This window comes from Centruroides sculpturatus, unplaced genomic scaffold (genome assembly GCF_000671375.1).
Source record: "Centruroides sculpturatus isolate CEXI.00-Female unplaced genomic scaffold, Cexi_2.0 scaffold464, whole genome shotgun sequence".
NCBI lineage: Eukaryota > Metazoa > Arthropoda > Arachnida > Scorpiones > Buthidae > Centruroides > Centruroides sculpturatus.
Window position 1 is genome coordinate 1 of NW_019384627.1, and position 51,895 is coordinate 51,895.

Here is a 51,895-nt window from a genome sequence, read left to right on the forward strand (position 1 = left end):
ATATACATGCACCATAGTTTGTAATTTGAAAACAATCATCGTTACTTTTATATAGTGTTTACATAGGATCAAAACTAATAAATTTGCACGTTATTCTAAATTCATTCATCACTGAAAATAATATTTGGATGTTATATTATTCAAATGTAATTGCTTTTAACTTCATATACCCTGTATAATAATTTTACATTCACTACTATCTTGGTTGAACTACATATGAGCTAATTTATATTAAAGATTACATTATATATCTATTATAAGCATGCACTGATATTTCGACTATTAATATCTCTAAGCAAACTGATCTAAAAATTTGTTAGTGCTGTGTGTGTGTGTGTATATTTATGATTAAAGAAAATTATAATTAAATATAGCTTTGTAATGAAACGTACATAAAAATAACATAAAATAGGGACATAAGTTTCTGACAGTTTTATATCTACTTCTTGACATTTCGAAATTTATTAAATTAAATATGAGCTCTAGAAAACATAAGTTTCTCCACATTTATATGTTAAAAATTCATTAAATATTTATGAATTACCTAAATTAATATTTAAATATTATTCTAGATGTAAAAACGAATGAAGTTTTAAGCAATTTCTGTTCAAGTAGTTCGTAATTGGATACTTTATATGAACATATTTTAGTAATGTCAAAGTATTGATAGGTCGGGATCGCCTGTATATCATCTGTCATCATAATATAGGCATATATTAATATCTAAGTGATATATTTTGTTCAATTTATAGAATTTAGAACAGAAACTTATACAGTAGAACTACCACTTCCCACTAACAGTGGACCCCAATCTTAAATTTTTGAACATTTAACATGAATTTTTAAGATAATAAACTAGAGGAAATTTCAATTTGTAATTCTTNTTTCAACAGTAAACGAAATAAATATTGAAGAAATTAATGTATCAAGTATTTTTATTCGAAAGAAATTAATGTATCATGCTGGATGATACTGTTAAGTATTATATGATTCTCCTTGCATTCATATAAAAATTCTCTGAAAGAAAATATAGTAATATCATAAAATTAGAAGAATTAACAATGTGTAAAAGTTTAGATATATTTACATTCTGTAAAATAGCTGTAATTGATTGGCTGGTAGTATTTTTTTTTTATATATATAAATATATAAAAATTATATTCATATAAACATGTCATATGTTTTTACAGAATGAAATGATGATGAACAGTCAGTAAATTTTTCTATGCAAATGATGTTATCCATAGAAATAAATCAACTACTGGCAGGTTTGGATAACATTAATGAAAGAAATCATTTTAACAAATATATCCAATTTAGTAGATAAAAACAAATCTATACAATGTTTGTACTGATATGGAATGTTACCAAATACTAAAATATATATATATATATGAATAATAAGATGAAAATGACTCGGCACCCTAACTATCACAATGGCAAATGTTGAGATATGAGAAATATTTGAAAAACACATTAAAAATGATAAATGCTAGATATGTTCTTGGATCCTTTCTGATCTGATATATTATGTTAATAGGTTAAAATCTAAACAATTATTATTAAATATAAACAATTAAAATATCAAAATTATATCTTCTACTGAATTTGCTTCTATTTAAAATAAAGCAAATGTGACCTCAGTTATTATGCTACTAAATTCTATATTGCCAGATAAATCTATTAATAAACCCATGATATTGGCACCCATTGAGGCTCTGTACTCAAGGCATCGATGGTATCCTTTAATTGTTCAAATGTCTTGTCGAAACTGTCATTGACAAGATAACTGTCAAAATATTTTTCATAAGCACGCTGAAGTCGAGCACTTTCCTCTATGGTTTTTTTCAAGTCTTCATCCTGAAATAAATCAAAATTTTATTTATTGAATTTTACAAACATACTTTTTTAAATTAAACTGTATTTAAACTTTGAAAAAATTTATAATTATAGACTATTTCATCTCAAATATAGAACTAATTTCAAAAGTCTCAAATTTTTCTTAGAACTAAAACATGTTGAAAACAAATTTTTCAGAAGTCACTACATACTTACACAGTAATATTTTATAACTTATTGTTTTTCAAATTTTGTACCTCATCTTTCAGAATGTCATTTTTTTTATTTTTTTATAATTAAAAAACAGATCATCATCTTCATCTTTATAAAATGATTAGGAGTCTCTTATTATATCATGCACATAGAGACAAACCAAATGAGTAATGTATCAGATAGCACAATATAACTAATGTATCCATCCACCTGTTTTGTTTTATTTTTAATCTCCATACTGACTTGCTTTCTCAGAAGGAATTATATTTCATAGAATGGTAGTTTCAAGGTCAATAATTGGAATAAGGTAATATTTCTTTGCCAGTAGAAATTCAATGTCAATCTTTGTATTTTTTTTTTGACATTATTGACTAAAGTGCTTTTATAAATGTGGTATATATGCTGGAAAACAGTGTGATATATCTGTATGAGTGATATAATGAGGGGATAATGTATAATAAAATCATGAAATAAAAACTTCTAAATAGCAAAATATAACAATATGAATGAAAATATGTTTATCACAACATAAACATGAAGATTAGAAAATTAGAAATTTAAAAGAGTAAACACTTGAAAAGTTTTGGACTTTTTCTGATTTGATATGTTATAATGTTTTCTCATTATACATAGCAATAAAATAGCAATCCTTTTTAACTACTTTATGAAGATGTGAAACTTCCGATTTCAAAATCAAGAACACATACAATCAAAGTAATTACATATTTTCATTTATAAAGTATTCAGGTATTTTAATTAAAATGTATATTTACAAAGAAAATTTCATAACTTTGATTATGTAAGAGAAATTACAATTATATTAACACTGGGCTAGTGCAGTGGTGATTTTCAACACCCCAAATGTTTTAAAAGTTGCACTATTCATAGATTTCGCAAGAAATATTTGTTTCCTCTTCAGTAGCTTCATGATTTTATGTATAGAGCATGCTCAGAAATTACTACGATGTTGCAAAAATTCCAGTAAGAGAAAGACAACAGTTCTCTGTAGGGTGTCCAAACACCCCACAGCATTAATTATATATATATATTTTTTAAATTTTATAAATATTTATTTAGTTTTTTTATTTTTAAAATAACTATAATGTGACCACATTTATTATTTATAATATAGATAAATTATTTTTATTCACATTGATTATTATAAGTTTATTTTAATTCAAAATGGCTGACTTTCATAAACACACTGAGAAAATACCAAACATAGCAAGCTGCTTGTCATTTGCATTGAGTGCCAAAGTACAATGTCAGCTATTGAATCAGAGTGACAAAAATGCTGAAAAAAACAATTTAGATTTTTACTATTTGTTTAATAATAAGATCTAATGTAATGAGTTTTGATAAATGTTGTTTTTATTTTCATGGATTTATGTACTGATATAATATGTAATCATACCTTAATATAATCATATGTATAATGACACATGCCTTTACCAAATAAATGAGTAAATTTTTATGAATTTTTACTTACATGGTTTATGGACCCAAAAAAATGTTGGGGTGGACAAACACCCCACTGCATTAATGCCGAAAAAAAATTCAGTGCATTAATGCAGGGTTAATTACAATGATAATCAGTTATAAATAGGTGCTTTCAAAAAATTAAAAAGCAATTTAATTTATTATTATAAACTTTTTATGAATATATATTATTTGACAAATAATATACTAATAGCCTTACTTCATATAAAGAGGCTAAACTTTCCAAAGTTCTTGCCCGTCGTGAACCATGTCGTCCCATTGCACGATCAAACTAAATAGTGCAAAAAAATGAGAAAAATATAAAATGTTAATCCAATATATACTTAATATACATTTTATAGAAATTTTCTTCAGTAAAATATTAAAATTATATTTAAAAATATTTTACTTACTGTCAGATTTCTGCTGCTATAACCATGATGCCTACCATACTCATGCATATGCCTTAATTGCTCTAAATGAGGAGCAGCAATAAATAAAACATAGGGCATAAATTCTGAAGTCTTAAGTGATTTCAATGACTAAAAAAGGAAAAAATTTAATTAAAAACTATAAAACTATTTACTCATTATTTTCAATAATAATTACAAATCCTAACAATTGAATATTAATATTTTCCCGAAGAATTTTTATTTTTTATTAAGTTTTACAATAAGTTTACTTACTACATATACTTTTTTTAATGTTAAACTTAATTTTTTAATTAATGTATATGTAAGAGTAAACAGTCCAAAAATTGAGGACTGATAATATATTTTATGTTTAGATGTTTCATTCTAATCTTTTCTTCATGAAACTAGTATACAGTAGTAATTTAGTATTCTGCTTATTAATTATACTTTTATCAATATAATATCTCTAGGTTCTTTTATATTAATGAGTTTATAGTTCTAATTGATTAACAACCTAGTCTTTATTTATTATTTAGAAAGAGATAAGTAATCTATTAGTATAGTATATTTGAATTCCTAGAAATATTTTAATATTAAATTATAAATACATTTAGACAACCATGCCCAAATTATGTAATAACTAAATAATAATGCAAGATTAATTTTTGGACTAATTAACGTAATAAACACTATGTCATTTGTACTAAAGGCAGGCTGTTAAGCACCTATCTTGTACTGAATTTGATAATTAGAATTAAATAATTTAGACTATTTTGGAAGAAAACATCAATCTTGAGCAAGATTCAAACCATAACTTCTGCTTATCACACAGATGCATTGCCAATTATGATACTCAGTTCAAGCTGTGGACTTGAGTTCCACTCAGGATTGATATTTTTGACACAACAGTCTAAATTATTAAGTTTAGTAGAAAATAATAGCTTAGCATCTACCTTTATTATATTAATTAATCAAATTTTAGCTTGAAAGTTAATCCAGCATTATCATTTCATTAAATTACATTTAAACAAAACTGAATGATTTGTTTTTTGTTCAATTATATGCTCATGCAGACAAAACATTTATTAAATTACATACTGCATACTATAAATATTTTATTAACTAGTTAAGCAGTTAATAAGTTTTATAAATAACTATTAAAAAAATTGCATTCAAGATAAATTTTAAAAAAATTTAAATACTTAAGTACCTGAGGATTGCAGTCAAGAACACACATTTTTCCTGATCGAATAATAGCTCTAATAGAATCTAATTTAGTTCCATACAAATGATGATCATGTTCACCCCATTCCAAATATTTATTTTCTGCTATATCTGCCTCCATAGCTTCTCTTGTAACAAAATAATAGCTTTTTCCGTCTTGTTCACCTTCTCGAATTGGTCTCGAAGTATCTAAAAATGGAGATATTGTTTACTATTCAAGTAGAAAAATAAATTTCAATTTTATTTACTTTTAAGTCAATACCTTTACTGTAAAATTGTTCAAATATATATAAATATATATATATATCTGTATTAAACTGTGCCACACAGTTTAATACATAAATTTTTCTCTCATCATTCCAATCACTTTAAATTATTTTGATCAAAATTATAAAATTTTATTTTCTATTTTACACAACCAGATGATTTTATTACTGTAATTAATAAAATTTATAAAGATAAGATTTCAAATTATTATTACTTGATTAAAGTCACACAAATGTTAAATTAAAGCAAATTAGTAAGTATTAAAAAATAAAAGTCTTTTAGATAAATTTTAAATTGATACTATTTAACAAATAGTTTCTATAAAAGAAATGCTTTAATAAAAGTTAGATAAAAATATTTAATAAATGTATTTGTTTATATTTAATTAATACAAATAAATACAATGTAATAATGTGAAAAAAATTAATATAATTAATAATAAAAAAATGAATATATGAATAATTTTATTAATATTAAAGTTTAAATATTTAAATTTTTACTTAAGTCACTTAAAAAGACGTTTTTAAAAAAATCTGAAATTTATATAATAATTATTTATTGAAAACCATGTTTCATTTTTAGACAATATCTAAATACAGTTAACTTGGTTTAAAACAGATACCTAAAAAGCATATTTTACCATTGCCCCAGCAAAATGTCATTGTCACAACATTAATTTTCATGTGATAAACAAAAATTTTACTAGAATTCATTAAACCAAACAGTAAATTAGGGTTATTTCTTGAAGTCAAGAAAGTAATTATCTTCACAACCCTCAAGAAATAATCCATTCCCAATAATGATTGCTTTTTACACCTTTCAATATGATCAATAAAACATGGTACTGTAATAAATGTTTCATTTTGAGTAGAATAGATTTTCTTCTACTAAGCAAAGACTGATTCAACTTCAGATTGTAGAGCAATTCAAACATCTCATTTTAGTGAACCATTCTACTGTACTCAGAAAATAGAGGTTAAAGTTTAAAGATGCCCACCCCTTAAAATGGATGTGGTTCCATGTAAACATGTGCTAGTTTGCATATCAGGAAGTGCATACAGTAATGCCAGGTTTCATTAGTTTGTGTCAAATCTGACTCGTGTTTTACTCTTTTGGCATCAAAAAATATTTTCTTTTTTTCAAACAATCTTCAACAGAAAAAATAAAATAAAATCACAGATTTCTTTTAGCTTTGGTTTGTTTAGCCACTCTAATATACTGCTCCACACTTAAATGGTAAACACCATCTCCTCTTCATTTCATTTGATTTGAAACCCATTTAAAACATTAATTTGTTTTGTAAATAAATTTAATTTTATAATTTAGAAATTTCATCATTAATTATTTTGTTACTATTATCAATTTAAGTCTATAATGTGTTTTAGAGTTTATCATACATGAGACCGACTTTCAGATTTTAGTTTTTATTTAACATTAAAATACAATACTTAATTAATTTTATAATAAAGTTCTTATTCAAATTCCTATTAATAAATATACATTTTGACATATTTATTCAATATGATACTGAAATGCATATTTATTAGTAGGCTGAAAATTTGAATAAGAACTTTATTATAAAATTAGTTAAGTATTGTATTTTAATTAAAGTTAAATAAAAACTAAAATCTGAAAATCAGACTCCAAGATAAGCTCTAAAAGATGCTATAGCTTTAAATTGATAATAGTAAGGAAATAATTAATAATGGTAAACAGAAGGGCTAGAAACATGCAATTTAATACTAGAAATTTCAATTGCCTATTAATTTAAGACTTAACACCCTAAATTTTATTAAATTAATAAAATTTATGCACAAAATGTGTTGTTGTCACGTATCAACTAAAAATGATGGAAATAGAGCCAAGTGTTTATTTATAACTCAAATGTGAGTTCGAAGTCAACCCTAAATTTTACCACCTTGATGCTGAAAATTGCTAATACAAATTTTTGATAAAGCAAACTAACTTCTGTTTCCCTACTGATTCATATTAATTAATTAATGCGAGTTGACTGTATTAACAATTTCTTTAAAATAAATTAAAGTTGTATACTTACGAGGTAAAGGTGTGGCAAATCTTTCAGGATCAGAACTGATAAGTTTACTCTTCATAGTTCGGCGACCTACACCTTGTGCTCCGATGAGAACAAGTGTCTTTCTTTGAAAGGGTGGCATTCGAGCAACTTCTTCATAAAACAATAACTCAGCTTTATCAAATTCTGTTTAAAATTAAATAAAAACAAATAATTAAAAGTTTAGTTTTTATACATAGTCTGCATAAGAAAATTGTTTTGCTTAACTTTAGTATCTGAAAAAACTTGTAAAAAGCATATTACAATAACCATACTTTAAACATTTATACAGAAAGAGTCATTATGTAGTCTGTAATGCTATTTTTGCACATCATAAATTATTTGTAGTAAATAATTATAGAAAATTATTATATATAAGAGTAATATTTTGTTACACCCAAAAATTAAAAATTATATATAACAATTATATTAGTTGATTGGATTTTATATTGATCAAGCCTAATGTCATAAAAATAGATACAAAAATAAAATTATTGGAATAATAGCATTATTTTTTTTTAATGAAAAATAATTCTGGCTGAAAGTCATGGGTGTGGAGTTTCCAAAAATAGAGACTGACCTTGAACTTCCATAAAAGCACGAAGAAGGGAAGTTATAGGAAATGACAATATTACTCTATTGGATTTTCACAAGTTCCAACAGAGTAATATTGAATGTGAAATTGTAGTTTGGTTTTCCAACAGTGCAAAGGTTTAAGCTTATCAAAAAATAAAATCATTATTAATATTTTGATATCATTCCTTTATGTATTTCTTCATATTTAATTAGACATGCAGATATACATTTGTTATAATTAAATAATTTCTACTTAAATTCTACTGAAGGCATGAAATTTAGAAATCAGATATTCCAAAGTATGCAGAAGGCATTAAAAAAACGTTACAAATTTTATCACTATATAGAACAATGGCATTACAAGCCTATTGAGGAATATAATAATGTTTGGTAGGTTCATTATCATAGGAGAAAATAGTTTTTGATTGCTGTAGAAAATGCAATTTTCTACAACAAATGAAACATGTCAGCAAAATGTTCTACAACAAATGAAACATGTCAGCAAAATGTATTGTTAAACTACTTCTTGCCCTATTATATCTATTATATTATTAAATTGTATTTAAATTTATGGGCTTATCATACATATGACATATGAGACTACTATACTAAGTCACTAAATCATATATTAGAGAATATATTCAGTTTAATGCCCCTTTTCAGATCTGCAAATGTGCAACATCCTAAAGCACATGGCTCTTGAGAAATATGAAGTAAGATCTGGATATCAAAGTGACCTAGATGTCTTAATTAAAGATGAAGCAGATAAGCTGTTGCTTTGCAAAGTGATATAGTAACAAGCACCATTTCATACAGAAAGAAGATCTGAAAAAAGGAATTAAATGGCATGTGTTGGCTAACTCAATTGATGTATTATGTTCTGCTGTAGAATTTATCATTCTTTGAATGGAAATTGAACTATTAAGAATAAGATCATAAAATTGCACTGATATGTTGTGATAAAAATCACTAAACTACACAACTGTAGTAAAATACAGACATACTGTTACAGTGTCTGCTTCTGAAACAAACAAAAGCAGAGATTGTAACAGAGTTGCTCCCTACTTTCCACTTTCTTCTTGTACTTCTTTAAATAAATTTAAATATCACAATGAATATTAAAGAACTCATTCATCGTAATAGAAATTTGAATACTGGGATATAGCTGTAAATATATATACACACAATTTAATTAAAGCAAATGTCATACACATTTGATTTGTGCTGATAACAAATCTAACAAGTAATTTTTTTTAAATAACTAAAAATAATCTTTTTTATATATTTTAAAAGAGATAACAGCAAAATAAATACACAAAAAAAAGTTAAATTTTGTCTTAAAACAGATGAACATTACACATTGTAATATAAAAAAACTTAGTGATGAAGCACTCTTCTATTTAATTATAAATTTAGAAATCTTGAAGGGTGTCTTAATAACAGAGTTTAAAAACAAACTATAATTACCATATTTTCTCAATTGCTACTTAACAGAATCTACAGTGATATGATTAGTTTCAAAACACATTTTTAGTGGGAAAAAAAGATCTGAAAACACTAAATAAAAACTTGATTTCATATCACACCTTGAATTTTTGTCTTTCAAGTAGAAAAGTTTATATAAACTTTTTTATTTAGCTAACATATTCTACATTATTGTTTTCATTGGAATGTAAATCTTATTAAAAAAAAAAGATATATTCTTTTAGTTAATATAGAATATCAAAAAATTCTGTGTAAATTTTTTGAAATTTTTCTGAATTGTTTTAGTTTATAAAATATTCAATTAAACAAATATAATTTACTTACCAGCATTTGCTTTGCTTTGATACATAGTTTTTCGTTTTTTCTTTGTTACTTTTGTTCCACACATACCTATAAAAAAATATGACTGTGATTAAAGCTTTTTATTTGCATTATTTTCAGTTTGTCTTAAAAAAATGGATTCTTCAATCTTTCAATAGGATAACTGAGGTTTATAGTAATGTGATGAATAAAGCTTCAGTTCAAAACAAACAGTGAGAATTGTTGTCCAGAGGCATTGTGTTTATTCAGAATAACACACGTCTGCATGCTGCTGTGTTGACGAAGAACTTGCTTCAGCAGTTTAAGTGGGAAGGTTTTGAACATCCTTCTTATAGCCCAGACTTGGCTCCAAGTGATTCCCATCTTTTCCCAAAATTGAAGATTTTTTGGCCAGGAATCACTATGGAAGTGACAACAAACTGAAAGAGGCTGTTAATGACTGGTTCAAGAACTTACTGGTAACTGAGTGTGCAGAAGGCATAGAAAAGCTTGTGATATACTATGACAAATGTTTAAATTTGTATGGTGACTATGTAGAAAAATAGCTAAGGTATCATATGTGTTGTAAAATAAGTTTTGTTTCATTATCTTAAATAAAAATATCTAGAGAAATAAATGTTCTTTACTTTTAGAATGACCCTTGTATTTATGAATATTGATGTAAACAGCAAATAATGTTTTAGAAAAAATTATTAAATAAAAAAAAAGTTTTCCAATTATTTTCTTAAACTGCACATTTATTTTATTAATTTATTTAAATAAAAACTATTATAGTTTTACTTATTGAGAATTTATCCTATAATTAATATTCAAACTTACTATCAAATCACTGTGTTTGAATCATTTAAATGCCATAAACTCATTAATATATTTTTATTTGTCTGCTGTTATAACTTCCACTTCTATATTATATCATCAAAATTTTTACATATAATAAAAATACATAATTTGATTAATTTAATTGGTATTCTGTAGTTAATTTTAACATTTTTAATAAACAATTTTTTTCATTACAAACAATCCAATTTCTCAACTACAATAAAGAAATTAACCAAAATATTTTTTTTAATAAGTAAAAAAACATAGCTGTGAGTCAGGCATTCAAAAGTCAAACTATATGGTAAAAACTCTTTTCTTTAATGAGTATTTTAAAAAGTAGGCAATTTATAATTACACTTACTTGTTTTGGTAGCATAATCATGTTCTGGAGGCACAAAAGCTCTCCTCCTCTCCTCCAATTCTTGAGATGGAATAAGTCCTGCATATCCATGACTATTAACTTTTCTTGCCTGTATTAAAATATCAGTTAACAATGAATATAGTCTCTTATTTTCAAATCATTATCACACATAATTATTTTCTTTATTATATATATTTTTACATTATTCAAAAAAATTAAGATTCTAATTTATAGATTAATTTAAAAAAGTTTTTATAGATGTATTCAAAACTACACTGATCAGCATCTCTTCCTCAGTTATTCTGATAAGCATAACAATACAACATTAATACAATAATAACTTTTAATAACATATACTGTACATTACATTGATATTAGTCATTTAACAGATTGATTTTATAATTAAAATATTTATTAATTTTAAGATTTTTATTTCAGTAATAATCAGATCAAAAACTAATCACTTCAGATAAACAGAATTTAGAGATTATATCAATAGACTTTTTTTCTTTTATTTAAAAAAAAAAAGATGCATCTAAATCTTTTTAATCTGAATATCAAAAATTATAAGTCTAATAAAACTTCAAAACATTAAAACAAATTTTAGTTATTGCATTATTAATTTATTTATATACAAAATTACTCAAAATATCCTACCTGCCACCAATTGGGATCCTCTTGATTAAGTATTTGTAAAATATCTCCTTGTTTAAATGCTAACCCTATATCTTTACAAGGTAGTAAAGAATCTTTTGATGGATCATAACTAAAGAGAGCTTTCACATAACACTAAAAAAAAAAAAATAAATAAAATTGCAACTATTAACTACCCAATATATAAATAATTTATTTAAATAAGGAAAACTAATAATAAAATTAAACACTAATTCTATTATAGAAATTTGATAATTTATTATATCCTATTTCTCAATTATTTACATGAGAGCTAAGAGAGCTTTTTAAATGATTTTATGAAAGCTGTTTGTTTATCATAAAATTATGTTTTATATGTTATATTTGTTTTATTTCATCATTTCTCTATTATTTGTTGTGTAATATCTTTAAAAAGTTATTTGATATGGTTTGATCTATTTAGAATCCAAAGTGTTTTGATAAGTGAATAAAAATACATATACCATGAGAAATATATAAATCATTGTTAATATAGTAAAGATAACATTTACCTGATCAATAAAACAATTATTCCTAAATTATATAATTCAGAAATAATTATATTATATTGATTTTGAAGAAATAAGGACTGACTTTTTCAAATTAAGTTTAATATTCTGAGTTTTCTACAATTTTTTCTTATTGAAAAACTAATGAATATGAATTAAAATTCTTTCAAAAGATGAACGTTTTTAATATAGCAAAAACATGTAGTTTTTATGATCTCTGAAATGTCAACAAATAAATTAAAAAAGATTAATTTTTGTTGCTTCAGTTTAATTCATCTGATTGCCAATTTCCACAAAATTAGAAAAAATACAGAGAATGAGTCATATAAGAAAACATTTTCATTTTGAATGGACATAACATAAAAATCGAACGAAATGAAATGACATGAAAATGAAATGTGTTTAACTTCAACATTTATTTGTCACATCAACTCAAAGCAAGAAATATCATTGTGATGAATATTTTACAAGCATAACTTTTTTAAGAACAAATTTTATCAAAATTAATTCATCACAGATTATCACAACATATTAAAGTTAGTTTTGAGTTCTGACAAATACAGAAAAATTAATCATAAATCAATTTTATGATCTACTATTTAAAATTTAATATAAGGAATTCAGGATGTAGAAAATACATATTCATTGTAACAAATCATAATGAAATAAAATAACTGCCATTTATTGGCCAACAGATAGCACTGTGCCAGAGATATATATATGTTACTGTGAAAGACCGAAATTAGTGAATGTCGATACTCTCTGGTAAATGTCGACACATACAAAATATTCGGTGAAAGACCGAATATTTGGTTACATTATTATGCATTCGAACAATCGCCAGTGTATGTCGACAAGCACAGATAAGCTTTGGTGGAGGTCGAAACGACACCCAAGAAGCCGATGTCGACAGAGAGGCGACAGTCTGTCGCCAAATCCTTTGTTGGTAGCCAGAGGTAGAACAAGGTCGTACCTCCTTTCCCGGCAACGATTTGGTGGAAATCACTTTGTCACTGGATGGCGTTTTTGTTCTTTTGATCCCGTGAGATGAGGATTGGTTTGTCAGGTCGAGTGGCAGAGGATGAGAGGGATCGTCGATATCCAAATAAAAGACACCATTAACTGATTACGTGATTAAGAACAGATCAGTTCTTAATCACGTAATCAGTTCGTAATTTGTAAAGAAAAGTTACTTTACATAGATGAGATTTCTTCTCAAGAAATATCGCAAAGAGAAGCAGCTGCAGCTAATTTGAAAAGTGGAGGGCAAGGCTATACACGCTGTCATTGCAAAAAGAAATGTTCCACGAATAAATGCAGTTGTAAAAGAAAGAGACTCTTGTGCAATTCAAAGTGCCATAACAATTTAAGTTGTTGCAATAAATAAGAATGTATAACATTAATCACATAATTTATGTGTAAGTTTATTATTGTATTATTTTCTTTAATGATTTAGAATGTACTGTTTGTTTTAGGTTCAACAGTTTATTTACATGTGCTGTTACTAAAGCTTTCTCCTATTTTGACATATTAAAAAGTTCCATGTTTGTCTTAACGTAATAAAGATATTTTTATTTAACATTCACTACCAATGCATGCTGAATGTCGACATTTGCCAGTGTAAGTGAGAAATAATGATATTTAGCAAATATTTCATACATACACGAAACGACTGTGTGAATGCTGATATTCACTGTAGAATGTTGACATTCGCCAGATATCGGTCATTCACAGTAACATATATATATATATTAATTATTAAATTTATAAATTTATTAATTAAATAATATTACTAACTTGAGATGCTTGTATGGTATCTTGATAAGATGGCATTATTTTGAATGTTACACTTCCCATAGCTTTTTTCAATTGTTCCTGTAATTGACCTGGAGTATGTATTTCAACATCATTTACCTCCATGATGATATCACCAACATGCAATAAACCTTTGAAAAAAAAATAATTTATTTAAATTTTTGAAAAATAAATTAATGCAAGATAAATTTTAAATAATGTTATTTTAATGATTTCCATAAATTCTCCCCTTCCCATTTTCTTTTAATCTGCAATATCTGAGAGCTTTTAAAAATTATAAATGCAATTTATGATAGTAAATCTATTTGATTTTTATAAAAAAATTCATACTTAAAAATTTCAAAACCATCAACAGGCAAATAATTAGTAATATTTTATTTATCAAGAATCTAATCCTGATTACATTTCTGATATTGTGTATATGCAAGATTTTTACTTGAGATGCGCGCGCACACACACACAAATTTATTACTAAAAAATATAAAAAATTTTCCATAAATTAAAAAATTATTAGCAGCATAATACTGGTAATTATGCATTTTTACAGAACTATGAAAAATCAAGTAATAATTATAAATTATTTTAATTAACTTCTATTTCATAAATTCTTTTAAAATAATATGTTAGCCAGTAACTTAAAAATAAACAAATAAGTAATAAAATGAGAACATTTTATTGTGAAAACAGAAAACAATTATACAAACCTTGTCTGTCTATAATTCCTCCTGCAAGAATTCTTGCAATAATCAAATTGCCATTTTCTTCTCTGACTGTTATTCCCTATTTTTACAAATAATTGAAGAATTAAAACTAATTTCATTATAAGTTTATATACATTCTTAAATGTATAAAAGTTTACTTCTATGGTAAGCCAATATCCCATAATATATATATTTATTTATTAAAATTAAGATTTAAGTGTAGCTACAAAAAAATTCCTTGCCATACTTATTTGTTTAATTTTATTATTTTTTAAAATATTATTTAATATATTTAATTTCTCCAATTATCAAACTTCACTATTTCCTACTTTATTGTCAATCTCAATCAAATTTCAAATACTTTCAACATTTTGGATCAGCATTAAGAATACTTGTACAGAAAAAACTTCAAAATATCAAATGGTCCACTCATGATAACAACATAGATTGAAAATGATTTAAATTTAAAACTGTGTCTTATTATATATGATATTTCATGAAGGTTTATTTATTGAAGTATCCCTGTAAATGAACTAAATTCAGAATTTATTTGGGAACGAATGTAAATGTAATTAGGATTAACAATAAAACAGAAAATAATGAATTTTATATATTATTCTATAATTTTTTGAACACTTTGTACTTCAATTCTAATAGATAATTTAGACTACTGTGGAAGAAAAATTTGATTTGGAGCTGGACTCAATCCCACAACTTCTGTTTACAATACCAATGCATAAGCAGAAGTTGAGAGTTCAAGTCATGCTCTGAATCAATTTTTTCCCCCCAGAAAATTAAACTAAATATAATTATTAAATTTAATACAAAATGCACCTTAGTCTAAATTATAAGCTATTTACAGTAAAACACGTATAAACCGGACTTGCATGGTAGCAAAAATTTTCTATTTTGCAAGTTTCTGTTTTAAGCAGGTGTCTTTTTAAAACAGAAAATTGCTACATTTTAAAGAATTCTTCCTGTTTAGGCAAGTTTCCATTTTGAACAGGTTTACTGTACAGTACATACTAATCAGTCAAGTTCTAACCTCATAAATTCAGCTTTATCATGTCATTGTTATAATAATTTGAATTTGATTGATTATATGTTTATAAGCTTTTTAAATTGTGTTTTTGAAATATTAGCAATTTATAAGTTTTACAATAAGTAAATTTTTTGCAATGTCATTTATATATATAACATTTTATAATATAATTTTAAAAAGTATTTTATGATTATTTCACAATAGATTTATTTGTAATTTTTACTTATGAATACTAAATCTTGTGATTTTTATGTAGCAAACAAATAAATATCAAAATATATAATGAAGTATTATTATTACAATATGAAAAGCAAAACATTTTAAATATTAGTTTTTGAAGGACCATTAATTAACTCATTTCTTTTAGAACTGAGTAAGGTAAATGACATATCAAATTTGATATAAATCATTATTATGATTCTTTAAATTAAACATTGCCATTCAGTTAAAAATATAACAATTTTCTATGCTTTAAAATGAAAAAACTTCATTTTCAAATAGATATAAGTATGCTGTAAATTAATGGTTATGAAGTTATTAAATTTAAAAATATTTATAGCAAATGAAACATTTTAAATTTCATGTTTCAATTTTGTAATGGCTAATATCTAACACACACACACACACACAACTGGATTAAATGAACATTATATAAAGTGCTCACAAAACATTAAATTTCTACTTACTGAATACAAATAAAAGTTTGAAGATTCATAATTTATAAAATATAATATTTTTAGTTATCAACTTTAGCTTCCATTATTAATTTCTTAAATAGTCTTTCAGAACATACCAATGGATCATCATCAATTTTTCGAATTCCAACAACACGTATATCATCTGAAGGAAGGTTATTATTTGGTGGGGATGGCAGCATTACTGGCAGAGGTGGTTTAGGAGGTTCATAACTCTTTGATGCTATTGTATCATGTGCTTCCAATAAAGTCTGAAATAATTGTGCATAATATTAAAAGATTCATATATATATATAAAACAATTTTAAATTACTGTTAAAAACAACAAGCAATAAAATCTATTTATTGTAATCACTTTGGACTCACCTATACCAATAATGATAACTAACTGATAACAGCAAAATAAATACACAAAAAAAAGTTAAATTTTGTCTTAAAACAGATGAACATTACACATTGTAATATAAAAAAACTTAGTGATGAAGCACTCTTCTATTTAATTATAAATTTAGAAATCTTGAAGGGTGTCTTAATAACAGAGTTTAAAAACAAACTATAATTACCATATTTTCTCAATTGCTACTTAACAGAATCTACAGTGATATGATTAGTTTCAAAACACATTTTTAGTGGGAAAAAAAGATCTGAAAACACTAAATAAAAACTTGATTTCATATCACACCTTGAATTTTTGTCTTTCAAGTAGAAAAGTTTATATAAACTTTTTTATTTAGCTAACATATTCTACATTATTGTTTTCATTGGAATGTAAATCTTATTTAAAAAAAAAGATATATTCTTTTAGTTAATATAGAATATCAAAAAATTCTGTGTAAATTTTTTGAAATTNTAATTTGAAATAATGTTATTATTAGTAATATTATTATTACAACATTACCATCAAGTATTTTCTACAAAATACACTGCCTAAGATGAAACCTGTGAAGTGTGAACAAAACACCATATGTGCTATCACTCCATTATAAAATTTTTATTAGAACATGTCAAAAACAGAAATTTAAAAAAGTATTTGACTAAAAAGCCTGAAACAAAAGCACAACAAAATGAAGCCATTAATTTTAATACTCTAAATGCCATCTTGATTGAGACTACAGACAGACCTTGAATTACAGCAAAGTTCTGTTTCCAAACTTCCATCATATTAGCTATGTGGTATTGGTACACACTAATACAATAGAGCAATGCTTATTGCATTGCTCTATTGTATTAGTGCAATTGCACTTCAATTAATGTTTAATATTTTAGTTAATTAATTATGATATTTTATCCACAAAGATTATTAGAAACACTCAAGACAGTCAGCCACATTCAAAGGAAAAAATCATAGAGGGAATATTACAATCTCGAATAAAATTGATTTTAGTTTTACTTATTTAATTTATTATTTACTTTAACCTTATAAAACTAAAATGATTATCCTGAACTGCTGAAACAGCTCCTAGAAAGTTTTGTTTTCAATTTTGGAGTGTTAATTATGATAACCAAAGTTATAGTTGAACATAACTAAACTTACCAGGTCATTGTAGTGTAAAGTGTTTCTGTTGTCATTACAGTATTACATTTAACATATTAAATGGTACAGTAAAAATTAAGGAGTGCAATTAATTTTTTGAGCTCAAAAATAATTTTTTTAAAACACTAGTTTCAGCAATCGTAAGTACAAATATTAGTTAAATCAGGTATTGAATATACATATATAAATGCACAAGTATTGGGTTGTTCGGAAAGTTCGTTTTTTTCCGTGGGAAAAACGTAATATTTTTATAATAAATAAATATTTTATTAAATTATATATCAACCATTTTGGTCAAATACCTGTTGTCATTGTTTCTGGTAGTAGCATGATTTCACGTTCATAAAAGTTTTTATCGTTGCTTACAAAAAAACCGATCCAAATGATTTTTGACATTGTCATTTCAAGTAAATGTCTTACAGTTAAAAAAAAATTTGTATAGACCAGAACAAGAAATAATCTGAGTGTGCTCCATCTGGCAAATATGGTTGGTGTGATAGCATGCCCCATCTAAGTTATAACAGTTTCTGACCAGTTACCAAACTTGTGTGAAATTTGACATGATCGTAGTAAAACACTACACGTGTTTTGTTGATCAATTCTGACCACCTTTTCTGTTTGATGATATTACTCAATTTTTTTACTCGATGGCAGTACACTTTCAAATCAATTGTTAAATTGTCTGGTAAAAGCCGCCCAAAAAAATTCTTAAATCCCATCAAAGAGAGCATCTCTCTAAGAACATGTGGAACCCATATATCGAGCTTTGAAACGAAACCAATTTGTTTCAAGTAATCATAAACAGTTCAATTTGACAAATTTAATCTCTTAGTGATTTCATGTGTTGTTATTTGGCAGTTTGCTTCAATCAGTACCTTTATTTTGTTTTCATTGGCTTCAACTGGCCATCCAGAACGTGATGCATCTTCGATATTGAAATTGCCAGAACAAAATTTTGTAAACCAGTTTTGGCACTATCTTTCTCTCAACACATCATCTCCATACATTTACCATAATTTTTTTCTTTCTTGAACAGCATTTTGATTTTTTTGTAATAAAAAAGCAAAATATGCTGAAAATGATGCTTTCAATCTTCCATATTTGATGGGACACAAAAAATAAACAATTGCATAGAATGAAACAAAATTTTTTACAAATAAGCCTTAAAATACTAGCTGTCAAAATATATAATGATAATATGGTTTAGAATGAAAATGACGGGAAAAATATGACTAATCTGTCTAGTGGTAAAAAAAAATGAGCTTACTTTCCAAACAACCTAATATTTTATTTTCTGCATCATATTCATTTTATTTTGAGTTCATTTGAACAAATATAGCAAATAATAAGAGTAAATTGAAACTTTATAAAAAAAAAAATACATTTACATTTTGAAGCAGTAATATATTTTTACCAAAATGTAAAATCTGTTTAAGCTGGAAAGTTTGCACAGACCCTTGCATTCCCAGCTTTCACAAATTTTACTATATAATTTACTTACACAGTATATAAATTATTTTTCTTCTTTAAATAATACTAATCAAAAAATTTTTAATTTGAAAATGAAATACTGTACCTGTTTAATATAATTTTAGTAGTATCATATTAAAAATTTAATTTGTATGGAATAGAAAATTTCATGAAAATTATTAAACTCCCCTCTTTTAACTGCCCAAAATCCATCTATTATTAAAAATGCTTGAATACATACTGAAGAAAGGACAGAAATAGTCATATTTTATCTTTGCATTCTCAAACAGAATTTTAAATCCATATTATCAGCTTGTAACCTTTAAATAGCTTAAGAGTCATGATAAAATAAAATACCTGAATGTATGGATCACTTAGAATTTCAACTAATTCTTCAGCTTCTTGCTTATTTGAATTACAACAGGTTTTAATCACATCTTGCACAAGTTTTATATTTCCAGTAGAGACAGGTTTCAGAGAACCATTACTTTCTTCTAATCTATCCTGCATCTGCAATAAAAATAAGACAAAAAAAAATATCTTATTTTTACGTTCTAAATTTACTTATTACTCAAAGAAAAATTTTAAATACTGCTTTTTTAGATAATTTAATTAAATTTTAAAAAATTATTTAAATGTTAATCAGTTTTTCTTTTTGCTTATGTAAAATAAAAAAAACCAATAAAATTATAAAAATATTGTTTAATAATTAAATTTAAATAATATTTTAAAAATTTATTATACCTTAACAATTGAACTCATAACAGGAGACTCCATAAGACTTTTTAGAAAAATTAGATCGGTATCTCGAGCACCAACCCTTCCATTAAGATCTTCTATATTTTCTCGAACATGTTGAAAGGCCGCTAAATACATAAATCAAACAAAATTATTAAGGACAGCTTATGTACAATAATATGTCATTAAACATGATAATATTAAAATTAACAAAATATCATCCTGTGGTTTTGCATTTACTTTTCTAATATTCTCTCTAATCAAATTCTAATTAAAATTGTATATTCTCAAGTATAAAATAAAGAACAAGTTGTCATAAATATCAGAAAACCAAATTGACTATACTTTCCATTAGCTTACTTTGCTTAATATTCTACATCCATCTTAAATCTATAGTATATAAAAATAAATATACTGTAAATTCCTTAATTTAAATCAAAGACTCCATTGTAACAGCAATAATATTTTCATAAAAATTTAGTTAAATAATTATTAGTTTTTTTTGTTCATTAGTAGACATGGTAGAAATAATAGTAATACGAATTTGTTCAAATTAAAAACAAAAACTAGTTATTATTTAATAAAATTTTTAGAAATTTGATTATCCAATAGTGTAGTTATTGTAAATTTTGAAATATTTCATAATGTAAGCATTGTAGTACACAATTCCTGGCTATATCTTCAAAATATTTTACAATGATATTTTTAAAATTTATTATATCTTAACAATGAGTAATAATGCAGTAAACTTTTTAAGTAAGATAAAGAGCCGTGAAACCCTCTAAAGTAACTATTATCTGCGTAAACAATTACTTCTGTTTTTGACTGTTACCTGACATCTGATTAACGAGACATTTTCTATATTTTTCATATAATAAAAAAATTTTTGTAAACTTGTGTATTAAAATTTTAACTAGATTTATTTTTCTAAATAATTCCCTTATCACAATCCAGAAAAAACATTTCAGCAAAATTTTTTTTTTATATTAACTTTAACGTGCTGATTTAAACGATGCTGAGTAAGTATTATCTATTCATTAATTAGCTAATTTGGTAAGAGGATTTGAGCATTAAAAGAATGCAATCTTTTTCATTTTTAACTGATAAAAGAAACAATCCTAATGAGATTACAATTTGTGACAGTAATCAATATAAACCATTCTTGACTTGTGATTATTATTTTTTTACATTGTCAGAAATTTGATCTGTAAAGCCAGTTCATACTGTAAAAGAAAAGTTACTTTGATAATCACTTGTAATGCTGCTGAGTAGGTGTTCAGACTGCATGATTTTACTAGGTAACTAATCAAAGACAAATTACTATTTATATTTAGAAAACATATTTTCAGTTTGAAATAAGTGCTTCATAATTTTAATTAACCAAAGAAATAAATACATTTTTATTTGAATTTTCATTTATCAAATACTGTATATAAGTTAACAATTTTAGACAATTACAGCATCAATTTAATAATAATATAATATATATCATAACTTTCTCTTTCACTTAATTTTTTGTATATATTCCATGCAACAAATATAAAAATGGCAAATGATACTAAATAAATAGAAATAGAGTATCATGTGTTTTACAATCTTAATATTCACTAGACTGCCAAAGAGTTGCTCTCAATCTTTGTATCTTGTTTACTTACATGATTGGTATATAGCCAAAAACACTCGAATTTTCTAAAAAGTTTTTTTCTCTAAGAAAGCAGTTTGATATGGATAAAGTTTCTATGTGATAATGACATATCAATGGTGATCAAATGTGTACCAATATTCTTTCATTAATGTATAGCTCATATTCATTTATTAATTTACATGCTGTTAACTACTGAATTTTTAAAAGTAAAATTAATAAATTTTCTAATTTTGTTCTAAGCAGACTTTTTATTAGAAAAGTAGAACAATAGTTTATAAATTATCTAGGATGAATAGGAAAATCAATCAATTTGATGATCAATCAATTCAAACTTGACAACAGAGAAAAATCGATTTTCCAGATAATGAATTAATCAGAATTTTACCATTTTTTTCATTTACTCCAAAATATTGAAGTTGTCACAGTTAATCCTTCATCAACACAAATATCTATATACACATTAATAATTACATGAATTTCAATGAAACTCAGTATAAATTTTAAGATAAAAAATGAATAAATCCATACTTGCATATTAAAATATTGAAATGTACTGTATAGTACAGTACTTTAGAAGTGTGTTTTAAGAACTTTGAAGTAAACACAACTCAGAAACTTTTAATGTCTAGTTGAAATTTCTATTTAGTATGACATGTAATACAGTTTTCACATTACGAAAACATTCCTCTTCCAATAAACCTCTCTCTTTTAGAGTTATTAAAAAGTTAGTCTTTCTTACAAAGAAATGTTTGTTTAATTTAAAGTTTTTGTTGTATTTTATAGTGTATTAGTGTAGTATAAAAGCATCTGTGTTGAATTATGTAGTACATACAATATTGGAAAATAATTAGATGCTACATTTGATCTAATTATATTTGTTTGCAGACTATGAGATATGATCACCAGGACATCAATTATAGCAATTACATCTAGAATAGAATATTATGTTGTTTCTATCAAATGTTATAAATGAAATGAACAGACAAGATAATAATCCTTTATTAAATTTTTTATTAATATTTTTTCAAAATGATTATCTCTTCAAAAGAAACAAGAAACAATTAATTAATTAGGTTTTTTTATATTTGAAAGAAAGGAAATAATCAGTTCTTCTTACTAGGAACTGTAAATATTGTATTTTATTAAAATTAAGATAATATATATATATGCATTGGCTATATTTATATATATGTTCTTTTCTTATTGTTTCCCAAAAGACAATGACTATAAAATGAAAATATAAATAATGATGAATTTGTACATTGTATTCCTTGGAAGATTTTCAACTTGTCAGGAATGATCATAAAATATTATATATAAATAAATAATTTACAAAACTACAACATTTTTACAAAATATTTTGTGTCAGAATAAATATACGAGGGAGGGAGAAAAAATTTGCCTTTTTTCTGGCTATCATAATACAAATACTGGCATCAAAATTATGTCAAAATGTAGCTACATCCTTCCTGTAATTGTTTTATATGGCTGCTCTTCCAACCATCCTTCTGGAAAAATGGAATTGCTGGTAAGTTATAACCATATCTGTAAAAAGTGGGATTACTTATATCAAAGTGCAATTTTTGCAAAGATGGAGATGCACTGTACATGAGTTGAAAAACTGAATGTACCAAAGACAAACTGTGAATGGGTACAGGTATTGTGAAACTTTGAAAAAGTTAAAAATGATTATTTATAACAAAAGACTTGGATTGCTGATAAAAGGCACGACCCTTCTCAACAACAATGCACAGTCCCATGTCACAAAAGGCATTCTTGAAGAAATTCTTTTGGAAATGAATGGATATCCATACAATCCAGATCTTACTCTTGGTGATTTTCATCATTTTCATCTCTTCCCCAAGCTAAAGGATATACTGCAAAATCAACATCTAGACCAGGACTCCAACACTGACTTCCACATTGTTGTCTGACTGGCAAACAATTCAACATGGATATTGCAGTAAAGGAGTGTTTTAAAAAACTAGGCCCAGATTTCTTCAGATATGGTATTGAAAAATTTGTGTATAACACTGGAAAAAATGTTTAAAAAATTTAGTAATTGTGCAGAAAAATAGAAGATAGGGCAATATGCATTGTAATATTGTTTTTGTTCCAATAAACATGTTATAACAAAAGAATGAGCATCATCAAACTTTTTTTTTTTATATTCTTCTTCATACATTCAACAGACTTGTCTAGAAATATCACATAAAAAATATTAGTGCTATTATAGAAGCCTAACAGTATCTGCATTATCCAAAAGACTTTTATACTTTTGTAGACCAAACAAACCATTTAGTTAATAGTCCTTATCTTAATTAATAATATTTCTCCATTATTAGTTTTAGCATTTTATCATGGGCGTAGCGAGGGGGGCCTGGGTGGGCACGGCCCCCATCTGGTGTCCACACCAGAAAAATCACAGCTGAAAAACTGTTGAACTGATTTACGAAAAAAAATAAAACATTGAAGCTGAAAATTCTGAATCCTAAAATAAAAAAGAAGAAGAAAAAAAAAGTCAACGGCTCCCTCTGCTCAATATCATGATTAAAGGAAGTTTCATACTTTGTGTGTGTTAAGTTAATGTTGATTCTTATGGAATTTTCATTTTAATGAACAATAATTTGAAATAATTCAATTTTGTGTCAGGTTGGCCTCTCTACTAGGCCCCCATAACAAAACTCTGGCTACGCCCATGCATTTTATTCTAACAAATATCTCCCTTCTTACTGTCATGTCCCCTCAACAAAGTTTCATCAATTTGAACAAAAGTTCTTTATTCACTCATCAGCAAATGCTTCACATTGTAGATTAACAGATTAATGTAATATTTATAGAAATAAGTATAAGTCAAAATGTTAATTACTGTTAAAGCAGAATGTGCATTATTCGAACAGATATATTCAAATATTTTATTGATATTCTCCTTAATTAGCTCATGTTTTCTGATTTAATTTTTGTTTTACTATAAGAATCCTTATATAATAAAATATTTATAACAAAATTATTTTCTCTAATGATTCAAATATTTAATCTGATAAATATATAAAAACCAATGTTTACACACTGTTCATAAAATAGATGACATTTAAGGAAATATATCTTCAATATTTTTGTCTTACTATTAAGTTTATCTTTGCATGGTTATTTATTCTTAAAAATTTATGTACTTTCCTGTTCTATTTTAGCTAAAATCAAAGTAAATATTTTAATTATTCATACATTTAACCAAGAAAAAAGAAAAACTATCACAAAATCGGTTATCGAATTTTTGATGATAATATGAACAAACAAATTCCATTCAAAAACGTGAACAATGCAAAAAAAAGTTACAATATAATATATAATAGTTAAATTGTTATTTAAATCAATAACTTAAAAAACTGAAATGAGATAACTGAACTGCAACAATAAACTAGCAAACTTTTTAATTACTGAATACTGAAGATATGCTTCAGTATGTTTATAAGATATTCCCAACATTGTTATATGTTAAAAATGTTCTTTGTGCATTTAATTCTTTCTATTCTTTAAAAAACATACTGAACAAATTCACAGATTTAACTTATTCATTATTTTGCTACTAAATTATTGTGGCTTCCAAAACTTAGTTTTTTTTTTATTGCAGATTTTACCCTCTGCCATTAAGAATTTTTTTCCTTTCCTCATTTAATCAACAGTAAAATATCAATTTTTTTTCTATATATATATATATATAGTTTAATTTTACATTTTTAAATGCAAAAAATGGCTTATACTTCAACCTGATAAAAAATAAACTCAAATAAACTGATAATGAAAACAGTTTGTTATAAGAGTCTCCATAATCATTATTACGTATAACTCTGTGTAAGTATGAAAAAATTAAAATAATTATTATATAAATCATAACTGACTGCCTTTAGTTTAAAACTTTTTACAAATAATTTCATACCATAAGTTATTTATTTTCATTTGAAAATGTAATGAAATGTAAAAACTTATTTAAGGGAACCTCTGAACCTCTACCATAAACAGTTTCTTTATGTTTTTATTTTTAGAACTATCTTTTGAGAGGTGAAAACCAGATCTATGATAAAAATAAAAAGTGAAAATAATAACCAAACTAATATCTACATTAATTAATTTTTTGTTTTAAATTCAAATTTTACATATTCAAATTAAATTTGATTAACACAATAAATTGCATTTTTTCAGTTATTATTTTTAATATTTATAATATTATGACTGAAGTAATTAAGTAAATAATCTAAATCATTGCATTGATAGTTCTACTAATATTAATATATATGTTAATTAAATTCTTTTATTTTCATTACATAACTCATTTGGTTATTGAAGTAATAACTGAAACTTAGATTGAAGATAAATAAACTATTCAAATTTCTTGGAATAGTTTCATTTATGCAATAAAAGAAGCATGAAGGTAATGAAAGGCACTAAAATATGAAAATGAGAATGATTCAAAAGTTAAAATAACTGATATACTTTTAATTATGTATATATCTTATCTATTAATACTGAAATAACTTTGAGATATCAATACTTTCCTTCTTTATATACATACTTAATTTTATTTTTAGAAATTCTCTCTCAAAAAACTTTTAGACTAAAGTTTAGATGTTACAAGAGAATCAGTTTATGAAATTCTGAAATAGAAAAACAGCATAATTTTATTTCAGAATTTGTTATCAAACCAAAAAATTAAAATTTTTGTTTGAAGATGACATCTTTTAACAGCTAAAAGTTTAAAAAAATTTAAATTTTCTTTTGTTTTCTAAGTAGTCAACATTTTCAAATTATTCTAAAAACATATCAAGTACACATTCTTGATTAATTTTCATATTTTTACATTTTTTTTCAAAAATTTACTGTAATATTCTTGAAGAAAGTCCATTTAATGGTATTTAAAGATGTAGAAAGTAATGTTAATGATACTGTAATGTAATTATTACCACCTCAATCTACAGAAGAGTACACAGTACTCATAACTTTCAAAAGTTAAGTCGGTAATTATTTTAGCTTTGGAAAAACTAGTGGATAGACTAAAAAGAAATTTTTAGAAATAAAGCAGAATAATGAAATTATAAGATTACAGAAATGCCATAAATATACTCAAATTTGAATTAAAAAATAATTTAATTTGAAATTAGTAACAAAAACAACTTACAATATTTTTTAATTGATAATTCTTTAACTTAATTCAGTTGTTAACTAAACTAATTATATTCAAATGTTACTTAAACAAAAACAAATAACTATATATATATATATATATATAACAGTTTAAAAAATCTACACATCAATCATATATTCAATTTTAAAATTCTTAAGACAATTTATGTCAACCTCAATACATTTAAAGGGAAGCCAAAGGGTACACAAAGTCCACTTTTAGAATAAATGTTATATATTAAGCGAAATAAACAGTCTTATATGATCGCTTTACTTACTCCCTTGTCTCTGTTGATCCAGTATCTCCATACTTTTCAACAAGCGTCTATTTTCTTCGTCTCTCTGCTGCCGATTACTACCACAGATCACCATGACGACCCACGCCGTTTTAACAACCCCACCCTAACCGGAATACGAATTGCTAACACACAGATATCTCTCGTCGACTGTCACCGAACAATAAACTTTAAAATCCACAAACAAACTATAGAACAATAAGTCGAATTCACACTTTGCACCAGCAGACCATGCAATCTAGTCAATCACTTGAACGGACAATACCTTCTCTTCACACTTGAAACCGAACGATAAACAAAAAAAAAAAACAAGAGCGTCTCATTACACTGGAGACGATCCAGACTGGCCAGATCCTTATGAGCTCGAGAACTGACGTATTTATTTTCAAGAGACATACACAACCTATACGTCAGTCTTTGTTACGACGCGACTGACCTGAGGTGCGTGCGCCAGTTAGGTCCCTACCCCGAAGCTACTCACTTGGCCTGGGCCAAATCGTTACTAGGGGTGGTAGGAAGTTTTGACCGATCTCGCATGCAACACAACGCCAATAAACGAATAAAATATGCAAGTGTTACTAAATAATGCCATCGTCATCTACGAACACGTACAGTACAATATGTATTGTATGTTATACCTGCTGGGTTTTCATTTTAAAACCGCTAAAAAAACGTACGGAAAAACTGATGGGGTGTTTGATAAATAAGCCGAACAGTTAGTTCGGGGAATTTTTATCGTTTTTTTAAACAATTATTTACGGTATATTAGCTTTATATCCAGGTTTTATGATAGTTATGCATGAAAGAAAACGTCAAAAATGAGATTCGGTTAGGTTAATCAATTCCACGAAATCATAGATTTTATTAAAAAAAATATATTAACATAGGTCAAAACGTATACGTTTACGTGTATAAAAAAACAAGCTGTTGCCTGCAGGAAAATACCAAATTTTTCGAATATCAAAAACACCAGATAACTTTTTAAGATTTTATTTCATCCAGGAATAAAAACATTAAAAAGTCATTTGAAATTTTTATGTTTACAATAACTGCCGAGTGACATACTTTCGAAATGACTAAGAAACATTTATAATTTCTAATACATTAATTAATAGTGAATACTAAATTCCAATTTATAATCTCCTATTCAATAAATAATAATAATTTATAAGTCGAAATATAGGTTCAATATAAAGTACAGTACCTATTAAACATCAATATTCGTAATATCGCATATTGCACACGAATAACCATTTTTAAAGCAAAGAATATAATTATATTTCTTTTCTTTTACAATTATAACGTTGCCCAATCCAGTTTGAAGGTAATAAAACTTGATTTCCAAATTACATTATGCAAGTAACGATTATTAAATGATAAATATTACTCTTTAGTCTCGTGTAATTATCAACTATTTTTAATTTTCGTGAAGTAAATATGATCACTTGAGTACTGTTTTCTAAAATAAAATAACAATAACGTTTCTGTGTCTAAAATTAATACAATGGAAGGGAAAAAATGCTGATAAAAAAAACATTAAAGCCACGAATAAAACTTATTACAAGTCATTGAATACTTTATACTTTAATAATTAACCATTCCCATATTTTTTAATAACCATAAGTGATTTTATTGAAAATTAAATATATTTTTAAAATAAATATTTAATTAAAATTTTTGTTTCGGGATAATGTAATGTTTCATTGATTTACTGAATTATCTTTGATTTTATATATATACTTTTTCCTTCAATTTGATGGAAACAATTACCAATTTTGATTTCAAAGGAAAACTTATGTGATTTTAAAATAAATTATTGTGTATCTTAGATTTTTTTGTACTATTTAAAAAAAAGACACTAAGATAAACTACATATTGTGATGACACTATAAAATATTAAAAACAACGATTTTAATGATTCATTTAACAAAATAAAGAAAAATAATTACATAGAAATTTAAGAAATTAATAAAAATTAATATACATTTATGTATAGATGTCATTGCATATATAGTATATTGTAACTATGCTTATTTTAAAATCTAGATAATCTCTATGTAAGAGAATTCATTAATAGATTATATTGTTTAACTAATAATAGATTTTTAATTAGTAACTAAAAATAAAAATTTTAATTAAAAACTAGTTCTTATACACTTATAATTACTTGAAAACATTTTACTGTACTATATCCAGTGAAGTTAATTTAGATCTATCTCATTTAATTTAGTTACAATATAAACGAATTCTTATCGAAATTATTCTCAGGTAATTATTACACACTAAATTGAAATTCATTAATAATAAATAATAATAGCTCTTCAGAGTTCTAGCCACTTATGTTTTTGAAGCCCCCAGTATATTAAAAAAAACTAGAACAATGTTCAAAAATTGTATTTTTTAAAAATAAAATATGAAACAATACAGTTTTTTTCCCCTTAATACACAAGAAATACAATGGAATGAATAATTCACAATAAATGTTTTTGTAGTCAGGTAAATGTGAGGCAGAACCAAATGTCTCCTCTGGCCTTCCCTTTAATAGGGCCTGATTATTACTATGGGAAATGCCTGGAATTTAATAGTAAAAAAAAATACAACAGGGCAAGTTAAAAAAAATTCATTTAGAACAGTGTTTCTCAACGGGGGCGATATCGCTCCCATGTGGGCGTTTTTCCATGTTCAGGGGGCGATTAGCAACAATTTATATTTTGGGGGCGAAAAACAATTTTCTGGGCTATATAGTAAAACATTATATTAAGAATAATTAGATAATTTATTCGTTATATCGTACAATAATTAAACGAATAATATTATACTAGTCACTATTCTATTCAATGCAGTACGAATTTGGCGTTAGCCTTGTCCCTCGGCATCGGAATTTTGTAGTGAAGGGGGCGATACTACGTCGAAAGGGGCGACGGTTCGTTAGAGGTTGAGAAACACTGATTTAGAAACTCGAGAGACTCAATCATAAGTTTGAAATCAGCAGGCCATTCATGTAATCAATCTTCATTAATAATCTAAATTCAATATCACAGATAAGATATTTATATATTTAAAATAATTTTGTTTGTCTCAATACTGTAAAATATAAAAATATTAAGGAAAAAAGGAATTTAAAAACATCCAATGTGTAAAGAATTAGATAAGAATACAATATTAGTTTTATTACTGTATTATTTAATGCATTAGAAAAATTCTTTCGTTCAACTCAAATATTTACAGCAATAATAAAACGTCTCAATAAGTTCAAATAATGGATAGGATTACAACCGGAGTACGTTTCCTTGAAAAGAAAAATAAATCTAATTCAGAAAAAAGACAGACTTATATAAAAGTAGTAAGATTTTATTACAGCATATTATACAAATTTTTATATGAATTTAATATTTGAAATTTTAATAAAACAAGAGTTGATTAAACATTTAGAAGGAAAAATTGATTTTAAAAATCTAAAAATAAATGGAAAAACTAAAAAATTTAAAAGTAAAAGTATATATTTAGTTTATATTTTCCTTCTAACTCTTCAATTTTTAATTAAATAAATTAATATAAATCTTTCTTTACCCAAATGATATAAAATTTATCCTTTATTGGAATTATTATTATTAATTAATAATAATAATCGCATGCTTCAAAAAAAACTCTTCAAATTAATAAACTGATACATTATTGTTAATATAAAACATGTTGATTTGAATTATACAAAGTTATCATTCTGGAGTTCATTTATCATCATATAATTTTAGATGTATATTATTACTGTAAATTACTTATTTGTCTGTTCCAATTGTTACAGATAAATCATTTATATCATTACACAGCTGTAACATTATATCTGAAGAAATATTTTATTTATTTATCTTACTTATTTATAGAATGATTCATACTGAAAATTTAATGCAAAATTACCACAGTTGCTGTCAATAAAATAATTTATTGTCGTCGTCTCTGTGGATTAATTACAGATTTTATTTTCCAGTTTCGTTCTTCACAATAAAATTATTTGAAGTTTTATACTAATAAAAACTGGAGTATTTTAATATTAATCGTATACATAAAATAAAATACGCTTTCATCAAAGAACTGAAATGAAAAGAGATGCTATAAAAATAGATTTTAATATAAAATATTGGAGAAATCATTTATTTTCGATTGAGTAAAACTTCATTTTTTTTAATAAATAAACTAAGCTGTTATCTATATATTAGAATCTATATTTAGACACGTATACGCAACAGAATATAAATATTCATGAAAACGACTGATTGATTGAGAAAAGTGATTCGTAAAGAATTTTTCTAAATCTGTATAAGAAAGTGTATCTTTATTACACTGGTGGTTAGATATAACTTACTTCGATAGAATGCGGATAGATGTGGACCCAACTTTTCGTCCAACTCTTCAGATCCTGCTGCTTTTATTTTATCTTATTGGCAGTTAAGCTGACATTAAGAGCACCGTTGAAAATCAATTGGCTCAATTTCCATTATTTTTCCGAATGTATGTACTGTACAGTACCTACTCTGTACTTGCCACTGAGTAAATATTAAACGAAAAAGTCGGAACAGGTTAATAAAGAAATATGTTATAGCGAATTACCTGTTACTGATGAGTTATCAATTCGAAATTATTGCACGTTTTCCCAGAAAATTATTTGACAGAATTAGTTCAGGTAAAATATCGCATTGTAATTAAGTAAGGCATAAAAATTTATTAATTATCATAAATTATTATTTAGTAAATGGGTCAAGTTATAGTTTTGTAACGCATTCTTATCTCAAATAAGGAAATAGGTCTAATTATCATTAACGCTTTTTCTTCTGTATAATGACTATTTTATATCCTATTTAAAGGCCCGTATATAAAATATAAGAAAGAATAAGTCAAAAATACAATATCTGTGACATTTTAAAAATATTTTATACTGAGATCTGTTATCAAATATATCTTAAAAGGGTGCACTGAGATTCAAATTAAACGAAAACAAGAATTTAGAAAACAACAAAAGATGAGGTCATTTCCTGTCTTGTTAACAGAGTAACGCCTCTTTCAATGTATTATGAAACTAAAACCTGTAAGCTCACGAATATATCATTAGATGAATAATGTAATTATAATTTTGATTAAATTCTTTTTAGCAAGTTATTTCGAAATTTATTTTGTTTACGTTTTAATTTACATATCTTTAGTATATATATATCGTACAATAATTAAACGAATAATATTATACTAGTCACTATTCTATTCAATGCAGTACGAATTTGGCGTTAGCCTTGTCCCTCGGCATCGGAATTTTGTAGTGAAGGGGGCGATACTACGTCGAAAGGGGCGACGGTTCGTTAGAGGTTGAGAAACACTGATTTAGAAACTCGAGAGACTCAATCATAAGTTTGAAATCAGCAGGCCATTCATGTAATCAATCTTCATTAATAATCTAAATTCAATATCACAGATAAGATATTTATATATTTAAAATAATTTTGTTTGTCTCAATACTGTAAAATATAAAAATATTAAGGAAAAAAGGAATTTAAAAACATCCAATGTGTAAAGAATTAGATAAGAATACAATATTAGTTTTATTACTGTATTATTTAATGCATTAGAAAAATTCTTTCGTTCAACTCAAATATTTACAGCAATAATAAAACGTCTCAATAAGTTCAAATAATGGATAGGATTACAACCGGAGTACGTTTCCTTGAAAAGAAAAATAAATCTAATTCAGAAAAAAGACAGACTTATATAAAAGTAGTAAGATTTTATTACAGCATATTATACAAAAAACTTTAAAATCCACAAACAAACTATAGAACAATAAGTCGAATTCACACTTTGCACCAGCAGACCATGCAATCTAGTCAATCACTTGAACGGACAATACCTTCTCTTCACACTTGAAACCGAACGATAAACAAAAAAAAAAACAAGAGCGTCTCATTACACTGGAGACGATCCAGACTGGCCAGATCCTTATGAGCTCGAGAACTGACGTATTTATTTTCAAGAGACATACACANTATTATACTCTTATATTTTATTCATCAAAACTACTAAAGCAAAAAAAACTTTGAGCGATATGAGAGAAAATGAGGATTAATTTTGACGAGTTTATTAAATTTCTCATAACATAACTCAATAAATAGATTGGAATATTTTCTCCATAATAGGATATGATATATTGTGAAAAATATTCAACTCATTATTCTCAATACTGGGTTTATATTCTACTGTTTTAGAGGACACTGTTATTCACAGAAATTAAAGCATTTTAAAACATTATTATTATGGGAAATAATTCCGAATATATATATTTACATATTCCATAACGTTATTTGTTTAATAATATTATTGAAGTTTAATATTTCCCAACGTTGCGAAAATCAGCATAATAACAATCATCATCAAATTAATAATGGATGTAAACAATAAGGTAAATATTAAGATCATATACACTGTAAAATAATCAAAATTATATATTAAAATAAATTATACTTCTGTTAATTATTTATTATAATAGTATATTACGAATTTATTAGAATATTAATTTTTGTCCTCGCTGTTTCAAGATCATTAACCTTTAATAAAGTAAGAACTAATATACAAGTTGTTAACTTACCAAGGCCCGTGTCACCACTGGCTGCAAACAGTCATATAATTCGATTTTAATTAAAGAAGGAAGCGCTTATGCTATTTTTCGTTTGTTAACATTTAAATTTATTGATTTTTATACTAATAACTAATAAATCAGCTCTATTAAATCTATTTATAAAAGATGTACTGTACAACTTTTTTTTAAAACTGTTATTTAGCTTTATTATATAAGATCAATTCGCAGTTAAAAATAAACTAATTATCAAACTGAAGTAAAAAATATCGTACTTTTTCGAATAATATAAACAATAAAATACTTCGGATTTCATATTTTTTTTATATTATTTTTCCAATAAATACCTTTTCATTTACTCTAATTACATCCTACTATTATCGATTGATTACATAAGAAAATTCGAATTTTTTTTGTCTTAAAACAGATCCGTTTCCTATTTATTGTTAACAATATATAGGAAACGGACGGACACGTTAACAGTTGTGCTTTACAAGTTTAAAAGGTTCATAGACCAAGTTTGACCCGAATATGTAATTTGAATTCGATCGGGTATCTCTTACAACTGTTTACTGATCCGTAATAAATAAACAACAGCTGAATATTTTCGGTTTATTAAATCTTTCTTCATTATCTAACGTTTCCAACCAAGTGAATCGCTTAAAAATCTCGGTTAACACGACTTATAAATCATCAAAATTACTAACTTTATGTGATTTATTATTTATATCCTGATGCAGTTTTATCGAGGGTAAATTAATTTGAATTAAACAAAAGGAATTACATCTGGTAAAAATTCGTTTTATTTTAATGATATAATTAGATGACTTTTCTATTAGGAAATAGATGGCAGATCTTTATTATTATTAAAACGGAATGACATTCTAACGGGACTCAATTTGCCGCTTGGTCCTGCTTTGAAATTACATAACAAGATCGAAAATATTCAAAAAGCACATTTTTGTAAATAAATCCTTTCATTTTTAATATCAAAAGCACATACATTTTATATGAATTTCAATAAATAATATCACATAACTGGATTATATACATGTAATGTATTTTGTTATAAAAAATAATTTTAAAATGTTATTTAATCTTATTTTTGAACTTAGTGGAATACATATGTAAAACAACAGTAGATATTGATATTATTATTATATATCCTATAATAATTATTAAAGAAGTTGTTCTTGATAAATATATTGTTTGAATAGTTAAGTTAATTATGCCTGTAAGAACATTTCCATATAGAAAATAAAATAAAGCATATTTATTCATTGAATTCCATAGAATTATTGGACATCTTTTTATAACAGGACTTTCTGTAAAATTCATTATACCTTCAAAAATAATATAATTACTTAAATAAATTCCAAGAAGAATAAGTGTGAAACATATCTGGAAAAAAATAAATAAAATCATTTGTTTATAATGTCAACNGGGAAAGTAAAAAGATTACTGTTTAATTTTACATTATTATTATTATTATGAGAGGGTTGAAGTGTATCCTAATTTACCTTGCCTAATTCTATGCCAGCACAGGTATAGTTTGTTTTGTAATTGTCTTGATCCAAGCAAGCTATTATTTATGTTTACGTGCTGTTCGTATTTAAGTGTTTAAGAATTTTCTGTGACACGTGTAATGTGGCAGCTTTCTACAGTGTAATGCACGTGTTGTACAGTACATTTGTAGACTTTAGTACGTGTTGTACAACACTTGTGCAAGAAAGGACTATTGTACGTTATCCATTACGTAAGTACATTATCAATATCAAACATAAGTACGTTATCAATTCTCTACAGAATTTTATTTCGTGGTCGATTTCTTAGTATTTACTAATTTTTTAGTGTATGTATTTTGCATATTGTGATTATGTCTGTGATGTATGTAATTTTGTTTTATTTGTCAATGAATGTGATGTTAGTTGTTCTGTCTGTGGTTATACTGTTGTTATTATTGTTACTGAATGAACTTCCTCTACTATTTCTTTATGTATAAAATTTACTCAGTGTTTCATATACACAACTGAAGAATTAAAATCTTCAGAGTAAGCAGCATAAAAATTTAGTAATTATCGTTATGCTTCAATATAATTTTAATTCATCAATTATATATGATAAAAAAAAATCATGATTACTACTATCATTAATTTGTTTTGAGATTTGTTCGGTTTAAATTGCATGAGTAAAATCTTACCGTACTTGAGATTATTCCCCAAATAAGACAAAAATAATCAGCAAATACCGATAAGAAATTAATAAAATTAAACAAAATACTTTTAAAATACTTGTTGCATTGCTTTTCGACAAAGTTTTTAATCGGTTTTGCTACTTATAATGAAACAATCAACAAATATATAGCATATTTGATAAATTGAAAATGTAAAATTTTATACAAATCTACCCAATTAATCATCTTAATTTAAATTTTCTGGTACAATTATCATTAAATATACGCACTAAATTATTAGTAATATATATATATATTATTTAGTCAAATATGACACAAAATATTTAACACCTGTTAAACATTATTACTGTATTCCCATAAGTGAAACCCTTACATAAATAAAATCTGTGTTAAATTTAGCACAGATTTTATTTATGTATGATTTTCGCTTGCTTTTTTTCCAGATTATTCATTTGCCTTTAATTTTTATGGCATTTTATTACTCAACTTAAACATTTTATATATTATACTCTTATATTTTATTCATCAAAACTACTAAAGCAAAAAAAACTTTGAGCGATATGAGAGAAAATGAGGATTAATTTTGACGAGTTTATTAAATTTCTCATAACATAACTCAATAAATAGATTGGAATATTTTCTCCATAATAGGATATGATATATTGTGAAAAATATTCAACTCATTATTCTCAATACTGGGTTTATATTCTACTGTTTTAGAGGACACTGTTATTCACAGAAATTAAAGCATTTTAAAACATTATTATTATGGGAAATAATTCCGAATATATATATTTACATATTCCATAACGTTATTTGTTTAATAATATTATTGAAGTTTAATATTTCCCAACGTTGCGAAAATCAGCATAATAACAATCATCATCAAATTAATAATGGATGTAAACAATAAGGTAAATATTAAGATCATATACACTGTAAAATAATCAAAATTATATATTAAAATAAATTATACTTCTGTTAATTATTTATTATAATAGTATATTACGAATTTATTAGAATATTAATTTTTGTCCTCGCTGTTTCAAGATCATTAACCTTTAATAAAGTAAGAACTAATATACAAGTTGTTAACTTACCAAGGCCCGTGTCACCACTGGCTGTTGGCATTAGGCACTCAATTTATAGTCAAACAACTATGACGTCACACCTGCAAAACACAATACTACGCTATATTGACATCCTGTTCACAATGACATGTCGAAACGGAAGTAGCCGAATAGATTCTCAGGAGGACGAAACAATCACTGCAAATAAATGTCCTCCGTTTTATATTTTAAACATTAACAAAAACTTAAATTAAAATCACTGCATACAATACACGAAAAGTCTGCATTTTAATTTAAAACATCGCGAATTTTATGAGATTAAAAATGAGTATTATACACTGTTTACATCTAAACACTAGTAATAATAATAATCGCAACAATAGATAATTTAACCTAAAAAGACGAATGTTTGTACGTTTATATTTTAAAAAGAAATATACTGTATTTTGAATAATATAATACAAATCACAATAGTCATATTACTTTCAAACAATCGGGCCTATTGACCTGTTCAAGACTCGGTTCAGAGCATCCTCTATTTCCCTAAACAATGAACTGTACTTTGTATAAAAAATGTAAATGGAATGTTAGTGATTTCTTTAGTCCTCTGGGTGAATTCTTATATTGCTTGCATTCTTATCATTAAGTTCTCTGATGTGAATAACATCAGAACCTAAGATTAATATTTATAAGGTAAGTCATGTCACAAAATGAAACTGGTCTTGTTTTATTATATCTAAGTTATACCTAACTTCATAGGATAAATATAATAATACGTTTTTAAATATATTATCTTACAATTACAATTTGTATTAAACATCATCGTACTGATTTATTTTTTCAATACAGAAATAAAATGCAATAACTCTAAATTATTTATTAAATCACACAAAATATTAAGTAAAGCAATAATATATTATTGAAATGAGACTAAAAAAAGGTACTAAAAATATTTTTCATTAAATTATTTGTCTATAAAATCGTGACAACAAAACATAATGGAAGAAATATAATAAACAATTTAGTATTTTATTATTGGTTTGTGTAATTTAGATGCTCAAAAAATAAATACTTAATAAGACAAACGCTGACTCGACAAACCATAAAAAACTTAAGCACCCTAGAGGACTATTTTTGGTCAGAAATAGTATCTGACCAAAAATAGTCTTTTACTTTAAATGTCAATGAGAATTTTATCATGTGTAACATCTATTCAGTTAATTAGCTTCGGAAAAAAAGCGCTAAACAGTATATTTTTAATAACTAGAATATTTTTTCAAGTTATTCGAAACATTTGATAAGACTTAGATTATAGAGAGACTTTTATTTTTAGCGATAGACTTAAACATTTTTTATAGTGCCTGCAAACAAACCATTTAAATTTTTGTATACAAAACGTTTTTTTAAAAAAAGAAATTCATTAATTTTTCTTTCCGTTAGTATTCTAAAGTAATAAATGGAACTCATACTATACTACAGGCTATTTCCAACTAACTTAATCAAATTCAGGATAAGGTCAATCTAAACTGATAAATGAACCTCCTTCGCTATCTCTTCCTCCTCCTAGCTATATTTCCTATCCCCCAAAAAATAACAGAGAGGTACAAGAGTGTATTCAAGATACAGTACGCGTTGGAATCTCAGATTACAATCAGACATTTTTTTCCCCTAAATGTTCAAGTACTGATTTTCCAAGAATTTGCTAGAATACATTAAAACGTTGCAGTACAGGAAGAGAACACAAACATTTGAAAAGCTTTCTAATTAATCAAAATAATGCAATTCATTACACAAGCAGAACAAATTGCCATACTTAGAAATGTCGTAAATAGAAACTAAATTGCTGAAAGAGCGTTAAAACTGACAACAAAAGTGTTTTTTTTTTTTTCTATAAAATACGATCGATCATTTATATTATATAAACACAAATCAATAATAATTTAATTGATTACACGTCGGAGCATAAATCAAATTATTCTTTTTAGCCTTAATAATTAACGATTTAGATATAGGGAGGCAATAAAAATAGCAATAAAATTTCAAAAATTTTCTAATTAGATAAATCTTTATTACTATTATTATTATTGTACAATTAATTATACCTTAAAGGATAAAAATTCAGCCTTTATTCAAAATAGCATATATTTTAATTCATACAATATCATGTAATGAAGTAGCTGTATTATTATTATTTTCTTACAAAAAGTTACTGTAGAAAAATAAAAACGAGTTTATAAACAATATAATTGTGGCATAAACAAATCAAGGTCAAACTGTAGAAGCAAATAACGGCGAAATACGCCCAATTTGATGCGGAAAGTATTATTGTCAAACCAAGTGGAAAAGCCAGTAAAGCGGAATTTATTAATATAAACTATGTCCATTATACCTATTCAATAACGTAAAAGGCGCTCAAACAATTCACCAAACGAAAGTAAAATTCCTGTACAGTACAAACACAACCTATTTTTTAAATTAGATTTTATTAAAATCAATATTTAGAATTATTACTACTTTAAAACTGTTCTAGTCTTATTTATTTACTTTTTTATAATAAACCAGACTCAATTTAAAGTTTAGATTCTTTTCTAATGGCTTATTTCTTAAAACGCAACTTCAGTTTAAAGAAATGGAAGTATCTTTAATAAGAGTGTATAATGTAAAATGCTTACTCGATATATTAAACATTAATTTAGTAGTAATGATATTAAAAAAAATCAATTTAGTATAATGAAACGTTAAATACAGAAATACAATCAAAGTAAACAAACTTACATACTGTGCCATTTAAATAACGCGCTAGAAGCCTCATTTGTTTACTTATTTTAAGTGGAAAATAAATAATAAGCATCATACTGTCATACCTTCGGCACTTAAAATGGATTCTTCTCGTGTAAAAGATACCCGAGTCTTTACCTGCAATATACCTGTCTTTCGTGAATATTGGAAAAATATGCGGAAACTTCGTGACGTTTAATCATCTGGCCTCATGCCAGAAATAATTCCGAGAGAAAACGACATTGGCTCATTGAAAAACAGTAAGACAGTGATTTAATGCAATTAAATAAATTAATCGTTTAAATCTGTCATAGAAGTGGTTTAATGATGTGGGTATTGTGACGCATCGCGAAATTGAACTTTCTGTGTTTTATGTTCATCCAATGTAATTGTCAAGAATAAACTTGTGGCGCCTCCTGTCGATCGATATTGTTATGAAAATTTTGAAATTTTATTAATAAAAATGTATGCAACAATTATTAAAATATATACGATTACTTATCAAACAATATCAATGTCATAGAATCTGCCTAAAGTAAATAGATTTCATGCTAAAAAAAACAGTCTTCATTATACTAAAACTGACCATAAATTGAATTTTTATCAATAAATAATTTCATTTTTGAGTAAAAAAATGTTAAATTCTTATTAAGAGAAATATTACTTTGGATCATTTATTGCATTCTTATGAATCAAATACATTTTGAATCTCAGTTATGTAAGATACTAAAAAGCCATTGGTTGTACAGGTTGAATGGTTAGGTGTGGTCTTGATTACTTCAATGTGTTTACTAGTAATTATTGCTATTACATTTAGATTATCATTGTGAGAACAATATTTATATAGTGAAGTAGATATATAAAATCAGAAGGAAATTTAAATTTATAATAATTGTAATATGGTAAATCTAATCTAAGAAAATTTTGTTCATTAGATTTACATTTTGTGTAAGCTAAAGTACTCAAATTATTCAAGAACTTTTATACTGTTGGCTATTCTTAATTAAGAAAATAAATCAAATAAAACTTATCAATTTTTTAATAATTTAATCATTTCTATACTGTTTCAATGCTTACAAAAGATTATAAGCATTTAAAGATATATTTTGAACAATAAACAAGTCCTTATTTTTAATTTTAATCCATTTCACCCAAGTTCCTAGCTGGAGGAGGGATCAGGGGTGGCTAAGCCATCCCGTCCACAGTGCTGAATGATAAAATTCTGTTTATATATTTATCTAAAAAATATAAATGAAAAATTTTTCGTATTTAATTTTCAAATATTTTTGTATTTTTTAAATTATATTATTTAATAGTATTATATATTGTATTTCAAAAATAACCCACAGACCCTCCTTAAAGCCATCCCATAATTTGCTAAAGCTACCATATTACAGTCAGTATAGTTATACCCTCACTTTTACCCCATGGACACTAAAAGGTTCTTTTTATACTCATTTTGAAAGCACCCAAATGGTGAGAGATGGAGCTTAATTTATTAGGATAAACTGACCTATAAAAATTTGAGCCAACCAGATTCAAATCCACATCCTCTAGAGTGATACACAATTTAAAAATTTAAACTGCAATATAGATGAAAAACTAAAATAAAATAAATGCTGAAACTGTGTTAAAAAACATTAAATAGTTTTAATTTATATAAATTTTAAATACAAGTATCAAATGTATTCATTAGATAAAATGCATTTTAATAGGTACTTTGAAAGAGGAGAAGGGGGAAAAAAACCAGAGTGTCAGTTGTAAATCACCTCAACCATATGCTGCTAATTTAGAACAAATCATTATGCTTATTTGACTACTATTAACTGCAATTCTGATGTGAATATGTAATCTACATTCTGAAGACTTAATAATTAAATGAAAAAATAGATTTTTTACATTCATTATCACTTTGGAAATGATAAAACCTTACATTTATTTTAATAATATATACCAACAATATCTCGTAAAGACAATTATACATTTTTTCATTAATTATTATTTTTTAATTGAATCATATACAAAGATTAGAATGTTTTTCAGATTTAAAAAATTGTAAAATACTATCAAATTTTCAAAACAAACTATTGTTCTAATAATATCTTAAGAAAAAAATTAGTATTTTTCTTCTGTAATTACTAATTTAAACAATTCAAATGTTAGCTTTAATTAATTAATTAGCTGATTAATTTAAAGTGTATATACATATATAATATTGTAGATATCAATACAGAATAATAATAATATACTGTACATTATATTTGAAATTAGATCTGTACATTCAAAGTACAAAGAATAGTTACCTATAAACATCATATAACATGTAAAATAATATAATTCTAAAGACTATAGTTTGTTTTAAATATATGAAAAAATAATTTTGAATGATTTATTGCTGTTTTATTTTGATTCCTGTAAACAGATAATGGAGACACTTTTATTTAAAAAAAAAATAGTAGTTTTATTTCAAAAAATTATATAAACTATATAAAATAGTGTATTTTTTTTTAATTTGCTTAGTTTAGAATCAAATATATTTATGAAACAATTTCATGATAATAGTTTTCAATTCATCAATAACATATTTTTAATATATAAATTTTGTAATACAAAGCAAGCGTATACAATTTCCTATTAAACCACAAACAAAAATTGTTTATTATTTAACAGTTTTAACTAATTTATATTTGAAATATTTTATAAATTACATAAAAGATATTTATATTTAATATTAAAATGTCAAAAAAAAATTTGTTTTAATGTTTAAATAAGTTACAAATAAACATCTTTTTAAATTGTATTTTATACATAAATGTAGGTTAATATAGAATTTATAAAAGGAATTAACAACAAGTGAAAAAATGGTGTTAAATTTAAATATCGAAATATTTTTCCTGTTCCCAATTAATATTCTGTTTAATTCAAGTTTTCCCATTAACCAAAGTCACTACTAACATATAATAAATTATAACTAATCTTTCATATATAATACACAATCTCTTTTAAAGGAAAATAATATAACTGAGAGAATAGAATCAAATTTCATTTATGAATTTATGTTATTTTGTAATGGATTGTGTATTCAACTTTTATTATACTAAAGCCATTTATGTCAGTTATAATTGAAATGATCTGTAGTTTCAAAAATACTACAATAAAATAAAACCATTGTTTTTCAATCTTCAATCATTAAAAATAATATATACGTATATATAAATGTAATGTACTATATTATATATATTACTGCATTGATCAATGAGAGAAAATTGTAAAGTAGGATCTATTCATTATATTAAAATATTAATTTATTTCTGTGCAAAATCATAAGTTCACTTATATTTTTATTTTAAAAAATTTATTTTCCGTTCTTTTATTAGAATGAAAAGAAGTCCAAAGGTCAGAAGTGCATCAATCTGACATTTCTCAGGTCAGAGGTTTGTTAGTCTGACATTCCATAACATTTAAACACATTCTTAACTTATTTAGGTGTAATTTAAGTCTTTTGAACATAGCCAGTTTATTTTATTCCAGTTAAAGTTAAAGATAAATAATGTAAAAAAAATGATAATTTTATAAATTATCTTTTTATTATTTTGGAACATTTTATAAACTGTACTTTACACTTTTTTTTAAAAATTTTTAATCATTTTAATTATAGTAAACATTGCTTTATTACCTTATTCATCTTTTAATCTTAGAATCCAGTGTTTAAAACCATAACTAATAGAATATTTTCTTTTGAAACCATTCAAGAACATGTTTTTAAAATGAATTATAAATATTCTAACCGATCTTTTTCATTTATAGAATACTTATATATTATCTCGAAATATACAATAGAATATTTTACACTAACCACAATTATTTTCCATCACACACATTACGCACTTATTACGCATCTTATAATTTACCGAACGGCCTTCCACGTAACAAAGCAAAAGCAATTATAATTGATCATAACGCTTGAAAAAAACCGAACGGATCTTCGCAACTATTTAGTATATAAATAAAATAGCAAGCGTTATACCTCTCAATACACTTTCTTATAATCTACTAACTTCAATTATTTTGACCTTAACTGTCAATGAAACTTCATTTGTTTACAATGTTATTATAAATTAAAGGAAGTTGTTTAAAACCACATCCTATCTTTAAATATTATGTAAAAATACTTCAAAACAACTGTAATTTATAATGTATTAAATATATATTAAATCACTTTTTTCTGGAAGGTTTGTTATGTTAACTGTGAAGAAGATATATTTATACAATTTTTAAATTCAAACGGTTATTAACGACAAAAGTAATTAAACAAGTTCAGCCCTTACAAATCAGACTAGTGCAACAGGTCAAACAAGCAAGCCAAACCACAAGCACGCAATCCATTCTTGCCGTATAACCTTTAAAGTGGATCGATCTCTACGTTAATTCTTCCATAACTTCGCTCTTAACATTTAAATTATACAAATTTTACCACATTCGTAAGACATAACATCAAAACTACATAAGCCTAATCAAGCACGTTGTATTTTTTTATAAGTATTAAGGATATATTAACCGTAAATAAATATAGGCCGCGTCTAACGTGTATCTAATGTTAACTTACCTTGTAAAATGGTTAGTTTTTTTCCATAGTCAACTGACTGTTCGCAGTTACGCTACCGATCACGTTATAACAACAAACACTTTTCAAATTACGATTACGGCAATTGTTACTAGATGTCTCTGCTATGTCAATAACGTTTCAGTGTTGCCATACGGACACTCGAATGGAATGTAAAAAGATTAAAGATGTAAATATTTATAATGTTTTTGGTACAGTTACGTAAATTATACTAAAATTCCCAAATATAATTTCTGTTAGCAGTAATAATACATATAAAGTAAAAGACGTTTATTAAACTTTCGATTATTGTAATCTAAACTCGGTTATAGATCATACGTTCGGTTAAATAAACATTTTCCGCTCATAGCGGTGGTGACCGGACCCTAAGCACTGGGAAGTTCGTCGTGGGTTCGCGCCACGATCGGACAGGCTGGCTGCTTGGAGTTTTCCGGGTTTTCTCCTTGCCAATAACGACTGAATAGGAGGCCAGTTCCTCATAAAAGTCCTCCCGGAAGGCACTATTTCCCGCGCGCGCGTATAGGCCGTTCGGATACGGCTGGCTAATCGGTCGCATAGCGATCATAAGTACATGTCTAGTCGGAGAAAGAGCCTATAGAGCTAAAATCTCCATATAAACAACATCTGAGAAAAAAGAGAAAGAAAATAAACATTTTTAAGGCAGCTTCTTATACTACCATACTACTATACATATTCTGTGTATAGAATGTGTTAATACCAAATGTTTTGTATTTGTAAGATTTTATTATATTTTTTCTCCTCGCATCATGGACTGCACCTAATAATTACGACAGTTAAATGGAAGTCAGTTTCTCATAGAAGTCCATTCGGGAAACACCCCTTTTGGCAGACGCTTACATTGTGCATTGTCTTATCCCATTAATCCAATCTATTCGATGCAAATTACTTAATACATTATAGAATTGTTGCGATAGTGTTTTAACTGATTACTCAGTATATTACGTAATTTTTATCTCGCTCATTTTTTCTATTTACTATGATTTCCTTCCTAGACAGAATTCTATAAACAACATGAAAAAGTAGACACGAGTGGCATTGTGGATCATTTTAACAACAATTCCTGGCATTAAAGGTCTAAATGAAAAACAATCTTGGCACAAGAGCCTCTTTGTCCATCATTCGACGATCGGTCGAATGATGTTACCACTTCCCGGGACGTGGACCCAAAGGTTGGATTTTGGGAAGCGTGTTCGTGTTGTCAGTTGTGTAATTTACAGAGCATGTGTTAAATTTAAATAGCGAAATATTTTTCCTGTTCCCAATTAATATTCTGTTTAATTCAAGTTTTCCCATTAACCAAAGTCACTACTAACATATAATAAATTATAACTAATCTTTCATATATAATACACAATCTCTTTTAAAGGAAAATAATATAACTGAGAGAATAGAATCAAATTCCATTTATGAATTTATGTTATTTTGTAATGGATTGTGTATTCAACTTTTATTATACTAAAGCCATTTATGTCAGTTATAATTGAAATGATCTGTAGTTTCAAAAATACTACAATAAAATAAAACCATTGTTTTTCAATCTTCAATCATTAAAAATAATATATACGTATATATAAAGGTAATGTAATGTATTATATATATTACTGCATTGATCAATGAGAAAAAATTATAAAGTAGGATGTATTCATTATATTAAAATATTTATTTATCTCTGTGCAAAATCATAAGTTCACTTATATTTTTATTTAAAAAGATTTATTTTCTGTTCTTTTATTAGAATGAAAAGAAATCCAAAGGTCAGAAGTGCATCAATCTGACATTTCTCAGGTCAGAGGTTTGTTAGACTGACATTCCATAACATTTAAACACATTCTTAACTTATTTAGGTGTAATTTAAGTCTTTTGAACATAGCCAGTTTATTTTATTCCAGTTAAAGTTAAAGTTAAATAATGTAAAAAAATGATAATTTTATAAATTATTCCTTTTATTATTTTGGAACATTTTATAAACTGTACTTTACACTTTTTTAAAAATTTTTAATCATTTTAATTATAGTAAACATTGCTTTATTACCTTATTCATCTTTTAATCTTAGAATCCAGTGTTTAAAACCATAACTAATAGAATATTTTCTTTTGAAACCATTCAAGAACATGTTCTTAAAATGAATTATAAATATTCTAACCGATCTTTTTCATTTATAGAATACTTATATATTATCTCGAAATATACAATAGAATATTTTACACTAACCACAATTATTTTCCATCACACACATTACGCACTTATTACGCATCTTATAATTTACCGAACGGCCTTCCACGTAACAAAGCAAAAGCAATTATAATTGATCATAACGCTTGAAAAAAACCGAACGGATCTTCGCAACTATTTAGTATATAAATATAATAACAAGCATTATACCTCTCAATACACTTTCTTATAATCTACTAACTTCAATTATTTTGACCTTAACTGTCAATGAAACTTCATTTGTTTACAATGTTATTATAAATTAAAGGAAGTTGTTTAAAACCACATCCTATCTTTAAATATTATGTAAAAATACTTCAAAACAACTGTAATTTATAATGTATTAAATATATATTAAATCACTTTTTTCTGGAAGGTTTGTTATGTTAACTGTGAAGAAGATATATTTATACAATTTTTAAATTCAAACGGTTATTAACGACAAAAGTAATTAAACAAGTTCAGCCCTTACAAATCAGACTAGTGCAACAGGTCAAACAAGCAAGCCAAACCACAAGCACGCAATCCATTCTTGCCGTATAACCTTTAAAGTGGATCGATCTCTACGTTAATTCTTCCATAACTTCGCTCTTAACATTTAAATTATACAAATTTTACCACATTCGTAACACATAACATCAAAACTACATAAGCCTAATCAAGCACGTTGTATTTTTTTATAAGTATTAAGGATATATTAACCGTAAATAAATATAGGCCGCGTCTAACGTGTATCTAATGTTAACTTACCTTGTAAAATGGTTAGTTTTTTTCCATAGTCAACTGACTGTTCGCAGTTACGCTACCGATCACGTTATAACAACAAACACTTTTCAAATTACGATTACGGCAATTGTTACTAGATGTCTCTGCTATGTCAATAACGTTTCAGTGTTGCCATACGGACACTCGAATGGAATGTAAAAAGATTAAAGATGTAAATATTTATAATGTTTTTGGTACAGTTACGTAAATTATACTAAAATTCCCAAATATAATTTCTGTTAGCAGTAATAATACATATAAAGTAAAAGACGTTTATTAAACTTTCGATTATTGTAATCTAAACTCGGTTATAGATCATACGTTCGGTTAAATAAACATTTTCCGCTCATAGCGGTGGTGACCGGACCCTAAGCACTGGGAAGTTCGTCGTGGGTTCGCGCCACGATCGGACAGGCTGGCTGCTTGGAGTTTTCCGGGTTTTCTCCTTGCCAATAACGACTGAATAGGAGGCCAGTTCCTCATAAAAGTCCTCCCGGAAGGCACTATTTCCCGCGCGCGCGTATAGGCCGTTCGGATACGGCTGGCTAATCGGTCGCATAGCGATCATAAGTACATGTCTAGTCGGAGAAAGAGCCTATAGAGCTAAAATCTCCATATAAACAACATCTGAGAAAAAAGAGAAAGAAAATAAACATTTTTAAGGCAGCTTCTTATACTACCATACTACTATACATATTCTGTGTATAGAATGTGTTAATACCAAATGTTTTGTATTTGTAAGATTTTATTATATTTTTTCTCCTCGCATCATGGACTGCACCTAATAATTACGACAGTTAAATGGAAGTCAGTTTCTCATAGAAGTCCATTCGGGAAACACCCCTTTTGGCAGACGCTTACATTGTGCATTGTCTTATCCCATTAATCCAATCTATTCGATGCAAATTACTTAATACATTATAGAATTGTTGCGATAGTGTTTTAACTGATTACTCAGTATATTACGTAATTTTTATCTCGCTCATTTTTTCTATTTACTATGATTTCCTTCCTAGACAGAATTCTATAAACAACATGAAAAAGTAGACACGAGTGGCATTGTGGATCATTTTAACAACAATTCCTGGCATTAAAGGTCTAAATGAAAAACAATCTTGGCACAAGAGCCTCTTTGTCCATCATTCGACGATCGGTCGAATGATGTTACCACTTCCCGGGACGTGGACCCAAAGGTTGGATTTTGGGAAGCGTGTTCGTGTTGTCAGTTGTGTAATTTACAGAGCATGTGAATGGAAAGTGAGTGGATGGATGCGACGACTGTGTTGTTGTTGGAACCGTGTGTGTCACCGTGAGGGTGTTGTTATTTTAGCGATTGCATGTAAAGCGTTAGTATAACAAGGGGAAAAAATTTAAAAACCCCTTGCCGTCTTATACCTAGGTTAGTAATAAATAAAGAAAAAATAAACCTCCTCCTCCTCGTCCACTATCGGTGGCATCACTAGGGGTTGCGAAAACATAAAGGAACAATAATACGCTGCCTCCGGGCTGAAGTGAGCAGCCTATTTAAGGTTTGCTCCACAGGTTCCGATTTTCACCTGGGAAATCTATAGGCTGGAAAGTCAGCCTGCGCAACTTCTCCACCGGCGTCTCCTCGGCTCACGTGGGTGGCGAAGAACAAAGAAGTTCTTGCCTACCACGTGTTTAGCGAAGTGCACAGTGTCCCACAACGCATACTTCGTCAAGTCTTCGGGGGTTTTGAATGCCACTCGTCACCAAACGGCCGGGAATGGAGTTCCTCCTGCAACCTATTATGCAGATCCCAGAGACGAAACACGTCTCCGAACTCCATCCCGTCGACCGGACCGATCCCGTCTGGTTCGGCAAAGAATGTCTCTGCCAGAACCAGCAGTGATGAGAGATCCGTACTGACCCCGTGATCCGACGAACTTGACAAAATATTGCCATCCCCTTCCTCAAACCGAGGATCTCCCAGCAGGGAAACCAGAACCGAGAAACGCGCACTGACTCCTCGCTTTCCGTCGGAAGGGTGATCTCGCGGATCCCCTTGACGGAATGAGAGTCGTCGCGGGGCTCCTTTCCTCTGCGGAATCGCATCCTCAAGTTCCGCCACCAACTCACCTTCTCCAGCATCTTCACCCTGCAAGAAACAAAAAATTAAATTTTGTTGTTGATCAATGCAATATAATTTGTATTGCAATTTCAAGCAAGAAGTTGATCGTCTCAATCTTTCTTGTTTTGCACAATTTCTATAATATATAATCAAAGTTTTAATATACAGGGGGGTGCAGAAGTAGGTATACAGTTGTTATTATGGAAAGAACATACAGGGAGAAAATAGGAAGAAAAAACATTTATTTTTATGTACAAATTAAATCATAAATAAACAAGGAATACGAACTAATGAAAGATAATAAAAATAATAATGAAACCAAGCATTTGTATTTCTGAGAATAACTGAGAATCTTGTTTAAAGGTATTTGAAATGAAGTTGACCAAACGTAAAGATTGCCGAGGGCGTACTTTAGTCACATTGTTTTGTGGTTTACAGCATTGTTTTAAATTTTAGTTTTGTTCAAAGTTTAACGAATATTAAAAACATTTTTCCTATTACATAAATACAAACTCTGCTTCTTAAATAAACTTATAAACAATGTCTCAAAATTATTAGAGGCATTTGCAATTAATTGGTATAATTGGGCTGTAATTTGAAAAAATTGTTGACCTATGGCCTCTGACCAGTAACAGTAAGTAGCGGTCATGGGAAGGTAGCGTAAGTCAAGAGTGACCCGAACCCGGCCTTCTGCTTTACTCGTGTTTTGATATTTGCATATCATACTCAAAGTATACAATAAGTTCCGTCCAATAAAAGTCATCCGCTCCTTTCCTGAGAATTTACACGTCATGCTAACTTTTTAGAGGAAAGCCTATCTGACGAAAGCAACGGAATTTGATTTTTTCAAAAGTAACATTGCCATCAAATCAAGCTCTTTTGCTCGAGACTGTGGAGAGCGATGGCTGGCTTCAAAAGTAGGGTTCATGGACACTTTTCTTTCTTTTTCACACGATGTTTTTTCGTCTGTTACATTTTATTTTTTTCTCCCACTAAGCATCCAGAATTATATAAATTGGCATTGTAGATTTTATAAACAAAGTAGATTTATATAGGCTGTGTCACAGGTCCAAAGTTCTCTAGCGGATCCTGCCATCGGCCCTGTAGCCAGACGGGGGAGTTTTACCTCCTAATTTCAAGGGCTGCGAAGTACCAGTGTGTAAATGGTTAAAATTCACTAAAAGTCATCAGAGGAGGGTGCCCGGGGCTATACTTACATTTGCTTCTATACAGAACAGAAAGTCTTGTGTTTTTTTTTTTTTATTTAAGTAAAGAATCGCGTATTATACGGGATGGCCCAAAAGTCGGTCGAGCGTCGTCGAAGACCAAAAAATTGCCATCGCTTTCAAATACTCTATTACAAAATAAGATATTTTTTGCTAAAAAAAAGCCAGACTTGTAATTTGCGTATTACGCAAATTACAAGTCTGGCTTTTTGACGGCTCGTTCAAACGATTTGTGGTCACCCCACCCACATTTGGGTCACCCCACGCCGGGTTTAAATCGACGCCAATTCGATCACGTGGTGTGCAGAGAAAGCGATGTCCATTGGCCGTCAAATGTAAATATGTATCCAATGGAATCGCGTTTTCGTCCCCGACGTAAGAAATCGGACGTCACTCCCGATGCTGACGATTAAAAATTGAATTTATTTATTGGATTCGTGTCGAAATAAATCTGCGGATAATTTTATTTCGGTTCTAAAGTCGATCGAAACGGATATTTTACGTGAATTAAATCTTACGTCACGGATTACGTACATAATAACAAAATAAATTCGAAAATGTAAAAAGGAACGAAAATTCGGTTCGCCGCTCTCTTGCAATATTTATTTAATCGAATATTCAATTAATTATAATACAATAGAGCGTCGATTATCCGAATCAATTGGGGACTGGGGTTGTTCGGAAGATCGATGTTTCGGATAACCGATCATGCACGAAAAAATATATTAATTTATCCCATCTTGACATTTTCTTCCGTTGCGTGTCGCTTCGCGTTGAATTTTCGTCGATGTTAAGCCTAACGAAGACTATTGTATCGTTAAAAATTATTTTTTTATTTTGTACGAACAAAATAAATATATTGAAAAATATAAAAACAATAAAAAATTATACTTCAGAAGTTAATTTAGTATCAAAAACGTAAAATATTTGAGTAGCC

General features: G+C 26.7%; 1 protein-coding gene across 8 annotated transcripts; it reads right to left on the reverse strand.

Moving 5' to 3' along the window:
* Positions 1–890: 890 nt before the first annotated feature.
* Positions 891–47,696, reverse strand: LOC111625637 (MAGUK p55 subfamily member 6-like). Of its 8 annotated transcripts, none has more exons than XM_023368844.1 (15): positions 47,626–47,696; positions 37,271–37,438; positions 20,251–20,372; positions 19,864–20,016; positions 16,601–16,753; positions 14,769–14,844; positions 14,047–14,195; positions 11,726–11,857; positions 11,069–11,177; positions 9,892–9,957; positions 7,492–7,653; positions 5,155–5,357; positions 3,945–4,073; positions 3,752–3,823; positions 891–1,860 (listed from the first exon to the last, which is right to left on the reverse strand). In XM_023368844.1, the coding sequence occupies exons 2-15, from the start codon at positions 37,299–37,301 to the stop codon at positions 1,684–1,686; spliced, it is 1,734 nt and encodes a 577-aa protein (XP_023224612.1). In that variant the 5' UTR covers positions 37,302–37,438; positions 47,626–47,696; the 3' UTR covers positions 891–1,683. The 8 variants fall into 8 exon arrangements, with proteins under 8 accessions (XP_023224612.1, XP_023224615.1, XP_023224610.1 ...); XM_023368847.1 differs by having other exon boundaries at positions 37,271–37,341; positions 47,626–47,669; XM_023368842.1 differs by lacking the exon at positions 47,626–47,696 and adding an exon at positions 44,625–44,759.
* Positions 47,697–51,895: the final 4,199 nt, after the last annotated feature.

Coding starts and splice junctions, on each gene's coding strand:
- LOC111625637 (XM_023368841.1), bottom strand. CDS start 27,439: ATGGTGATCTGTGGTAGTAATCGGCAGCAGAGAGACGAAGAAAATAGA. Junction 20,373..27,345: donor GGATCAACAGAGACAAGGGA/GTAAGTAAAGCG, acceptor TTATGTATTTAG/CGGCCTTTCAACATGTTCGA. Junction 16,754..19,863: donor TAAGTGATCCATACATTCAG/GTATTTTATTTT, acceptor CAATTATTTCAG/ACTTTATTGGAAGCACATGA.